Genomic DNA, 72089 nt, shown 5'->3' on the forward strand with positions numbered 1-72089 from the left:
AAAAAAAGCTAAACAGAGGAGAAAATAAGACATGTTCACAAATAATTAGGATGTCGGATAGATCTTGGTAAGTCCATCAGATGCTACCATGTGTCAGGAGGTTCCAGAGGATCAAAGTCATGTCTGCTTGGGAGAAAGGAAATCAGGAAAACACATTCTGACTTTACGAAGCTTCAGAGAAATAACTTCTGGAGTTCATGGAAATTGTTGAAGTCCTTGGGCAACAAAAAACACAGAGACTACAAGGGGAAATCAGTAATTTCCTTAAAAGTACCCAAACAAACCTGTCTTTATTTAACCACAGGACACATTTTCTTAATTGACTGCTGAAACTTTTAGAATATTTAACCAATACTCTGGGAAAATATTTATAATTGCACCCAAGCTGACCTCAACTGTGACTACATTTAGAATAAGATAAATGTACTTAAAAATTCCGTTCTTTCTAAACTTTAGCCTTCATATGCTAAGTTGGCCACCATAACCATGTAAGAACCTTTTCAAATGACAGCGTTACGTGTGATTAATGAGACTTGATAGTTGAAATGGAATAAATGTCTTTTAAAAAACCCTCAGGTTTGTTCGTGTATAATTTAGAGACAGTAAAATTCGCACTTTTTAGGTGTATAGCTCCATGAGTTTCCACAAATGGGATGATTTTACTGTGATTCCTACAGTTAGCTACCGGCACAGTGAAGACCTACAGAACTGAATGGAGACAAACAGCCTAGGAATCAATGATACTATACAGCAAACATCTCCACATGCACTGTGTGCTCGGACAGGGGAGCGTGCCCTTTGTGTGAACAATCTCAGCTCCTTCTTCCATCCCTATAGAAAATGTTCTTTTATAATCTCTACAGCTGAGAAAAATGAAGTTCAGAGAAGTTGAGTTTTTTGACCAAGGTCACATTCCCAGGAGGTGGCAGGCTCCCAAACAGGGAGAATTTCTTGCCTCTGTCACTAAGTGGTTTTGAGATTTGGGGACATTCATTTGGCCTTCTGGGGCTTTGTTTTTCTCATCCTCATAAAGAGAAGGTCCTACTAGCTTTCTGGTCCCCCAGACCTCTTTGATTCCTTATCAGAGCCCCACCATCTTGACTCACAAGTGGAAATAAAACATCTGACCAGCAGTAGCCTCGGGGCTGAGAGTCTCAGACAAATAGGCCCAGAAGTTAGAGAAACAAGTAAGAAATGCCACGCACACTTAGACGGAGCCCAGCCTGCACCCACGCAAACTCTTCCCCGTTTTCTCACCTTGGGCAGCTGGCACGGGGCGAGGACAATGCCATCTAGTGGAGTTCAGGAGGCCAGAGAAACAAATGGTGAGGAAGTACGTTCCGCCTCAGTCCCGCAGAACAATGTGGCCACTGTCTTCTGTCCCAGGTTCTCCGGTCGCATCACATCCTCACCGACCACGATTACAGGGATTGGAGCTGGCCGAGCCACCCTCATTCTCCCAGCTTTCAGTTCCGAGGTTGGCAAACCATCCTCCAGTACATCGCCCCACTAGCTGCCTCCTGCCATGTCTCTTTCTCGCTGTGAACGTTCGTTATTGTCCAGTCGCCTCCGAGGGAAGCGGTAACATGAGGATGGAGAGCTGGGAATAATAAGTGTGCCTCTTCTCTCCGCAGCTGTAGAGGGAGTCTGGAGACCTACTTCTGAATTCTGACTCTGCCACCCAAATGGCTGTGGATGTGGGCACTCCATTATCTCTCTTTTTTTTTTTAAATAAATTTATTTATTTATTTTTGGCTGTGTTGGGTCTTCGTTGCTGTGCGTGGCCTTTCTCTACTTACGGGGAGCAGGGGCTACTCTTCACTGCGGTGCACGGACTTCTCATTGCAGTGGCTTACCTTGCTGTGGAGCACAGGCTCTAGGTGCGCAGGCTTCAGTAGTTGTGGCTCGCAGGCTCAGTAGTTGTGGCTTGTGGACTCTACAGTGCGGGCACAGCAGTTGTGGTGCACAGGCGGATTCTTAACCACTGCGCCACTAGGGAAGCCGTCCATTATCTATTTTTATTTTATTTTTTTTAAAAGGGACTGAAGGCAGGAAGTAAACTATTTCCTGTATAACAGTTTGTTTCTCTTTGGGGTGCCGATGTTGAAGGACCTGGGGAGGAGTACTGCTTCCTCCTGATCATTCAACATCCTGTGCTTCACTGTCCCTCAGACTTTAGAGCAGCCTTTTTTTTTTTTTTTTTTTGGCCATACCATGTGGCTTGAAGGACCTTAGCTCTCCGACCAGGGATCAAACCTGGGTCCCCTGCAATGCAAACACTGAGTCCTAACCACCGGACTGCCAGGTAGTTCCCTAAAGCAGCCTTTATCCATGTAAAACAAAACAGTATCACACCATGCACCAACCTAATAGGCTGAACCCTTTTCTCATTTTTGCCTGTTTCTGGCTGGTTTTTTCAGGAACCTTCAGGTCACAGGTCTTCTCTGAGGCCTTGAAGGACATAGCAGGTGCTCAGCAAACGCTTGCTGATTGTCTGTCATGGGAATCAACAGATAAAGATGGAAATGACCCAACCCTAGAGTGGGGATTTCAAAAACCTTATTTTGTAGGATAAAATTCTTTTCTTAGTGGTAGCATGTCTGATTATTTTTTAATCCTCAAATATCTAACTTATCCAGGGACTCAGTTTCTACACTTGGAAGAGATTAATAATAACTTCAGAAGGTTCCTGTAAAGACCAAGAGAGATAATGCACGTAAAGGCCATGAGTGAGTCCCAACGCATGGCTTCCTGGCACATTTTACTTGATGCTACTCAGAGTAAAGGATGATGTTTGTACAGTGCATTGAGGGTAAATGGACAAGGCAACCAGAGGGATCTATCACCGCCCCAGGGGCTCCAGCAGCCCTAAAGATTCTTGCTACTCCAGTCCCCTCGAAGCAACCCCCAGGAACGAGGGAATCATTAGTTCATCACACATACAACATCTGTGTCCCAAGGTCCACTTCTTGAAAAGCTGTTTTGAACTTTCATACAAATGGACAAATGTAACGAATGATCCTATTGATGTGAGTGGATCATTTTGTCTTCCTTCACTCAGTTGCCACGGGGGAAACTGCCTAATCACCAAGATCATAATATTATTTATGAAAGTAATACAATGACATATTTGGACCAATGGTGAAAGCAGAAATGCTTTTGGTCCCTCCCTCCAAAAAAAAAAAAAAAAACAGGCAAGACAGATTCACTTTGGCTTGGGAAGACTTGAGTTACACAGTTACTGATATTGGTTTGGGATTTGTTGATGCCCAGGCTTTGGACTGGTGTCCTCGGAAATTCCCTTGGTCATGCCCTTGTGGTTGGAAGACGTCCACAGAGAGCTGGAAAATGACATCATCACCCTGTTCCAAGCCAGCCTGCAGAATGTCTTTCCCAGTGCCCTATCTCCCCATCAGGAAGGACAACACTTCCCAGAGGCCCCTAAGCAGACTCCCTTATATGTCATTGACCAGAACTGGGCCACGTGGGCACTCTTAGCTGAGACTAAGACTGAGAAAGCAAGTATCTGATCTGTTTACTGGGATGCCAGTCAGGGAGAGGGGGTTTTGAGAGGCCAATCAGTAGCGTCTGGCTTGTTGCTATGCAAAGCACCTCTGGTTGTAACTCAAAGGGAAAAGCAAGTCTTCATTCCCCAATATTATCTGAACAGACTTCCCATTATTAAAATATACAAACGAAAAGGTTTAGTAACAGAGCGTCTGTAGTTTCTACAGCACCTGCCAACCCTGTTGGTATTCGGCAGCTTGGTCCATAATGATTTGCTCAGATTTCTTAAAACAGGAATTCCCACTTTTCCTCCTGAAAGTTTCAGGATTCTTTCAAATGCCTTCAGATCTTAAGCCCGTGAGCTCCCTTGTAAACTGCTTCTTCCCCCTGGTCCATCGTGCTGCTCTTCTCACTAATTACTTCACACAGAGACTTCAGGTACATTTATAGCTCAACATCTTATTGGGAAGCAGTCTTTTTTTTTTTTTTTTTTTTTTTTGCGGTACGCGGGCCTCTCACTGTTGTGGCCTCTCCCGTTGCACAGCACAGGCTCCGGACGCACAGGCTCAGCGGCCATGGCTCACGGGCCCAGCCGCTCCGCGGCATCTGGAATCTTCCCGGACCGGGGCACGAACCCGTGTCCCCTGCATCGGCAGGCGGACTCTCAACCACTGCGCCACCAGGGAGGCCTGGAAGCAGTCTTCAAGAAATGAGATATTAACATTTTTGCTATTTTAAAGTATATATAATATATTTTAGAATAATATTAAAACTAATAAAAATGTTAAAACACATTTTAATGTTACATGCACGGTTTTGTAAATCAAGTATTGGCTTATAATAAACAGCTGCAGTCTCCTGTCTCACCTTCACCACCCTCAGTTCCTACTTCCAATCAATAATTTTCTACTCATTTAGCTTTCTTTATGTGTTTTTATCTATATGCTAAATTACACGCTTAAATTGCTATTTCTTGACTTTTAAATTAGACTCCATCTGTTGGCTCTATTCTACACAATAGGAGAATTTGACTTCCTCATACATACATTCCCGCACCTATTTTTCTCCTCCTCCCATCATCCCTGTATGGTTATGTCACTATCTTTTTTCTTAATCCTCTTTTTTACATAGTATTATGTTCTTGTTTTATTGTTGCAAAATTTTCTCTTATCTCTCTAAAGATATAAATTATCATAAGTTTTCTTCCGCTGTCTCCATCTCTCCCACGTTCCTCATCTGTTATATTTGCTCCCGTTGAAGCCTTCCTTGCAATGTCGGTTGATTCTTGGATGTCCGTTACTGCCACTAAAAAGCTGGCCAGCAGCTCTGTGTAAATAGAGTTTATTCATTGCTCGGCATCATGATATTGTGGCAGATGGGGACCCACAAGGACTGGAATCTATATGTCTTCTCTCTTGGGTTGGTTGCCTTCCCCAAAGAGGAATTCTCCAGTCTCCCTTTGGGGGTAATAGAAAACCGGCTGCCCGGGATCATGGGAACCTAGTGTGAGAAGGAGGCTGTGGGAATTACCGTTCAATATGAAGATTGTCACTCAATCTGCTTTAAAGGCGCCTCACCACCCCATTCCCCTCCACTGAGCTTGGCGCCCCAGAGCTCAGAGTTCCTCTAGAATTTCCAAGAGCAAATCTCTTGTGCTATATTCAGGTAGGCGATGGACAGGCTGCAGAAGCTAGGGCAGGGAATCTGGGAGCTGCTTCTTCAAGAGAACTTCGACTACTCTCTGTTTTTAGTCCCCTCCACAGCCAACTTTTTTTGTTGTTTTTTGTTTGTTGGTTTGGTTTTTGGCTGTGCCGTGCGGCTTGCAGGATCTTAGTTCCCCGACCAGGGACTGAACCTGGGCCACGGTGGTGAAAGTGCCGAGTCCTAGCCACTGGCCCTCCAGGGAATTCCCCTCACCCAAATTTTGATAGGTGGTGCCTTCCATCGTTTGGCCTTTCCGAGAATCTGCAATGGGAATCAGCTTGCTTCTCACTGGACATTCCCCCTCAACTCTGTGTGGCATTAAGTTTCTGTTTTTTCTGTTCTGCCTAGTCAGTTACCACTTGTTCACCTGTTTTCCACTTTGCAAAATAGGGTTGACATCACTTTCTCCTCTTATTCCTCCCCTGTCCTCTTTGACTTTTCAACTGTTCACTATTTTTATCTCTTTATTCTCATGTCAGTAGGGTTTCATGAAAGAGTAAAGATTAATGCAAGGGGCTTCCCTGGTGGTTCAGTGGTTGAGAGTCTGCCTGCCGATGCAGGGGACACGGGTTCGAGCCCTGGTCTGGGAAGATCCCACATGCCGCGGAGCAACTAAGCCCGTGTGCCACAACTACTGAGCCTGCGCGTCTGGAGTTTGTGCTCCGCAACAAGAGAGGCCGCGATAGTGAGAGGCCCGCGCACCGCGGTGAAGAGTGGCCCCCGCTTGCCACAACTAGAGAAAGCCCTCACACAGAAACGAAGACCCAACACAGCAAAAATAAATAAATAAATTATTATTTTTTTTTTTTAAATGTAAAATGCCAATGTTATTGTATAGTTGTTTGTCTTTCCAGAATCCATTCACTCTGATTTTCCTTTGGGGACGCGCTTATCCTCAATTCTCCGACCATGTGGTTCAGGCAAACCAGCCAGCTCCATAACATCGCCGGCTCTAGGGAGGGACACTCAACCACACAGCCCAAGCCAGGCCAGTCGGCATATTCCAACCTCTTGACCACAGTGATGTGTTCAGGGGTGAACACATGATCCAAGTCAGTTCAGTGAGACCCAATCCTAGGGAAAAGAACAGGTCTTTTTCCTCTGGGAATGCTAAGCTGGTAGGATGTATGCCTGCAGCTGTAGGTGCCCATCTTACCACCATTGAGGGAGTCTGAGCATGAAGTCAACACAGTGGAGAGAAGAGAGGAGAGATGATGCAAGACTAGTTCTGATGATATCACTTGAGCATCTGGAATCGTGCCTGAAGCCCTAGACTCTGCAGCTACATGACTCAATACATTTCTTTTTATAAGAAGGAAGCATCAGATTACATAGATATGTATATATTATACATCTATATATTATCCATAGTATATATATTAGGATTATTTCATATTAAAATGATACGTATATATTTAAATATTTATATAGAAATACGCAACATAATTATAAAATTAACTATGAAGTTCAAAAGAAAACAGAAAATGAACATGTAACATTTTAGAGATACTTTCAAAGAGAATAATCATTAGATCAGTGTATCTAACACATCACTCTCCTGTTTTAACTAGTACCTAGGGTAATTTTGTCTCTGAATTTTTATGAAGTTGATGCAAACAGACCTTTGAGGGATTATGCAAATGCTTTTGTTATAGTGTCAGTAATTTTCTGGTTACAGCTCTAGACTGTTCTAGAGTTTTCTCATGTAGAGTCTGATCCAGTTTTGCAGTCACTACAGGGCAACTTAAAACAAAATATGTAAAATATATAAGGCTTCCTGACCCAGGAAATCAGCAGTACAGATTTCCTGAGTTAAATGAATCTGGTAAACGTCACTGTGTTCATGACAAGAAACATGACTGGGAAGCAGGTGCTTTTTGTTGATCTCAGGAAAATTAATGTCTGCTTGATAGATTGAACGCGTCAGCACTTTTCAATAATCTGTATTCAAGGTATAGGGCCTATTTGCTGCAGCACGTGGTGGGCCTTCCAAAGCCATTCACACCCTTCTCTCACAAAGGACTGGGGTTCTGTGTTTGTATAGCCCAGGAGCCAAGGATGATTTCCACACTTCTAAATGGTGGAAGAAAGACCAAAAGAAGAAGAATACTTCATGAATATTACATGAAATTCAAAATTCATTGCTCACAACTAAAGCTGTATTGGAACACAGTCACATTAATTCATGTACACATTACCTATGGCTGCTTTCGCATCACACGGCAGAGGTGAGTAGTGGTACCAAATGGCCTGCAAAGCCTAACATATTTACTGTCTCAGTCTTCAAGTTTGCTGACCCCTGCTACAGAGAATGGAAAGTCAATGCTCACTTTCCCAGAGATATTTGTAAGAGGAGGGGAAAACCATGTGACCCAGTTCTGACCAATAAAATGTCAAGGAAAGTTTGTAAGAGGGATGGTAGAAAAGATAGTGCAGATCCTAATAAAGTAAAAGAAGAGAGTAGACTCCTCTCTCCTTCTTCCTGCCTTAAACACAGATGTGATGTCTGGAGCTGTGGTGACATTTTTGTGACCACGATGAAACAAGCACAAGGTTGACTGCATTTTTATCTGATATATTACTTTTTTGTTCAAAGATCTAATGCTTTCTTCGGTCTCTGGCGTTGGAATTGATTTGAACCAGTCTATAGTTTTTCTAAACCTAGTCTAAACAATGGTCACTGGGGAAAGAATAACTTAGACAGATGCTTCCCATGGGAAACTTTCCATTTCTTTAGGAATTTGATTGTGGTCACGTAACCCCAGGCTCCAACTGAGGGGAGTTCAACTTTAGCCCGAGTTAAATCTGCCAAGGTACTTGGGGTGGGAAGGATATAAAACGTTTAAGAAGCTGCGTTCCAAAATTAAATGTGCTCATTTAACTGTGGCAAAGATGTAAAAGCATCAATCACTGCTAGTTCCTACTACTCAGTGAATCTTCTATAAAAGAGAGATAATTTTATTATTGTACGTAAATACTCAGCTGCAATTTGGTATTCTTATATTCAATTCTCCTTTTTATTAAGTTTCATAAGTGACCGTTTAGATCATGAAATCTCTAGCAGAGCTATTCCATCTATAGTCCTTCTGGGAGCAAGGGAGGACTTCCCTGGCAGTCCAGTGGTTAAGACTTCGCCTTCCAATGCAGGAGGTGCAGGTTCGATCCCTGGTCAAGGAGCTGAGATCTCCACATGCCTCACAGCCAAAAAAACAAAACATAAAACAGAAGCAATATTGTAACAAATTCAATAAAGTCTTTAAAAGTGGTCCACATCATGGGCTTCCCTGGTGGCGCAGTGGTTGAGAGTCCGCTTGCCGATGCAGGGGACATGGGTTCGTGCCCCGGTCCAGGAAGATCCCACATGCCGCGGACCGGCTGGGCCCGTGAGCCATGGCTGCTGAGCCTGTGCGTCCGGAGCCTGTGCTCCACAACGGGAGAGGCCACAACGGTGAGAGGCCCGTGTATCACAAAAAAAAAAAAAAAAAAAGTGGTCCACATCAAAATCTTAAAAAAAAGATTTATTTGAATGATATATATATTTATTTTAAATGAAATATATTGTTAAAATAAATATAAATTTATAAATAATAGATTTATATATTTAACATGTACAAGGCAGAACAAAACAAAATAAAAACTTGGAGTAAATGCTATATAAAGATTAGGGCATTTTCTAATATTTCAGACCTCTAAGTATACCTGGAGTTTCAAAAGTCCCAGGGTCTAGGCACCCATTCATTTAAAATATTTTAGAAATCCATTATAGGAGAAAATAATTTCTCCTTGTAGAGAGAGAAAATGAAGCTCAGAAAAGACAGTCACAGTCACAGAATAACTCTCTCCACAGGACCCAGACTCTTGGGGAATACTCACTGTCATTAATTTTGAGGCCACTTGGACAAAAGAGGGCATTAAGGGGAACTCATGACAAAATCTCACTCAAATGTATGGTGACCTTCCAGAGCCTTAAGCCCATCATTCACACTGAATTCCCAGTAGATGGGAAATTTCAGAGTATTATAGGCTATATAGCTAAGCTGGAATTATTCATTTTCCAAAGATTGGTTTAAAAGCTGTTAATACACTCAAAAAAAAAAAAAAAGCCTCCCTGCCATCCCTCCTACAGGTTGAGGTAGCCACTCGCTCTGCCTTCCTGCCTAGGGTGGCTGACCATCCCACTTTGCTTGGGATTGAGGGGTTCCTAGGATGGGAGCTTTCACTGCTAAAACTGGGAAAGTGCTAGGAAAACTGTGACAAGTTGGCCACCCTATCCTGACTCCTCTGCCTGAGATTCTCCTTTGTGCTCACCGAGGTCTTCCTCAGCTTTGCAAGCCCAAGTCGATTCCATTCCCTCCATGATTCCTCCCGGATCCCCCAGCCATAACTCATCTCTCTACATGGCCAAAGCTCTGGGCTGGTACTGATTCTGTGACAGCTGCTTCCCTCTCTCTCCTGTAACACACTTTCTAATTATGGCCCCGTAGAGGGCAGAACACATGTCTTGTGCCTTGGTTCTTTTCACTGAGTCAGTGCTGGATCAACATTGTCAAATTGACTGAGCAGATGTTCAGAACTGGACCCCAAGCATCTTCCTCCATGCTGTGCCCAGACTTCTTGCATTTACTTGTAGAAATACACCTTGCAGCTCGGGCCTTGGCCCCTCCAAGAAAATCTTTGATTTGCCAGGAGAGGCAGGAAATTGCGATTGAATCTAGTAACTACAAACAAATCTGAAAATAATTCTTCAGCGGATTCTTGCCAAATAATTCTGGCAGGAAACAACCCTGATGGAACTCAGTGAATTAGGAGAAAACACATTATATACCTCAGAGAGAGGATCAGACTGAAGTTACTGCATGCCTCTGTTTCACAAAAAACTAGAGCCCTGAGCAAAGAGACATCACAGACAGGATGGAAGAGAAATTTCTCCTTTGAAATAATGGCCCTGGGGCAGTTTCTAAGCCTATCAAGATGTGGAAAGGAAAATAATACCTGCAATAAAGTCAGGCCAAAATGATGTGCTAACAGCTTCAGAGCAATTCAAAAGTTCAGTACCAATAGTTCCTTATGAAAAGGGGTTTCTCTGGCCACAAATGACCACTCAGGCACACTGCTTTGCATAAGCTCTGTCATCTGAACATCTAAACTCAGCAAATTACCCCTAGCCAAATTATCCTGATGGTTTGTTTCACCGAACTCTTAACAGTAACCATGCAAATACATAGTTCTAATGGTCACATTGCCTAGGCAGATTTAAACACCATTTTACTATTCTGTTTTCACTTGACTATTTGATCTTTGGGCTAGTTGCTAATATCATCTGTCAACCTGGCACAGTATTGGGGAAAAAAAATACTTTCAGCTAAGATTTTCAACTGTCCAGACGTCTAGTTAAGAGATAGTGGATTCCTAACAGTCATCAGGTAAATAGCAAAGATCCTTATCATAGTGGTCTGGTAGAGCTAAGAAAATGTGAACTACTAACTACTAACCAGGAAAGGGCCAAGAAAAAGATAGACCTTCCTTCACTGGGGCACCATTTCTGAGATGCCATTTCACTCAGGCAGCACCAGATGTGTTCCTGTCACCTGTTACTGAAATGAAAGTCCTCCAGGACAAGGACACACCATGGAATGGAATGCGAACAGTCCTTTAACGTAAAACGTAGAATCGTGAGACGGCCTCCTCCTCGTGCAGCCCCATTGCTTTCTTATTAACTCTTCCTTACTTTCATGGTCCTTGACCTGACCACTGGCAAAAAGTAAGTTTCTTGGTTGCTTCTTGCAATTTTTTTGTTTGTTTGTTTGTTTTTCTGGACGCGCAGGCTCAGCGGCCATGGCTCATGGCCCAGCCGCTCCGCGGCATGTGGGATCTTCCCGGACTGGGGCACGAACCCACGTCCCCTGCACTGGCAGGCGGACTCTCAACCACTGCGCTACCAGGGAAGCCCTGCTTCTTGCAATTTAACTTACCCCTTCACTTCCTCTTATTTTTCTTTTTCCTGGATTATAGACAAAGTAGAAGCCAATGTTTTGAAAAAAACCTGAATAACAGAAGAAGATAGAAAAGGGGAGGAGTGTGGGTGGGATGTCTGATCAAGGTCTTCCCTGGTTGGGAAGGCCACCCCTCCCTCTGGAGCTGCAGTGCTTTTCAGGTGCAAATATGCTTGTGTCCTGGTTTGAAACAGTACACTATGTTGCAACTTCTGGAAACACTGTAGTGTCACTATGCCATATCTCCTATGTTTACTGGTAATAATAACCACACTAAGTTCAATCAACTATATATTATTCAAAATACCATAAATCAAATCCACCTTTAAAAGTAGAGTTAGTTCCCAAATGAATCACATTTACTTTTCTTCTGAGTGATTTAAAATTTCCTTTGTCTGGATATTATTTCAGTAACAGTAATGAATATATATATATAGCTATACATCAATGCCTGTATCTATAGTTATAGAATATATAAGCCCTTCTGCAAATCTCACTAAAATTATTTAATATGACTTACATTCCATATGCATGGATTCAATGTTATTTTAAACTTAAGTGAATTTGAAATTACAAATTATGTGATCCTGCTTTTATAGAGTCAACCAATCTAAGATAGATCACAGCATTGCTTTATTTCAGCATCACATGTAAAATGCCAGTATCAGGTCAAACTAAAGATCAAACTTCCTCTCCATCTTGAATTTTTTTTTTTTTTTTTTTTTTTTTTTTGCGGTACACGGGCCTCTCACTGTTGCAGCCTCTCCCTCTGCAGAGCACAGGCTCCGGACGTGCAGGCTCAGCGGCCATGGTTCACGGGCCCAGCCGCTCCGTGGCATGTGGGATCTTCCCGGACCGGGGCACGAACCCGTGTCCCCTGCATCGGCAGGCGGACTCTCAACCACTGCGCCACCAGGGAAGACCTCCATCTTGAATTTTTAAAGATGTTGTGGTGAGCTGGAGAAGACAGGGAAGGAGACGTCAAACAGGAGACATTTCTTCTTAAATGTGGAACATGCGGCAATTGTATGGAGAAAAATTTTAAAAGGTACTTAGGAACACACGTATACATACACACATGTGATAAAGAAAATGAATTTTAAAATACAGTTTGGAAGGGGGGAAGGGCTAAATTAGGAGTTTGGGCTTAACATACACATACTATTACGTATAAAATAGATAACCAACAAGGACCTACTGTATAGCACAGGGAACTATACTCAATAGTTTGTAATAACCTATAAGGGAAAAGAATCTGGGGCTTCCCTGGTGGCGCAGTGGTTGAGAGTCCGCCTGCCAATGCGGGGGACACGGGTTCGTGCCCCGGTCCGGGAAGATCCCACATGCCGCGGAGCGGCTGGGCCCGTGAGCCATGGCCGCTGAGTCTGCGCGTCCAGAGCCTGCGCTCCGGACGGGAGAGGCCACAACAGTGAGAGGCCCGCGTACCGCAAAAAAATAAAGAAAGAAAGAATCTGAAAAGAATATATATATGACTGAATCACTTTGCTGTACACCTGAAACTAACATACTATAAATCAACTATACTTCAATTTAAAAAAATAATAAAATAAAATACAGTTTGAAAAAATGATCTTTCCCCCACTAATGCTCTATGTAGTAACAGTTTCCCCCCAAAATCAAGACTTTTAATTAAACAAGTATTCTTCATATAACATTTTAAACTTTGACAACAAATATTAGTCCACTGATGAAACTTCCTCACTCTGTCCTTCTAATGGCAAACACAACATTTTTCCATCTCACAATGGGTCCCCAGAGTTGTTCTCAGCGCTGAGAATGGCTGCCATGCCCACTGGGTTTGGGGAGTGGCCTGGAAATGTAGACGTTTTAGAATAGAATCACGTCTAGGTGGACCTATAAGGAATCTTCACAATCACGTCCCACCTCCTCATTTGATAGGTAAACAATACAAGGTCACTAACCCAGAGTCACGCAGCCAGTTACTGAAAGAGATGGCACATACCCCAGGGCTCCTGAGCCCTACACCCAAAGCATTGGCCCTGGCCAGAGGCCCTGGCATCATGTCTGAGCTCCACCACCCGCCATCAGTGTTGCTTCCACTAGAGCTCTTAGCTGCTCTGAGCCCCAGTTTCCTATGGGATAAAAATAGTACCAATCCATAGGGCTATTTTAAGAGCTAAATGCCATAACTCAAAGTACTCAGCCCTGAATCTGGCACATTGTAGGTGGTCAATAAATGTTGATGGTTATCTTTACATGATAATATTTACTTAGTCTTCAGCTATAGTATTAATAAAATACTGGGGAAAATGAAAGTCAAACAGTATTTTACACCGTAATAAAACGGCGTGTTCTTTATCCAATAAAATACTTTAAAAGAGTACTGAAAACACCTATTTTGAAAAGAAACAGCAGAAACACCAACAGGTCTCAAAAATCAAGGTATAAACTTTATCATTCAAAGCGCTGGCATCAAAGGGAGGCCATTTCATTTTTGACACATTAAACAAAAGAATTTTTAAACTTTTTCCTTTATTTCGCCAAGTGTCTGATTGACTTGAGGTTAGAAAACGTCCTTATTGAGACATAATTCACATACCATAAAATTCACCCATGTAAAGTGCAGAGTTTAGGGGTTTTTAGAATATTCACAGAGTTGGGCAACCATCACCACAATCTAATTTTAGAACACTTTCATCATCCAAAAAGAAACGCAGTGCCCACTAGAAGTGATTCACTTGATTGAGAACCTGTACATTTTGTGACCGGCTTTTTAATATTTCTGGATCTGAGAGGTTTCACACTTACTCCAACCACATGAGACCACAGCAATTTCCTGCCTTGTTTCCTCTCCCTGCCCTCTGCTCATGCTTCACCCTGCACACCTGCACTTTTTCGTTAGCCCTGCCCCTGCTTTCTGTCTTGACTTTTATCCCATCATGTGAATTTAAAGGACTGACTCTTCAGTAGGAGAATTTGCAATGCTCACCTTTTCACTGCATTTCCCTTGCTTGTATTCATCCCCAAGTCCAAGTTAATTCAGCCTTGTCAAGGTGTGAGAAAAGGAAAAGCATTCCATCCAAGTGAAACACCACACCCACACAATTGTAACTTGAGCAGAAAACCCATTTATTGGTGAAAACTTTACAAAACGAGAGCTTTTAAAAAGCACACAGCCACACACCCAATAATGAAAATATAAAAATTCACCATCTCCTATAAAGAGTTTAACAAGTAATAAACTGTTATGCCCTAGTTTTGAATGATATAAAGGAGGAAGCCTCATAGATAAATTTCTCTGATTTTTACTTAGAGATTTAAATTATTTCTTAAAAACACCATGATGAAAGGTCACTGTGAAGAAATTTCAGTAGCAATCTGTGTTTTATAAATAACAAGAAAGTGAGACAATCGTTTGAACTCACTACATGTCTTGGAGGAACACAATCAAATGAGGATGGTACAGGAAAAGGAAAAGTCATCACATAAATCTGCATCTCCAACTAGATGTCATCACAATGACCGAAAAAAGGCCAGGGAGAGACCACAGAGATAGAGCCAGAAGGAACCTCGGAGATCATTCACTCCTAACTCTATTTACATAGGAAGCCACCGAGCCCACGTCACACAGCCAATTAGTGGAAGGCCAGAGGCTAAAGGACGATTTGAACATAGAAGCCTGGAGAGCAGAAAAGAATGCGATAGTTACTTTCTCTGGTTGTCTCAACATGACTGCATCCCCATAAAAGAGGGATTGAAATCCAACCAGCAAGACCTTAAGCTCCACGTTGGTTTGGAAATGGAATAGGAGAGAATCACGCCAATTCCCAATGCCTTCGGGAATACAAGGAAGGTCGGATTTATCTTTATTCTCAAGAGAGCCTAAGATAATTCATAACCAGAATCTAAGAGCTATTAAAAAAAAAAAAAAAAAAGCAGCTGTGACAAGCCAGCTGGAGGAGGCTGAAGCCAAAATGGACTGGGGCTTGGAGCAGACTGTGAGGTGACAGAAACTCTGCTTGCTCCCCTGTCTGAGGTTCTGTCACCCGCCCTGGGCCTGAGGCAGCCTGCCCCATCCTGCTGCTCTTATAAGGCTCCAGTGGCTAAGCCTGTTGTTGGAAACTTGGGCTTTGCCCAGGACACATCACCAAAATAGCTCTTGCAAAAAGGAAAAGTCAACAATGCAGTGTACTGATCTCAAGAAAGGAAAATGTTCTTAATACCAATAAGACAGAGCTTGCTGCAGAGCTGTTAAATTCCTTGCCTTAAGTGTATTTTTAATCGTACTCTACTTCTTTGACACTTTTGCTTTATAGGAGGATTCCTGGGTTTACTAATCTACAGTCACAGAATAGCAGTACCTCCTGTTCAATCTGGAACATGGGGTCAGTTCCAATGCGTATTAAACCTCACTGGGGTTCAGCTGCTTCATCTGCAGAAGGAATATCTGACAGACTATGAAGTCCCTTCTAGCTCTAAAACTGGGCTTCCACGGCACCATCCGTCAAACTTCCTGGTCGATGCCTCAAGCGTTCACGGAGAGATGGCAGAAGTCGGCTCTCTTTGGGCCAGGATCGAAACACACGCAAGGCACCGTTTCTGCCACTGAGGAACTCATCACCCCATGGGTTAACTATGAATTGAGATAAAATTTCTTCTTCTCATAGAAGATTATTAAGGCACTAAGTTGATGGTGTTTGGGAAGGAGTAATTCAAATAACTAAAATATTGGGTTGGCCAAAAAGTTCGTTCGGGTTTTCGTAACATTGAAATCTGGAACAAACTTTTTGGTCAACCCAATACGAGGCATTAGAGAAATCCCTCTGTTTTAAATATAAAGAACTGCTTCTGTGTTTACCATCCTAGAGAAACAGGAGCAACGACTTGGTTATTTCGACACTGCCTTGTTTTTCTCCTTTAAAAAGATATACACATTCTACTAGAAGGAACTCTCCCAGCCCCACAAACAGACATTTTATCACCTAGCTTAGAAAAAATATATATATATATGAGAACTAGCAAACTTGGGCTATTGGAGAAAACCAACCAACTGACAGATCCCATCCACATTTTCTCCTGTTTCAGAGGAAAAGAAGACGAAGATAACGCACCACAAACATGTTTTCAGATTTATCACCAATTTGGCAGTCTGCACCAGTGAGGTAGTTTGGAAGAGACGCAAAGTTACAGAAGTAAGGGCACTGAATCTAGATTCCACCTCCTGTGCTTCCCTTGACAGAAATATACCTTCTACTGGAAGTAGGGATTTTACTTTTAACCCTACACAAATAATAAAGGCTCACTCATCACCCCTGACTTATACAGACTTTGACTGTTTTCACAGTCCTGGTGAAGGATTTGCATAAATCACGCAGCATCCCTTGCCCCGGTTCCCCTTGAGACAGAGCAAAACTGGTTGGCTTTCATAAGCACCAAAGCTGCAAACCTCATTGTGAACGTCACAGACCTAGCTGGGTAGGGACAATTTCAATACTTCTAGCTGCAAGACAAAGGAAATGACTCAGCCTGCACCTGGTGTGCAAAGGAAACAGGAGAAAGAGATGTCCAAATCAAATAGCATAAATGCACATTTTCTTAAGGCAATCTGCCCAGTTTCTCTTCCAGTGTTCTGGGGTTATTTCTGTTGTTGTTGTTGTTCTTGTTATTTTGTTTTGCTGTTTAAATTTTACATGCAATTATATATTAGATGAGAAGCTTTAAAGTTGAGGAGATCTCCATCCAACCATACTAGTGAATACAATACATGGCTCACGTTTGTGTTGTAGCAAAAATTCCTATAAAAATATTCATCTGCGGGCTTCCCTGGTGGCGCAGTGGTTAAGAATCCGCCTGCCAATGCAGGGGACACGGGTTCGAGCCCTGGCCCGGGAAGATCCCACATGTTGCGGAGCAACTAACCCCAGGAGCCACAACTACTGAGCCCACGCGCCTAGAGCCCGTGCTCCGCAACAAGAGAAGCCACTGCAATGAGAAGCCCACGCAGCAACAAGGACCCAACACAGCCAAAAATAAATAAATAAATTTATTTATTTTAAAAATACATATATATTCATTTGCAGTCTGTAGGACTGTATGGAACTTACAACTATGCTTTGAGTTTATGAAAGGACTTCTGGCTTTGCTGGATTAAGACCTCTGGAGATCAACTCCCTAATACGTACCTGAAAATAAGATTTTATGTATGCCAAAATTAAAGTTGCCGATGTCTAGATTTTTTAAATGGCATAATTCTAAATAAATTCATCAGAGCAGAACTTTTCCCAGTTTTCAGGGCCTCTGCTTTCCACACATGGGCTTTAACTGCTTCCTAGACAATCCAGTGGAGGTTGGTGGTCATCTTGGCCCCCTCACTACTGAGTGTGAGATTAAAATTCATACCTTGTGAGATCGCAAAAGACTGTGTCATGAGATTTTCATAAACTTCTCCAAAGGAATGAAGTTCATGGATTTTATAATACTTAAAGGCCTTTAGTTGTTGTGGTTACTTGGGCCTCACAGCTCTGTCAGAAAGACTTACCCCTGACCAGCTAGGGCATAGTTTTATGTAAATGGCACTCCTTTTACATTTGTTTGGTATTGAATAATACCAAAAAGGATTTATCGTCAAATTATCCGCATCTATTAAAATAGGATGTGTCCTGGGAATTCCCTGGAGGTCCAGCGGTTAGGACTTGGCATTTTCACTGCCAGAGGCCAGGTTCAACCCCTGGTCGGGGAGCTAAGATCCCGCAAGCCACAAGGAGAGGCCAGAAAAAAAAAAAAAGAGAGAGAGAGAGAGAATAAAATAGGATGTGCCCTGTTCCCTGCTTTGACGGAAGAACTGATCTAATTTTAAGGCCTTGGGTCAGTGGCCTCCTGGACTGCTCAACCATATGAAGCCAAAGGGATGCTGGCCTAAAAGTCTTCTATAGAACAATTGAGAAGGTTCCCTTTTTCGTGTGTGAAATGCCTTTCTACTCACGGCATTACCCAGCATGACTGTGTTTTGCTGTTGCTACGCCCAATCCAGGCTCTAGCCCAGGGCCTGATGTTTTAAAAATTAGGGGTTTTAACACATATTAACAGTAAGTTAGAACAACTCAGTAAAGTTGCCCCCAAATACTGAGAGTGGAGGAGGTATAGAAAGACATGTGGCAGTGGAGATCACTTGGAAACTAGATATTCTTCTTACTTACTGGATGATTACTTAATGCTTAGTGACTAATTCTCAGAAACCCTCCTCAACTTGCTCTTTACAAACCAGTCTGCGATACTGTCAATTACTGGCACGGGACAATCACACATAAATTACCTCCTTCGGAAAGTACGTCTTTTCTGAGAATAGGTTTCATACTATGGTACAGCTTAAAAAAATTCTTCACCTATGGCAAGGTTTGTGAGTCCACCTAGAAATACGCCCATTCAACAAGTACTTATTTCATGCCTACTACGTATCATGAGCTGACCCAGGCGCTAAGGAGACATCCATGAACAGGAAGGACAAGGATCCCGCCCTCCCGGACCTGACATTCTGGTTTAGGGAGAATCATATAACCGGAGTCAACTGGTCCCATCTCTCCAGAGGGCGCTGCCTCTCAGAGCTCATCTTACTCGAAGAGGCCATATTGGAAGACAATTAAAACCCCTCCTTTTACTGTGAAAACCTTTTGGAATTTCAATGTCTTAAAACCCGTCCAAAGCATGTCTTCCAAAAGACCTCCTTACCGGTAGCAAATGAACATATTTCTAAGCAAATGGCAACAATGAATATTTCTAAGCATAATTAGAAAAGAGAAGACATGCTCTCATCCACATGCGTTTCCATATGGTAGATTCATCCTGTTTCCAAAATGGCATTAAAATTCTGCAATATTGTATAAAAATGCGTTGGTTGATATGACCTAAAGGATCAAATTATCTAAGTCTTAAAAGTAACATTATTCACTAATAAATGGTCTGTTCAAGCAGAAAAAAAAATGATGTCCTCCAGTTCTACATGGCAAGTTATTTTACACACTGTCTCGTAAATGTTCCAGCTGTGCTGAACAACAGCTGTCATATTCAGTGAAAAAGCCACATTAAGTTATTGTAATATTTAGTAAAGGGGTCTAATTATTTTTTTTGAAGCTGTCATTTTTTTTAAGCACATGAATAATTTTGGGGGTATTTTGGCTGCGTTGGGTCTTCATTGCTGCGCACAGGCCTTCTCTAGTTGTGGCGAGCAGGGGCTACTCTTTGCTGTGGTGCGTGGGCTTCTCATTGCAGTGGCATCTCTTGTTGCGGAGCATGGGGTCTAGGCACGCAAGCTTTAGTAGTTGTGGCTCACGGGCTCAGTAGTTGTGGCTCGTGGGCTCTAGAGCACAGGCTCAGTAGTTGTGGCGCACAGGTTTAGTTGCTCTGTGGCATCTGGGATCTTCCCAGGCCAGGGCTGGAACTCGAGTCCCCTGCATTGGCAGGTGGATCCCTAACCACTGCGCCACCAGGGAAGTCCTGCACGTGAATAATTCTAAACCTTTTCTTAACCTGTAAAATAATTTTTACCTTCCTAAATGAGGAAGACGATTAAAAGGCTGATAATCATCTCCAACCTTACCCTACAGTCACCCACTGGATTTTTAGTTACCATAGATAAACATCAACATCTGTCACCATACATAATACTTCTCAGTTGCAAATCTGATTCCTTCATCAAAGAAAAAATTTAATTTATTTAAAATATTTGTTCTTCCAACGGGATATTCTCTCGCCCTCTTGCATGCCTTCGAGGAGGAGGGTTATCTAAAAATGAGAGTTTCATTTTCTGGAATACCATACTTCCCTTTGTGCTCCTCAAATAATTTCCTTAGCTCGTCCATATAGGTCTGATGCAACTCCTCAATCTGCTCTGGGGTTGGGTGCAGGGTCTGACGAACAGGGATTGGGCGGCCAACTGCAAAAACAGAGAATACATCATACATAAGAAATCAAAACCACTCCACCACAAACTACCACCTCTAATGGACAGCCCTAGAAAGATCTCCCAATCAGAATCTGTCAGGCCTGCCAGCTCCCATCCCTTTTTCCTTTTACTGGCTGCCTGCCGTAGTCACACCATCTCTTTTGGTAGCAAATAAAGAGCTTTCCTTCTCAGCAGACGCTGGATTGTCAGGATGCTTGTGGTTTTGACTTTGAGTCAAATGAACTACTGTGCTGGCTGCAGCTGGGAGATAAGAGGACATTGCTGTGTGTGCACGTCAGCAGCTCGCTCCTCTGGTACAGCTGACAGCCAGACCACAGTGCTCTATTATCACTGCCTGGGAAATCTTAGCTCATGAGGCAGCAGCCCTCTATTCTGGCTCTGTTTAATGTCATCCTAAAAAAATGAAAAGAATATATATCTTCACTGCTAAGTATCTGTACCAGAAAACATACATAATCACAAGGATTCCACTGTCTGTAATGGTGGAAAACAAAACCAACCAAAAGTATTAATAGAAAAACACATTAAATAAACCACAGACCATTCATTCAGTGGAATCCTAGGCAGCAATTCTTTTAAAAACTAAATGATATTTTTGTAACTGTGTATGGTGACTTATTGTGGTGATCATTTTACAATATATACAAATATCAAATCAACACTTGAAGCTAACTGTTATATGCAATTATATCTCAATTTAAAAAATGAGATGTCTAAAATGCTGTAGGTGGGGAAAAGTTGTAAAATAACATAGTATGATCCTATTTATTAAAAATGTCTCTATCTAGGTGCATTATAAGCTTTTAGTGCACTAAGCAAATCTACACGGATAGCCCTTACCTGGAGCGAGGGAGGTAGAGCTGGGGGAATTTACATTTTATCTGTATTGTATGAATTTTCTACAATGAGAAGGCATTGGTGTTATCTGTATAATTAAAAATGAACTAATTAATTTTTTAAAACCTAGCAATTTCTACATGTATTTTAAGGCATTTATATAATAAATAGCTTTTATCTCACTTGTGTCAGATTTTGAGACACTAGATATACGTGGCCCCACCTCCTGCTGCCCTCAGTCCTCTCTGCTACTCATAGCGACCTCTGCTGGCCTGATGCTGCTACCGACGCCAGGAGTTGAAAAGGTACAGGATGTTCAATGAACGGCAAACTGCTGACTGCATTTGATTAGCTTGGGCATGAGGTCAAATGGGGCTGTAGGTAACAGAATGGCACTCGCAGGGCCTCCTTTGCCCACCCGGAGTCTCCCCACGCTACATCCAAGGTTCGATCCATGTTAGTAACAAAAGGTGATTAGTTAAGAAGGTACCAGAGAAAGAAGGAAGTGATAAATAACAGTAGAAGAAAGTGTGACAATAGTATGGGAGGTAAGGGAGCACAGAGAAGGGAATGTATACACACAAACACACACACATATATTATAATATATTATATATTAAGAAGATATCTATCTATATTTATATACAATGTTACACATAATCTATATATCCTATGTATAGATATATAACCTCCTTATCACAACATTAGTATTCTCAAATTGCTACGTTTTTAACCATATATAGCCTCAAGAAGCTCCTATACAGTTTTCCTTGAAAGCTTGGATGTCAAACATACATAGTAGACATCAGTCCTTTGTAGGCAACCTTGAAGCTTCCATCCAGCTCCGATCTTTGTTGTTGTCTGAGGAAAGAAACTGAGAAATTTATGTGCTCATTGAGAAATCTACCTGCAAATCTACTAGCAAATCTGTGGTGTTACAGAAATAGCTTCTGTTTTCTTAGTGAAATTATCCCAAGGAGAGAGGTTAAGTGCAACTATTCTGGGTGGGAAGGGGGATTTATAAAGAGATACAGTGGTCCAAGAAGATGAAGAGTGCTGTTCCCAGCTTACTTCAATTAGGCCTTGTGAATTCTGAATTATTGAGTCTTATTTCCTGAGATATCCTACAGTTAATTCCAATCCTGTTCTTTTCCTATTAAGAGTTTTATTATATTTCAGATAGTTCTTCCAGAGGGCTCAAACACGCTCCTCTAAATTGAGTTTAGCATCATTAGATTTTTCCCTTTAAACTGTGAGACAAACACAGTCATACTTGTCTTTCTCTTATTTACCCACAAAGAAACTGAGATGCTGAAAGTTTCTAAACTATACATACACAAAAACAAACAAAAACCAAAGGAAACGAAGATTTAAACCCAGCACTTCTGCCTCTCGTTACTAAACTAACCCAAAATTGGATTAGAGAGCAAGAACCTTTCTCAATTACTTTTTAGGGATACAGACAGAGGTAACAAAACAAAAACTTGCAAATCTGAGAAGGGTCCCCGGAGCCCTAGAAGACCAGAGTTCCCTCTCTCCACAAAAAGGAGATTTTTACTATCAAGGAGAAGAAAGCTGTCTTCCACATAAGACTGGGTTAGTTAGAGACTGCTGCCTGACTCCCTTTTTATAACACAAAGGAAAAACCAGCTGCATTAGATTGCTCTGGAGGTAGAACTCCTTGCCCTGGAAAAATCAGCTAACATCTACTTGTGGCAGAGTCAGGAATCTTAGCTCTTGTTTATGTTTCCGTGCTTTTTATAGCTGGCATGCTCCTTTGTTCCCTTTTCAATTCCATCCAACAATTCAGGATTAGTTATGTCTTTATTGCCTTACACAGCAGGCTTGCTCTAACTCCTGTGATGCTGCGCTGTATTTACCTAGATGGAGAATAAGCAGCTTCACGAGCTATTGTATTTGCAGCTGGAGAAGAGCTTGGAGATGGGAGTTATTTTCTTCTCATTGAGGCAAAGAGTTGGTATTTCTCAATAAGGAGCCTTTTTTCTATTTCTCTGTAATTGTGAACATTTTGCAGTTTTCTCTCTCTAATGGTCTCACATAGGAATTGCTCTTTCTTTAGATGCTACATAGCCATACACAAGAGACAGACCAGGCACAGAGCTGGGCGGAGTGGGATTTGGGAAGAGTCAAAACCTGGGTTCAAGTAAACCTCTGGCTTATGATGGAGTCTCAGAAGACACCCAATGTAAGTATGTGTGTATATAAGTGTGTATACATATGCACACACACACACTCATGAACATTTACTGAGCACTTAATACATTGTACTGGGCACCATACTAATTCCTTTATTATTACCTCCTTTAATCCCTACTTTACAATTAAAATTTAAATTAGGATCCCCTTCCTTCCTTTCTATTTCAGAAAATCCATTAGCCTGCTTTTTTTCCCATTAGGATAGAATAATGACTTGAAACAAAATGGACTACTTTTGTCCTCAAGTGGTTCCAAACCAGTTTTATTTAAATAAGGTACATTCCCTTCCCTAACTTTTTTATCAAAAAAAAAAAAAAATTCAAACCTATAGAAAAAAATAACACAATGAGCACTTGCATGCTCTTCCTCTAGACTCACCAGTTTTAAACATTTTGTGCACACACACACAATATGTATACGGATATACACACGTATTATTATTTTTATTTTTGTAGAACCATTTGAGAGTAAGTTGTAGACATCATTGATTCGATCATGCTATCTGCCTTAAAACTGCTCATGCTATAAAGACGAAGTTGAAAACCTATTCCAGCTTAAAGTAGGCTAAAGAAAGTGAAAATTAAATGCAATGTATGATCCTGCTATGGGAAAAAAAACTGCCCCCCACCAAAACACATAGCTAAAAAGAATGTTATTGTGGCAACTGATGAAATTTGGGTATGGCATGTACACTAGTTAATAGCATTTAATCGATGTTCAATTTCCTGAATTGTACTGACATTATAAAAGAGAATAATCTTGTTCTTAAGAGATAGACATAAAAGTAATTAGGAACAAATGGTCATGTTGTTTGCACTTAAACAGTTCAGCAATAACAACAGTAAAAGGTGTATTTATGATACCATTAGAGAGAGAGAGAAAAACCGTAGCAAAAATGTTAACCGGTGAGTCTAGGAGAAAGGCACACAGGAGTTCGTTTTACTACTCGTGAGACTTTTCTGAACATTTGAAATTTTTCAACATGACATTTTAAAACTTAAATCCAACACATACTAGGACACATGAAATTTCCTCCTTTAAACAGCAAGTTTCCCTTGTATTTTACTTTCTTACCCAAACAACTTTCTGTCATACCACCTGTACTGGCTCTACGACTTGAACTTAATAGTAAATTCATCTTAAAAAATTTTAATATGTACTTGTTCTATTTCTGAAAACTTAAGAATTATAATCAGACAGTCCTAACTAAAGACTAGACTTTAAGAACAGTGTGTAAAGGGTCACAGTTCCTTGCAAGAATGTTGCTTTTGTTTGTTTGTTTCTGCATCACAGACCTCCAGGAGGGCAGGGATTTTGCCTTATTTGTTCTCTGCTATGTTCTCAGTGCCCACAGGGTAGGAGCTCAAGACACATTTGTGAATCAACGAATTAGTCTTTAGTTAGTTCCTTGCAACATTCTTGCAAGGAACTGGACCCTGTACACACTGTTCTTAATGTCTAAACTCATTTCCTTTTTCTCTCCCAGTTGTCATGATGGATGTGACATTGAAATCAGTTTCTCTCCATTATTATGTAATAAAACATAATCTATGTGAACACTTTATTGTACTTGGATAAACTGATAATAACCCGGAGAAAATATATAAATGACATACTATTTGTGACACATAAAGAAAATGTATGGTAGCTTCTTTATAAATTATGTCCATTGAGAATGACCCTCAGGAAAGAGGAAAGAAGGTCTTGATGGAAGATGCAGAGAAACCTGATGGTTTAGCAAAGTCTGGTGTAAGAAATATGCAGAGACTGATGATGGCATCTTAGAATTAGCCAGAGCACCTTTTTAAAGGGATTTTAACTAACAGGACATTAACAGACAAAACCATTACTGTCCTAGGGAATCTTAGTGAATCTTGCTCACACTACAATGAATGCTCTGGGGACTTCCCTGGCGGCGCAGTGGTTAAGAATCCGCCTGCCAATGCAGGGGACACGGGTTCGAGCCCTGGTCCGGGAAGATCCCACATGCCGCGGAGCAACTAAGCCCGTGCGCCACAACTACTGAAGCCCGCGCTCTAGAGCCCACGCTCTGCAACATGAGAAGCCACCGCAGTGAGAAGCCCGCACACTGCAATGAAGAGGGGCCCCCACTCGCCTAAACTAGAGAAAGCCCGGGCACAGCAACAAAGACCCAACGCAGCCAAAAATAAATAAATAAAATAAATAAATCTATTTTTAAAAAATGAATGCTCTGGTTGAAGTTGCTGATGAAGTGGGGTCTGAGAGACATGGGGGAAAACTATTTACAGGATGGAGAATCAGAGCATCTCTGGACACCTGGGAGTGAGAGGATTATAGATGCAGTAATGATTTAGGGTGAATTCAACTAATATTTAGTGAGTTCTTGTGATGCAAGGTGGAGTTAACAAACTCTTAATTAAGTAGAAGGGGGAGCAGAAGGACCCCAAAACAACTTGCCACTCTGGACGCTGCCTGAATTCTGCTTGGGGTGTGTCAGGGAGTCAGCAGAGAAACAGCTCTGGGTTTGAAGTGCACTGATTTAAAACAGAAATGAGCATAGCAACTTAGATCATGGTTTCAATATCATATTGTGTTTTATTCTCTGGCGCATGTGAATGATACATAACTTTTGCTTTTGTTTACGGAACTGTAAATAACTTAGCCCTAACTTGTGTTTCTCCAAGTAAATAGAAGTCTTTAAATACACATTGTCTGAGGGTCTGGTTCACACAAACCAGGCTGCTCTCAGCCATCTGGCTCCCACCTGATCACCATAAGAGCATGCAGCTGAGTCTTTATGCAACATGCATATCCTTAGCTTGGTTTTTAAAAGGCTTCACATAATAGCAGGATTCTGAGGATGCTAGAGACTAGAATTGGTGTTTCTGATGTAATCGTTCGGGGGGTAAGTGGAAGGATGCACTGAAGCAATTTTCTTTTGTTCTGAGTCTTTAAGAGATGCATGCTTGCGCTTCCCTGGTGGCGCAGTGGTTGAGAGTCCACCTGCCGATGCAGGGCACGCGGGTTCGTGCCCCGGTCCGGGAGGAGGCTGGGCCCGTGAGCCGTGGCCGCTGAGCCTGCGCGTCCGGAGCCTGTGCTCCGCAACGGGAGAGGCCACAACAGCGAGAGGCCCGCGTACCGCAAAAAAAAAAAAAAAAGAGATGCATGCTTGACAGGCATTAAGTAAAAACCAGAGCTATAAACACGGAAGGACCTAGAGATGATCATACTAAGTGAGGTGAGCCCGACAGAGACAGACAAATACCATACGATATCGCTTATATGTGGAATCTAAAAAAAAAAAAAGATACAAATGAACTTATTTACAAAACAGAAATAGACCACAGACTTATGGTTACCAAAGGGCAAAGGACGGGGGAAGGGATAAATGAGGTGTTTGGGGTTAATGTCGTCGTCATCATCCTCCCCCATTTTAATCCTCCCACACGTGCCATTTTTAAAGATAAAATCAGTCTATATTAGGATACATGTATCTAGTTGGGGAAAAAATGCTTTTGCCGTATGAACTGATGCCTATGTGAACTAAACATGACGAAGACATCTATTACACAGAAATGTCCACATATTAATAGACTCTGATGTAACATGTTCAAAGAACTGCTATGTTGTAATCTGCTAGTACAGAGAAATAGATTCATCCTAGAGTATTAGAAATTCTATTTCTAAAATTGAATTCTATTTGTAGTTCAACAGCAATATTTTTAAAATAATTGATTCCCATTCAAATGGAAAACATAGTCATTTCGTAAATAAAAGGCAGACTGTAACTGAAGCTCAAATAACACCTATAGGATTATTATTTTAGGAAGGTCTTACTCAAAGCTATCTCAGTAACAATAAACATAGCTCAGAGCAAGGTAATCCTTTTTACTCAGTCTTTGATGTACATACCAACAGTGTGGATGGGCTTCCTATAGGGCATTAGGCCAAAATTGTATTGAAAAACTCCTCTGGCGTGGAACAGTGGCAAAGCAAATCCCATGATCTTCTGTAGTTTCTCCTGCACAGCTCGAAGCCATGAGCCTTCAGGGTTGCTAACTTGTTTAAACAGTTCATTTTCACCAAAAGAAAAAACTGGCACCAAATAAGCACTGCAAATAACAAGGAGGAAGAATAAGCATTTTCAATGAAAAGGATTTAAATATTTCATTTAGCCCAGCTGACTTTTACAACAGAGTCCTAACAATCCTTTAACGTTCCCAAGCCTCCCTATAGCGCTAAGTTCATGTTCCACACATTGAAACTGACTTATACCTGAGGTCCTTTGGGGAGGTACCTCAGCAGCCTTAGTGGTTTGTGGAATTTTATTCTATAGAAAATCAAGGTTCCAGGAAGCTTCTTTGTCATCTGTGGTTTTGGCCATGGTTCATTTGTTCATTTGGCTGGGAATTTATACTGTGCCTATAAAATTTTGTGTTTTTTGGTTTTCCTCTTACAGACAAGTTGAATTGCTGGATGCCATGACATTGAGTTACCTTAGTGGGAAGGTTGTATTTCATTCCCCATAAACATCCACACCTGCTTTCATTGGGAAGCCGATTAGGAGCTCCGTCTTTAAGGGCCAGAAAAATTACTTCACTTCTTTGTGTTCATTTAATAATGTGTTAACTACCCTGACCCAGTTGCCTGAAATGAAAAGCCACTTACCCATGGGTCAAAGCAATTTTCACAAATCCCTTCCGCTGGCGGATGAACAGAGTGAACTTTCCAGGATGGGCATCCAGTGATTCCTCTGCACCCCCAAGCACAATGACTGAGATGTTTCCACCTCCTTCCTTGCTCAGCACGTGAGACACGCTTCTCCTGGAAACTGAGACTGGCCCTTAGTGAATAAAACAAAAGGTGTTAACTAACTGCCCTTTTACACTCTTATCATAATGGTCTACGGCACCAGCAAATACGTCACAGACTTTCCTAGACTGCTTACATTTGGAGCAGTTTGCAGGTTTATAATTTTTTCATAGCTGACTCTTTGGTAATAGATTCCATTAATAAGATCTAACATTCTGGCAGGGGACAGGGTTAGGTCTTTAAAATGTCACTTGCTTATTACTAGGTCTATCACTTGTTCAGGTAGGTTGTGTACTGCTCATTTCTACAGATTCCGTTCATATTGCATTATAAGTAAAAGGTGCCCCCTGGAGTTGTTCAGTGCACAACCCTGCACAGCTGTATGCGGTAATCTTGATCGTTATCCTGGCAGATCCTTGCTCAGAACCAAACAGCATAACCTCCAAGAGGTTGGCCTGGATCTTTTGAACACACAATGGTCTGTTTTCAGGTATTCTTTATGGATTCTTATTTCTCAGACATGGATGTATAATGTAAATGGGTTCAAAAGTTCAGACATCTGACAAATAACCTACATCAATTGCTAAATCTGTGCGTGATTCCCAAATGTCTAGTTTGACTTTGGTAAACTGTTTATTTAAGACGAAAGTTACATAATTGTTCAGCCTTTATATCAGCCTTTCCCATGTAAACATAACTTTAAAGACTCCTTTTCAGATTTTAAATGGACTACGTACTCTTGGAGGAAAACACTATGAACTCTTGGAGGAAAACAGTAACAATGAAAACACAAACAACTTGTGACCCATATTTCAGAGACAACCACTTTTTAATGTCTTATTGTTTCCTTCCATTCTTGATTTTATCCGTTTTCTTTTTTTTAGTCATAAAAGAATGTGGGGCTTCCCTGGTGGCGCAGTGGTTAAGAATCCGCCTGCCAATGCAGGGAACACAGGTTCGAGCCCTGGTCCAGGAAGATCCCACATGCCATGGAGCAACTAAGCCTGTGTGCCACAACTACTGAGCCTGTGCTTTAGAGCCCAAGCGCCACAACTACTGAGCCTGCGTGCCACAACTACTGAAGCCCGCGCACCTAGAGCCCGTGCTCCATACTAGAGAAGCCACCGCAATGAGAAGCCCGCGCACCGCAACGAAGAGTAGCCCGCGCTCGCCGCAGCTATAGGAAGCCCGTGCACAGCAACGAAGACCCAATGCAGCCAAAAATAAATAAATATTTTATTAAATAAATAAATAAAGGTCAGAGCCTTGAGAATGGGCTATCCTGTATGTCAAAAAAAAAAAAAAAAAAGAATGTGTTAGTTTTATCAGGACACGGCCCTTCGTCTCTTGAAGGAAATTACATGCTCATTTTACTGTGGGTTCCTATTACTGGGGGAGAATAAAATTAGGACAGGATTCTGAATGATCAGCGACTCTCTGAAGAGAAGAGGCAGAGGGGGGTAGGTTAGAGGGTAGAGAACCTGAGCCCAAATAGGTGTGACCTTTCACTGAGTTCAAAGCCACGGCCATTCTGCTCTGCGTGCAGCGCTGGAGGCATTGCTTCCACTGGAAAGAGGGCCTCATGGATTTCCAGACACCTGGCAGTCCTCACTTGCCTCTGGACACTTCTCAGTTTCCTCCTGAGGCTTCCCTTCTTCAGGCCATGCTTAAATGCTGCTATTTCTCAGGGCTGTTAGGGACTAAATGTTTACGTTCCTCCAAAATTCATATGTTGAAACCTAACCCCCAATAGGATGGTATTAGGAGGTGGGGCCTTTGGGAGGTAATTAGGTCATGAGAGTGGAGCCCCCAGGAACGGGGTGAATGTTCTTATAGGAAAAGGGACAGAGCTAGCATGTTCTCTCTTTCTACCATGTGAAGATACAATGAGAAGATGGCCATCTGCAAGCCAGCAAGTGGGCCATCACCAGACACCAGATCTTCCCAGCCTTCAGACTGTGAGAAATAAATTTCTATTGTTCAAGCTACCCAGTCTATGGTATTCTCTTACAGCAGCTGAACTAAGACAGGCTCCTTTTCTGTCCCTGTTGTCTTTAACCTTATCTCTACATGTGGCACATGGATTCAAACCCCACTTATGTGTGCTGAGTTCTCCCAAATCCATCTCCTTAGAGTTTTACTCTAAGAAATTGTAAACCCAGCTGGTTTGGGAGGGGACATTCTATGTGGTCCTGCCCACCCAGAACCCTAGAGAAACAGTGATCTGCCTTCACTTACCACTACTCATCAGATATTCTCGGAAGAGCGGACACCGGAACCAAAATGGAAGCACGTGAAGATACGCGGTGAGGCCAGGAAACAGCTCCTTGAAGTTTGAATAATTTGTACAAAAGTTTCCAAAGGCTCCAGCAACAAGCACTCCATGGGGGTGAAACCCAAATATGTAGTTGTGACTTGGGTTCAAATCCCGAGTTTTGATGAGCTATAGTGCATTTATATGGACAGAAAAAAATAAAATGTTCCCTGATTAGTTTCCAGTAAGAAACAGAAGGACTCAGAATTAGTTCTGTGTTCAAGAGGAAATGAAGAACACGACTCATTTTCATTTCCTGGGGTAGAGCTGTTTCCAAATTTTTAAACTGTTTCCTGAACCCAGAGCCCCTCACACACAGCCTTCTAACTTTTGTCAATTTAGGTTAGACTCCATTTGGTAACTTGGGCTGAATTGCAGGCTCTCCCTCTAAAAAGGGAAAACTTGAAAAATATGTACTAACACATTTGAATTTTTTTCCCAGCTTAAAACCATACCATATAAAACAATTCTACTCACATGAATTGGAAAATAGTCCTTAAAGTACCTCCAAATGGTCCAGCTTCTGACCCAGTCAGATCTCCTGCCTCCTTGCTCTGGGGTTTGCCAGTCAAAGTAAAGCCATGTCAAATAAGGGATGTAGAGGAACCAGTAGTTGTATATGATCAGGAACACAATGACTCCAAGGCACACCTGTGCTGTAAGAAAGGGGAAGACCTCAGGAATCAGGGTCAGTTAGCATCTACTCACTGTACTGTACAATCACTGGCCCAAGGTAGGGGGGATCTAATATATACAAAGTGTGTTCAACTGAACCTTGGTTCAAGTGAGGTGATGTAACTAGACAGCAATGGTACAGTAGGACCTAACATTTCTTGGATGTTTAGTATATACCAAGTACTGTATTGTGGATTCCACCAAAATATTTTTAAATTTAATCCTCATATAGCCACAGCATCAATGAAGCAGCCCTAGCACGCCTAACATTCTTTTTATAAGAGGGAAGATAGCAGCTTAGGGAGGTTAAGTGAATTGCCCAAACTACACGGGGAAGTGGCTGACCTGTCTAAATTCAAGGTCCATTCTCAAAGCCCATGGCCCTACACCATCTCCCCGACGTGATACATGGAGGAACTGTCGCTGACAGGAGGAATGCAGAGGAATTCCTACAAGTGTTCACCTTGATTGAGCAGCTATTACGCATGTGCCCATGAAGAGGGCACATTCCAATGACAAACGTCATTTCCCGGAAGTCTATTGCCAGAGATAGATATGGCACAGGAGGGACTCTACGCCTTAGCTCACCTGCCACTTCTCTTGACATTTCATAACAACAGAGCAATCCTATTTGTTTGTGCACCTAATGCTGTAGCTTCAAATAGATGAAGCAGGCATTGATAAAACTTGACCTGGGCAGTAGGGACAAGAATATTTGCCTTAAAGTAATACATTAAGCTAAGCTAGACATTTTCTTTTTATGTCTGTGCTATGGTTATACTAAAAAATATTTATGAGAAGAAAAATATATCAATGGGGAGGAGCACAAAGACTTTAAGCCTGCGGCTTCCCCGGTGGCGCAGTGGTTGAGAGTCCGCTTGCCGATGCAGGGGACACGGGTTCGTGCCGCGGTCCGGGAAGATCCCACATGCCGCAGAGCGGCTGGGCCCGTGAGCCATGGCCGCTGAGCCTGCGCGTCCGGAGCCTGTGCTCCGCAACGGGAGAGACCGCAACAGTGAGAGGCCCGCGTACCGCAAAAAAAAAAAAGACTTAAAGCCTGGCACAGAGTAGGTGCTCAATAAATGCCAGCTATTACTGTTGGTTTAAGGAGTGCCATTACCTCTTTCTTCTTTATTATGTGCTACAGTCTCTAATCTAGAACTAACTTTGGTCTCCCAAGCTGCTATCCATTCTCAACCTTATTAAAAAGAGCTTTGTCCCCAAACAATCCATCATGGTATCTGACATGAGCACCTTTGATCTATTATTGTTTTATAGTTATAGATGTAGGTATAGATTTGGGGTTTTTTTGGCAAAAACAGAACACGTTTATATTTCTAGAAATATATAAATCAATAAATTTCCCAGTACAGATTTAACCCACATACTGAATTGAACCCATCAGAGGACTGACTTGCTCTCTCCAGGGTGGGTTAAAGGTTAAAAGTGTGTGAAAGGTTAAGGAAGCATGTGCCCTCCACCGTTCAGTGGGGTGTCTTCTTGCATTCTGGAAGTTTCCACGAGTCTAGAAGTGAGACCAAAAGAGTGTCCTCTGCCCTCATTCCTACCAAGATCACTCTATTTTGATTTACCTGCTTCCCTCTACCCAGGTCTGTGTGCTGACAATGTACCCCTGTTAATTAATTTTATTGTATTAAAATGTGCAAAACATTTACAAGAAACATAAATAGGTCTCATTATTCTCTACCCCAAGCTGGATCAGGTGAGCTATGATGGAGCAAGGGAGGGAGGGCATAGGTGCTGAGTAGTAACTGTCTCGCATGGGCAACCTTATTTACTCCTCCTTGGAACCCTCAAGGTACAGAGTTCTGTCCCCATTTTGCAGTTGTGGAAACTGAGGCTCAGGGAGTTTGAGTGTCTAAAGGACTTGAACCTGGATCTGCCTAATCCTTAAACCCAGGCACTTTTTTTTTTTTTTAGAAAACCAAACTATCCCCAGCTAATGGTCATAACACCATAAACATGTGTTTATTACAAGTACATAAGCAGGTTCATAAGCATAAAGAATCAGGCACATGAAAGGTTTTATTTTCTTTACTATAAAGGTGGAGAAACTAAGAGCAAAAGCAAATTGACTTAATTTCAATCACAGAGTGAGTCAAGAGTAGGTCCAGAAACAAAGTCCCCCAGCTACTAATTCAACGGTCCACTCACCCAACCACATTCCTCTAGGTGAATACACACTGCATATCTCTAACATTCATTATGTGTTTTGCATGTACAGTGGTTAAGACATGGATGGGAAATTGGACTCCTTATGTTGGAATGTGCCACCAACCAGCTTCCTGACCTGGGGTGAGGTCCTTTACTTCTTAAGCCTCGATTCCTTAACCTGTGAAATTGGGCTAATAACAGCGCCACTCTCCAAGGACTGTTGGGGGAATGAACAGAGAGATGTTACACTGCCTGGCACAGGGCAAGCGCTTGACAAATGGGAGCCATTTTTATAATAACTGTGTTTACTAGGGTACATTTGGAGAATGCAAAAAGTAGAAGCAGACAAGGTAACTCATATTCCTGTCACCCAACAAAAACTACTGTTAAATTTTCCCGTCTTTTTTTTTTTCTCCGTCAAACAGGTTATGTTTTTTTAACACAGTTGATCACACATATTTTTTATTCTGTATTTGATCACTTACGATTATCTCATCTTAGCTGCTTGGTATTATAAATTTGGCATTAAAACCTCTCCATAAGTGTTATTTTTAATGACTGTGCAACATTCCACTGGTTGTCAGTACTAATTCAAATTCTTTTGTTTTTGAATATTTGGGCTTCTAACAACTTTTCTCTAATAACATAATCTTGCATAAAGATTCTATTTCATATCATAAACAGCACCAAAATAGTTTTTTAATCCCTTGATCCTAAACTGGATAGAAAGCAGAAAACACTATAAAAACTAGGTGACTAGATCACCTCTATTTTCTATTTTTATCCCACTAAGCAATCCAAGGTAACACGATTCTCCTAAACTGGAGGTCAAACAGAAGAGAAAGTTAAAAAGATTTACTCCAAAACATTGTGCAGCTCTCAAAACTAATGTTGATACTTCAAAAAAAATTGTTTAGATTCACAAACCAAGTTGCACTGAAGGCCAAAATTTCAACTGCCTTTTTTTTTTATTAGAAAAATTATTTCTTTCTTCTCCTTTCACACATCTTATTGTTCAGGAAACAGTCTTACATACATATCTGAAATGATGCACTGACACACACTCTGTTTAAAAGCAAAGCACCACAGGTAAAGCTGATCGGCTGTCCAGAGTTCTCAGCTTATGGGATCTCACTTCCTGATTTTACATTAATTTCTGAAGGTCAGAAATGTCATCTCCAAAAAATGTCAAGGGGTTTGTAAAAAATAATCATTTTATTCAATATTATAGTTGTAGAAATGAAGTATATTTTCTTTAAGAAATAAAATTTAAAAAAAGAAGAAAATGCCACTTAACATCGTTGGTGTGTCAGTACAGGCCAGCAGGAAAAAATGCTTGTCTCTTTGATACCAAGAACGCATTCTAGTCCAAGTTATAATATATAATATATATAATACGCTTCCTATGTTTTCACTAGATGTTTCTTTTCTGCTGCTTTTCATCCTTTTCCATATTTCATATCAGAGGACTGATACAGCCTTGAAAACTTCATTAACAGGAGCAAATTCAGTATCCACCGATTTCTTCTCAAAAGGCACTCTAACCCATCAGATAGCCCGGCAGTTTCATTCTCATGAATACTCTAGCCATGAAAAAACTCAATAGGACACAGACGAATCCAATGAATAGAAGGAGAAATCTATTGAGCTTGGGAATGTTTGGTGCACTGGATCGGTCCAGGATTATGAAACCTAAACCTCCCATTGTAAACAAGAAGCTGGATGGGAGTCCTTCCATAATATCTTGTCCATTGACTCTGTAGGCCAAGAAAGCTACTGGTCTCTGATGCCCATGTTCATCAGTCATGGAGCCGACACTTGGAGGTTCGACAGTAACATCATAAATGATTCCTCCGGCGATGAGGAAGTAAGACACCACCACCAGAGCATACATCGTCATGGCCGACGGCATGTGCACCCAGGGCGGCTTCTTCAGTTTCAGGTTGGGACATTCGAGCACTAAGAACGGGACGCGGTACAAACTCTCCATGTTGGTGGCGGCAGGGGCAGCTGTCGGCCGCCAGCCCCACGCACCACCCAGGAACAGCTCTCCTTTTTTTTTTTTTCTTTGGCTGCATCACAGCATGTGGGAATCTTAGTTCCCCGACTGGGGATGGAACCGTGCCCCCTGCGGTGGAAGCGCAGAGTCCTCGCCACTGGACCGCCAGGGAATTCCCCTAAATTTCAGCTTCCTTGACTTGGGTACATTCTGGATAAGAAACCACAAGTCAGCCCCCAATCACTTATACTCTATTTTTACTTAACTGCCATAGATTCTACTTTCTCTACATCACTGAGGAAAATGCCTCCCGCAATTTTTTTTTTTTTGAGGTGAAATTCACATAACATAAATTAACCATTTTAAAAAAAACAATCCAGTTGCATTTAGTACATTGACATTGTTGTGCAACTCCCACTTTTATCTAGGTCCTAAACACTTGGATCATTCTGAAATAAAGCTCTGTACCCATTAAACAGTTACTCCCTGTTTCCCTTTCCCCTGTCCCTGGCAAGCACCAATCTGCATTCTTTTTTGATGGATTTACCTATTCTAGATATTTCATATAAATGCAATGATCCAATATGTAACCTTTTGTAGGCTTTCACTTACCATCAAGTTTTTGAGATTCAGCCATGCTGTAACATGTATCAGTACTTCATGCCTTTTTATGGCTGAACAATATTCGCATGTATGGATAGATCACAACTTGTTTATCCATTTGTTTATCTGTTGATGCACATGTGGGTTGTCTCCACCTTTTGGCTACTGTGAATAGTGCAGCAATGCCCCTCTCCTTTAACAGCACTGAAAGTCAGAAAGGCTCAGCTAAAGTTTATGCATCGTCACTAAGTTTACCATCATCAGTAAAGGGACAAAGTGACATTTGCCTCTTCTTATGATCAAATGGGAAATAGACCCCATCACCTTTGTGACCTTGTTGCCAAAAATGTCTAACCTGACTCTAATGAGAACATATTTAGGCAAGTCCAGACTAGGGGACATCCTACAAGATAATTAGCTGGGGCTGTTTTAAAAATATCAGTGTCATAAAAGATGAAAAAACAAAAAGTATAGAACAGGTCTAGTTTTAAAGGAAAATTTGAAGACAATTAGGGAAATTTGAATATGAGCCATGTATTAAATAAGATTATTGTTTCAATGATACATTTCTTGGGTGTGATAATGGAATTGCAATTGTGTACAAAATTCTTGTTTTCAGGAAACACATTCTACAGTATTGAGGAATGAAGTGCAATGATTTTTACAACTTAATTTCTTACTTTCAAATGGTTCAAAAGCAACAGTAACAGGGCTTCCCTGGTGGCACAGTAGTTGAGAGTCTGCCTGCCGATGCAGGGGACATGGGTTCGTGCCCCGGTCCGGGAAGATCCCACGTGCCGCGGAGCGGCTGGGCCCGTGAGCCGTGGCCGCTGAGCCTGCGCGTCCGGAGCCTGTGCTCCGCAACGGGAGAGGCCACAACAGTGAGAGGCCCGCGTACCGCAAAAAAAAAAAAAAAAAGCAACAGTAACAACAAACTGTGTGTGTGTCTACAGAAACAGAGAAAACAAACACTGAAAAATCCTAAGAGTTGGTGACTCGAGGTAAAAAGAATGTATACTGAGCTATTCTTTAAATACTTCTAAATTTCCAAAATTAAAAGATGGGGGAGGGGGCTTCCCTGGTGGCCCAGTGGTTAAGAATCCCCCTGCCAATGCAGGGGACATGGGTACGATCCCTGGTCCGGGAAGATCCCACATGCCGTGGAGCAACTAAGCCCGTTCACCGCAACTACTAAGCCCACGTGCCACAACTACTGAGCCTGCGCTGTAGAGCCCGCGTGCCACAACTACTGAAGCCCACGCGCCTAGAGCCCATGCTCCACAACAAGAGAAGCCACCGCAATGAGAAGCCCGTGCACTGTAACGAAGAGTAGCCCCCGCTTGCTGCAACTAGAGAAAGCCCATGCGCAGGGACGAAGACCCAATGCAGCCAAAAAATAAATTAAATATATTTTAAAAAATAAAATAAAGAAAAAAAAGATGGGTAAATGTATGAATTATACATGTAATTGATAATAACGCATAATAAGTGAAGCACTGCTATTTGACTGGGAACAAGTTGGCACCTCACAGAGAGCCCTACGTCTGCAGCAAAGTCTTCATCTCCAATCTCATACATACAGAGGGAACGATCGATCCAATGACCCACTTTTAGCTTCAAAGCTGCCTTCAGGTATCCCTAGCTTTATAGAAAGAAGTGTTCCAGCAAAATCAGGGATATACATTTCCTTTTTTCATGAACTAAAGACTTTTGGCAAGGAGTGGTGGCCAGGTCGACAGCTTTTGGGTGGTGGAAAGTCCTTCAGTGCTTACGTGGACTTTTCCTACCTCTGCTGCCTCCATCCGTTCTGGCTTCAAGGGATTCAACCTGGATACTTAAAATACAGGAGAATACAAATGAAAATGTAGTGTAGTGTTTGACCCATGGCAAATGCTCCATAGATGATAGCAGAATTTGAAAAGTAAATGAATCCTAACAACACGCTTTGCCTTTGGCATTTCTTCAATCAAGACCTGATGTATATAAGTTGAAAATTTCTTTTAAGTTCTAGGTTTTAGTTTCCCTTCTTTATCAGTTTTTTTAAAATTTAATAAAGTATTATTTATAATATGGAAAAATAATTGGTTAGTGAAACTTAAATAAAATAACACACAGAAAGCCATCAGAACAATGATGGTGCAGGAATTCCCTGGCAGTCCAGTGGCTGGGACTCCACGCTTTCACTGCCGAGGGCTCAAGTTCGATCCCGCCAGCCACGCAGTGTGGCCAAATAAATAAATAAAAGGAGAACACTTAAAAACAAAAACAAAAACAATGATGGTATGATGGTGGAAGCAGCTCTTCTGCTCCTTTCCTGTTTGCCCATTTCTGTTCCCCTCTAACCTTACAAGAACCTAATTATAGGAATGAGATCACTAAGCAATTGAAACTAACTCCTGACTTTTGCTCTCCTGAATGCATACCATGCTTTGCCCAACCTGCTGATTGTTTTCCTAGATAAAAAGAAGTAAAAATGAAGAATTAAGCAGTAAAAAATGACTAGCTCTCTACCCCCAACAGCCCCCCTAAGCAATCCTGCAGACAGATCACACAGGCAAGATAACATCTGAAGAGAGTCAGCCCATCTGCACTCAATGGAGAAGGATGCAGAACCCAACCTCCTGCCTTGACGATTCACTGAGATTCTTCCTCCCTCCCTCATTTTTCCTATCATGGCTGAGCAGAATCTTCAGAGCTGGTCTCTGGACATGAGTCCACCTTCTCCCCAGATTGCCGGCTTTTCTGATAAAAACACCTTTCCTTTCTACTGACACTTGCCTCTTGAATTACTGGCTTACGAGCGGCGAGCAGCTGAACCTCCGTTTGGTAACAATGGCATACAGGAAACTCTCAATAAATGTTAGCTATCAGCCATCACTGGCTGCTTGAGACCTTTAAAAACACCAGTTTCATATGGCTCAACCCAATGTATTATTTTCTAGCGCATATATTATTTTAATAATTTTTTTAAATAGGTAAACAAGAGGAAAGGAATATGCCAAAACATTTACAATAGTTATCTCTGGATGGGAATATGGACTTTTTTCTAGTCTCTTCTAAAAGCTCTTCTACAGTTTCCAACTTTTCTAATAACTAGCATGAACTACCTTACAATCAAAATTTATTTTAAAAAGATAAATAAAATGGTTCCACTAAAGAGAAAAAAAAGAAACTAAACACTGCAGAACAAATCCACTTATGTAAGAATATTCTCATCTTTAACATGATTCTATTAAATCTGATGAGCAAACTCCATCAGAAAAACATTGTGAAAACTAGTGGAAGTTTACTTACTTGCGTTAAGTAGCGACCAGTGACCAATTAAGAAATAATTTAAAATATTTAATTTGTATGTGTATCCTTTCCACTTGTATCCAAGAAGTTTTCATTTTTCCCCCTAGGAAAACTGTTTCTATACTTATTTTAGCCATTTAACATAGTATGGAGAAAGAAAACAACTGAGAGGCAAGCAAAATCTTTTAGCACGTCACATTCTTTTCCTTTTTATTCCTGAGGCATTGTATTTCAAAACATCAATCGGTGTCATCTGCTGAGTACAAGAATATAAGCATAACATTCCTCTAATTTTTAAAATTCCTGCTTTAAGAAAACTTGCCTTCCAGAGTTTCTTACGATGAGGATGGGGCTAAAAGACAAATCTCAGAACACTTTGCAGAATTTTTCAGCCTAGTATCCCTCATATGTGGGTCTGCTCCATATCGCCTTTAAAAATTATTGCCATACAAGGATCTGCATTTTTCTTGTTTAAAAGTGAATTCATTATTGGACCTATTTCTTTGCCTAATGAAGTCAAATAAATTATAACAAGGATCCAGTTGAAACCAGTCCCATTTTCATACTATTTCAGAAAGCTTTACGAGCTGAAGGACGAAAGAAGCACAAATACTTTGTATACCTACAAACTGAAAACCACATAAATAATCCATGATAAAAGAGGCACAGTAGTGTTTATGCAAGTCCAGGAATCTAGTATGAATCACTAGAGTGAATGTTAAAATGTGCTCCCTCAAAATTTTCCAGATTAAGGGAGACTAAAAAGATGTAACTACATACAACATGTGGATTCCTTTGCTATAAAGGACATCAGCGGGACAATCGCTGAAATATGAATAGGGCCTCTGGATTAGGCCATAGTACAGCAACATTGTTATTTTTCTGATTTGGATAATTGTACTGTGGTTATGTAAGAGATATATATTAGGAAATATGTGCGGAAGTGCTTAAGGATAAAGGCAGACCATGTCTGCAACTTACTCTTAAAGAGTTCAGATGATGATGGTGATGATATACATGTGTGAGAGAGAAAGATAAAGGAAACATGGTAAAATGTTAACATTTGGGGAATTTGATGAAGAAATATAGAAAATTACCAAAAAACTTACAGTTATTATTTTTGAAGTTACTTCAAAATAAAAAGTGAAAACAATTTTAAGGGCCCTCCCTGACACCTACAGAACCAAAATCTCTGGGGAATTTGCATTTTAACAAGTCCCCAGGTGATTCTTAGATATACTCTAAAGTTGAAATCTTCTGATATAAATAAAATCAACAGTGGAAGACAGCATTTTTTGACGTCAATTTTCTCCAAATTAAACTATAAACTAATTTCAATCAAAAAGCAATTCCAATGAAAACCCCAGCAGGCTTTTTAGTATAAATGGACAAACCAATTCTAAAATGTATATGAAAATGTAAAGAACCTATAATAGTCACAACAACTCTGAAGAAAAGAACAAAGCTTGAGGACTAACACTACCTGATTTCATGAATTATTATAAAGTCACAGTAATCAAAACAACATGGTAATGGCATCAAGATAGATAAACAGATTAACAGTACAGAATAATCCAGAAATAAATCCACACATATATGGACAACTGATTTTTGACAAAAGCACAAGCCCAATGCAGTAAAGAAAAAACAGCATTTTTTTTCCTTTGAACAACAGAGCTGCAACAATTAAACATATGCCAAAAAAATGAACTTGGACCTTGTACTATATACAAAAATGAACCCAAAATGGATCATAGATCTATATGTAAAACCTAAAACTATAAAACTTGAAGAAAACGCAGAAAATCTTTGTGAACTGGGATTAAGCAAAGATTTCTTAGATATAACACCAAAAACACAATCCATAGAGAAAATATGGATACGTTAGACTTCACCAAAATTTAAAATTTCTGCTCTTCAGATACACAAAAGATAACCCATAGACTGGAAGAAAAAAATCTATGCAAAGTGTATGCCTGATAAAGGCAGAAGAACACAAACTCTCAAAACTCAATAATAGGAAAGCAAGCAACCCAATCAAAAATGCGCAAAAGATTTAAACAGGTACTTCAACCAAGAAAACATACAGGGACTTCCCTGGTGGCACAGTGGTTAGGAATCTGCCTGCCAATGCAGGGGACACGGGTTCGAGCCCTGGTCTGGCAAGATCCTACATGCCGCAGAGCAACTAAGCCCATGAGCCACAACTCCTGAGCCCGTGTGCCACAACTTCTGAAGCCTGCCTGCCTAGAGGCCATGCTCCGCAACAAGAGAAGCCACCGCAATGAGAAGCCTGCACACCACAACAAAGAGTAGCCCCCGCTCACCACAACTAGAGAAATGCCGTGCGCAGCAAAGAATACCCAACACAGCCAAAAATAAATAAATAAAACAAATAAATTTACATTAAAAAAATGAAATAAGACTAAATTAAAACATTATTAAAAAAGAAAACATACAAATGGCAAACAAGCACATGAAAAGATGTTCAACATCATTAGACACCAGGGAAATGTGAACGAAAACTACAATGAGAGACACCACTACACACCTGTTAAAGTTGCAAAGATTAAAAGGACTGCCTATATCAAATGATGGCAAGGATATGGAGCAACTGGAACTCTCATACGGTGCTGGTGGGAATGTAAACTGGTACAACAACTCGGGAAGAAAGTTTGGCGATTTCTGAAAAAGTTAAACCTGCTCCTACCATAACGTGATCAACCGTTCCATTCCTAGGTTTACCCAAGAATAAAGAAAGTATACATTCGTTAAGACTTGTAGGTAGGGCTTCCCTGGTGGCGCAGTGGTTGACAGTCCGCCTGCCGATGAGGGGACGCGGGTTAGTGCCCCGGTCCGGGAAGATCCCACATGCCGCGGAGCGGCTGGGCGCGTGAGCCATGGCCGCTGAGCCCGCGCGTCCGGAGCCTGTGCTCCGCAAAGGGAGAGGCCACAACAGTGAGAGGCCCGCGTACCGCAAAAAAAAAAAAAAAAGACTTGTAGGTAGACGTTCACGGCAGTATTACTGATAATAGCTACAACGCAAATATTCATGAATACATGAATGAACAAACAAATTGCAATATATTCACTCACTAGAATACCACTCTGAAACAAAAAAGCTATGAACTACTTAATACACATACAAAAAGAATAAATCTCAAAGTAATTATATTCAGTGAAAGAAGCCAGACCAAAAAAAAAAAAGAGTACGTATGCTGTGTCTCCATTTATATAAAACACTAGAAAATGCAAACTAGTATGAATGACAGCAACCACATTAAGTGGATGCTTGTAGATGGGAGAAGGAAGGGTTACAAAATGGATATGAGAAACCTTTGGGGATGATGGCTATATTTACTATCTTAATTGTGGCAGTATTTTTTTCAGGTGTGCATATGTGACAACTTAAACTGTACACATTAAATATGTGCAGTGGGAATTCCCTGACAGTCCAGTGGTTAAGACTCTGAGCTTTCACTGCCAAAGGCCCTTGTTCAATCCCTGGTTGGGGGTCTAAGATCCCACAAGCTGCACGGCACAGTCAAAAAATAAAATAAAATAAATATGTGCAGTTAACTGTTTGACAGTGTCACAATAAGGCTGCTTAAATAAATAAGTAAATAAATAGACCCATTCAGTAAAAGATCACAGTCTCACCACATGGTCTTAGGTAAGATACATACCTCTTGAGCTTCAGTTTTCTCACCTAAAAAAAATAAATCTAATAATCCCTGCCACAAGGAGTTGTAGATAGAAGATGGTCAATAAATGTTGGCTCTCTCTTTTTCAGTTTTCCACTTTTCAGTTAGCAGGTTGGTAGCACACAAGCTAGTAAGTAATGTTTCCGTTTCTTGAATATTAAGATTGGAAGATAGGTGATCCAGCAATTCCACTTCCCAGCATTTACTGAAGGAAATGAAATCACTATCTGGAAAAGATATCTGCACCCCGTCATGTTCACGGCAGCATTATTTACAATAGTCAAGACGTGGAAACAACTAGTGTCCATCAACAGACGAATGGATACAGAAAATGTGATATATACTACATATATGAAATAGAATATTATTCAGCCATGGAAAGGAAATCCTGCCATTAGTGACAACATGGATAGACCTTTATGCTAAGTGGAATCAGTGAGGCAGAGAAGGACAAATACATAATCTTACATGGGTGGACAAACAAACAAAACAAAAGAACAAGCTCATAGATACAGAGAACAGATTGGTGGTTGCCAAAGGTGGAGGTATGCGGGGGGCCGGGGGAGGTAAAATGAGTAAAATTGATCAAAACGTAAAAACTTTCACTTATAAGATAAATAAGTCCTGGGCATGTAATGTACAGCATGGGGACTACAGTTATCAATACTGTATTGCATATTTGAAAGTTGCTGAGAGTAAATCTTAAAGATCTCAACATAAGAGAAAAAAAGTGTGTGGTAATGGATTTTAACTAAACTTACTGTGGAAATCATTTTGCAATAGACATATATCAAATTATTATGTTGCACACCTAAAAATAATACAATGTTATAAGATTGGAAGACAGGCACTTAACATTTATCTCAAGGAAACAGTATTTGATTTCATGACTAAATGAAACATTTTGCTTTTTTTAAAAAATATATATATATCCCAAGTGCTAATAGGTTAAACTCATTTCCTGATGGTGGAAAGAAAAATGCATTCCAAGATTTTGATTTAGAGACTTTAAAATACATAGTTAATAAAACTTCTCTTATCACCATTGGAAGGAGATACTACACGAACTCCTTACTTTAAAATAATTAAAATGGAAAGAAATAGGTAAGCGTTTATACTGCCTTTACCATAAGAATTGAATTGCAGGGTAACCAATGGCCCTAGATGATGAGGAAAAATTATTCCTGGCATAAATTCTAGTTAATATGTGAAGAATGAATGATAGAATATGAAAATTACCATTTTGTAGTCCCAAATAAAACAGGTAATTTGGTCAAGGATCATTAATGGAGACTAGGTGAAAGGTCAACGGTCAATAGGGAACTTTTATTTGCAGCATGTCAATTACCACCCCTCACATTACTTCCTACCTGTACCCATTGACCACTCTCATAAGGGACAGCTAGGCACTATGTGCATTCTGACATAATGCAACAGGAGCACACAGCAGCACCTCGGCAAAGGACTTGCAAAAAGGTTTCACCTAAATCTAATCAAACCTTTAGCTCCAACTTCCATTTTAGAAGAAATACAGGGAATTGAGGAACATGTTAACCCTACAAAATAGCAATCAGAGAACTTCTGAAGACACATCTTGCAGGACAGATAACCCGGCTTCTTCAATGCTTCATTGACAAGAAAACAAATGGGGGGGAAAACTGTTCTAAATTAAAAACTAAATGCAACCCAGGGGGCTTTTTTGGATCCTGGTTCAAGTAAGTCACACATAAAAGTGTATTTGGGGCTCAATTTTAGGAAATATGCATATTGACTTGGTTTAGATGATTTTAAGCAATTAATGTTAATTATGCTACATGGGACAATGTTACTATAATTTTGTAAAATAATTTTATAATAGGCATACTAAAGTACTTGGGATTAAAATGCAATGTGATTTGCTTTAAAATATTTTTGCAAAATAGGTAAAACTAATATAGCAAATTGTTAAAATAATTATAAATCCAAGTAATGGGTATATGGGAGTTTATACCCTTCTCTACTTTTCTGTATGTTTGGAATTTTTCATAATAAAATTTCCAAAATATATGATAATACAAAATAATATGCTCCTAGTAACACGAATGTCAAATGCATGCAATAAGAGCATTTAAATGAATTGTCTGTCAAGCCACTGTAGTTTGATTCAAATTAGGACTGGTGGGCCATGTCTAAAGTCATTAGTCCATTCCCATGTGACACATAAGGCTCTACCACCCACCTTGTGACCTTGAGCAGTTACTACACCTCCAAGCTCTATCTTTGGAAAATGAGTACAGGGGTTAGCCCCTACCTCTAGGGTCACTGTGGGGATTTACATACATGAGTTGATACAAATAACGACATGTGGGGTGGACCACTTCCCTTTTGGGTGACAGAGTGAAGACATTCAACCAGTACTTATTGTGTGCCTTCCATGAGCCAGGCACGGGCTGGGTACTCCCTCACTGAGCCTGTGAACTAGGATGTATCAGGGAGGAAGAAATTTTCCTCTACCCTCCTACGTTCCTCTGGCTGATCTAAGAATTCAATTGACGTGAGACAGATTAATGGGAGGAAATCAAACAAAATTTTAATAATATGTATGCCTGGGGGAGACCCAGGAAAACTGAGTAACTTGCCAAAACGGCCAAAACCCTCCCCTTAAATACCATCCTCAGGGCTTCCCTGGTGGCGCAGTGGTTGGGAGTCCGCCTGCCGATGCGGGGGATGCCGGTTCATGCCCCGGTCCGGGAAGATCCCACATGCCGCGGAGCGGCTGGGCCTGTGACCCATGGCCGCTGAGCCTGCGCGTCTGGAGCCTGTGCTCCGCAATGGGAGAGGCCCGCGTACCGCAAAAAAAAAAAAAAAAAAAAAAATACCATCCTCAGCTAAAGACAAAAAAGGATATTGAAGGTGGGTTGAGTCAGTTATGGGAGGTTATGAGGAAAAGCACAGTAAGGAAGGGTAAGGTTTTACGCAAATTTAAGTCCCTGCCTTCTTCATTGGTAGGTTTTTAGAGATTTGGTCATCATCCTCTTCCTGGTACAGCAAGGGAGACACCCTTACAAATGGAGATTTCCCTTATAAATGTAAATATTTCTTACAAAAGGGTAACTCCCACTAGGTTTTCAGAGTTTTTCCCTTGTCTGCTGCTTCTTAGAAAATAACCAGCTTAAAATAATTAATATACCAAAGAAACATACTTGGGGCTGGCAAATTCTGCTCTCCTACAGATGGCCATAGAGACCTTTCTCAAGTAACCACAGACACACACAAATACAAGCAATGATAAGGGCCATGGAAGGAAAAGACAGTGGGCTATCAGAGATGTGCTGGCTGATGAGCAAGAAAGTCAGTCTCCAGTTTCAAGGCATTAAATTGGACAGCACAGTGGTTAAAGCAGGAACTCTGGGTAGAATATTTGGGTTTGCACCCAGCCCCTCCACCTCCTACTAACTGTGTGACCTTGAACAGTTCACTTCACCTCTTAGTTCCCTCAGCGGTACAATGAGCACAGGAAGACACAGTCCTTACCCCACAGGGCTGTTGTGAAGATTACATGGTTAATAGTGTATGGTGCTTAGAACTGTAGAGGTAGATGGCAAGTGCCAAGCTGTAGCTGGCAGAACAGTACCTGACACACACAAGGCCCGCGATAAGTGTAGCTGTTACCTCAATGGTACTTTGGCCTAGAGCAAAACAAAGTGTAATGCTGTCTCAACAGTTTGGCCTAGGAGGACTTAATGAGTTAATTATTTGAATTTCCTTTTTCAGTAAACTCTAGCTGTACTTGGAGAGTTTATTAAAAAAAAAAAAATCCTGATGTGCAGGTTCCTTTCTGAAACAAATGAATTCAAAATTCTAGGGATAGAGCCTGGGTATCTTATTTTTTAGAAATTCCTCCAGTGACCTTAATGTGCAGCCAGGGTTGAGAACCACTGATCCAGGCATTCAAAATGTAAAATGGTTTCAAAATTGTAAACCTCTACAGTGTAATGAATTTATTATTACTGTGGCCTGGACAGTGTACCACCCATGAACTTATAGCACACAAATGACTTGGGCCTTCTGAAGAGTTTAAGTTCCCAGTAATTCCTGTCCTCTTACACCCCCTCCTTTCCCCTGCCCCTCCCCATGCCCCCACCCCCCTCAAGGGCAGAACAAACATCCAGAGAAAAAGCTTCCAGATAAGCCCCCTGCCCCATCTAGTGACTGGCTCCTGCGCATTTCTACCTGGGCTTAATTTGGCAACTGGCTAGAACACACTCTCCTGGGTCGAATTATTTACAGAGAGAGGCCATCCAACCCAACCTAACGTGTGGTGCAGTCTTCTTTGCAGCAAGGTAGCTTTCTGCATCCGGAAAATCTTCAACACGGGAAAGCTAACGCAGATATTTGTTATGAGGGGGGGAGGATAAGGAAGGAATCAGGTTTCAAATCCTTGGGCATTGTTTTTCCATTTATGAATCGATAATTCAAGAAACGAGTTTATCGACTTTTGAGGGGCTTAAGTGCAACGTCCTATGGCTCGATTGGGTCGTGGTTACACTTGGCTGTATACATTTGTCAAAACTCATCGAGTTAAAATCTGTGCCTTTTACTGTGGGTAAAGTACACCTCGAGTTTTAAAAACAGCACAGGGGAAAATAAAGTTGCCAATCAGTGGCTTGCTACAAGGTTCACGTGGAAAGATGAATCAAAGAGGGGAGTCCTAAATTAGCTACAAATGCCCTCTGTGACCTGCCTGCTCTGGCTTACAAGGGAATTAGTGATGTCCGGGAGGGGGGAGACGGAGCCCCAGGCACCGCGGTGTTTCGCCCGGATCTTGCGTGGCCGGGAGTCCTTACCGAGCAGAAGGAAGGACAGGACCCACTGCAGCACCGCCGCCGTCTGCAGCCGCCGCGCCAGCGGGATGTTGAGCGGCGCAAACTCGACCTTCATGGCCCGGCCGGAGCGAGGACTGCGCCGAGCGCTGCCGCCTGGGACCTCGCTGCTCCGCGGCGCCTGCCGGGTGTGCGCTGCCTGCCGGCCCAGCGCCCAGCACCCCGGCGCAGAGGAGGCGGCGACCGCCCCGGAGTGGGCGCGGACTGGACTTAGTCTTGGGTGGGAGGGCGCGCCGGGGCTGAGGCTGGAGGCTGCCAATCACGCGCCCGGGCTCGGGAGCAGCTGCGGCGCCCGGGGCGCATTGGCTGGCGCGCCGCATTGGGCACAAGGGTGGACGAGAGGGGTCACCTGGCACCCTGCCAGAGCTCGGCGACGCGGGCTCCTGCAACTTCGCCCAAGACCTGGGATCTCCACCGGGCTGGTTGATTCAACTGGTGGATTACTGTGCGCGAGGCTTCAGCATGCGCCTTTAAACCCACCTCTTCCTCCGAGGGTGTCTGCAGCTGGGAAAGGGTTAGGATCTCCCACCAGCTGGAGGAAGGCGCAGGAGTTAGGTTCTCTGGAGCTTGGTACCCATCTGTTTGTTGGTCTGTGTTCCCCACACCACCCCCAAACTCTGGGGCCTCCTCATCTTTGTGTCTCAGATTCCTATACGAATCTTGGAAAACTTTCACTTATTCATTCAAAGGACATTTATTGAATACCTCCCATGTGCCGGGAACCATTCTGGGCGCTGGGGATACACTCAGTAACCAAGTCATTCATCGATTCCCAGAGGGTACAAATTATGGGGGGGGGGGAGCATAAGGAAAATAACCACACAGTTGGGTGTGTAATTGCAAAGTAAAATGCTACTATGAGTGAATGAGAAGGTTCTAGGACTTAGACTGGAAGGTCAGTCTCGGAAGAAGTGACCTTGACTTTAATTATAACGGTGAATCTAATTCAAGCAAAGGGAAGCACATGTGCAAAGGTCCTGTGGCTGAAAGTCAAAGAAGACCAAAATAGTGGGAGCTCAGGGAACAAGGAGGAGAATGGAGTGAAATGAGTCAAAAATGGTAGCCAAGGACCAGATCCTTGCAGGCTGTGTTTAGGGTTCAAGTCTTTACCCTAAGATTTGCCAGTGAAGGGTTTCAATTATGTGTTAAATAAATGGATGGATTCTAAATTGTGCCTCATGCTGTGAGCGCCCACTACATTTTCTTTGTAAATCTTCCTGTATAGTTGACCAACACCAAGTGGCAGGTAGCTGTCAAGTCATTGCTAGAAGGGATCTGGAAGAGGGCAAAACAACAGAGTTGACTACCCATCCCCCCACCCTGCCCCTTTCTCCTTCAACGTTTTAATAGAAAGTTAGATTAAAAATAACAACCACTGGGTAGTTCAGGGGAGCTGTTTGTGACTTTTTGTATGCAAAACTTGCGGTTGTTTTTTTTTGGTTCCTAATTGAGAAATCACTGTTTTGTGTGTGCCGCATTTTCTTTATTTCAAGCCACAGGTCTACTTGGAGGGTCATGCAGCAAGTGGCTTACAAATAAAATCAGAGTCTATGAATAGTGTCAGCACATTAAAAGACAGAACCACTGAATTTTCTTGTCAGGTAAAGAGCTCACATCTTTGGAATCCATGACTTGGTATTATTTATGGCACACCTGAGAGGTACCTTGCTCCGATTAACATTACCATGCTACTCACTATAAAAAAGCCCAAGGGTAAACTACTGAAGATGTTAGGGTCACCATTTTCCGAAGACTGAGTGCTAACCCAACCCATGGACTTCATCACAGCTTTCTTCCATGTAGAATAACGAATTTCACTTTCCTTGGCGTTGATCTGAGGTTCAAACCGCTCCATCGTGACAGCTGACAAATCCTCAGGCTCGAGACTCCAAACGCCAACCCCTTCTGCAGCCCCGGCTGCCATGGCAGCTCCCAGGGCAGTTGTTTCAGGCATCAAGGGCTTCACTACTGGGATATACAGAATGTCTGCTTGTAGCTGCATAAGAATTTTGTTGTTGCTCATTCCTCCGTCTACCTGCAAATGGCTGAGTGCAATTCCACAGTCCCGGTTCATGGCATCCAAAACCTCTCGGGTTTGGAAACAAACAGCTTCTAATGAAGCAAAAGCAATATGGCATTTATTGGTGAATTGGGTGAGCCCACAGATGATCCCTCTTGCACTGGGCTCCCAATATGGTGCATATAGCCCTGAAAAGGCTGGGACAAAACAGCAGCCACAAGAGGAACCTACTTCTTTAGCAAGTTTTTCAATTTCCTCTGAGGTCTTTATAATTCCAAGATTGTCTCTGAGCCAGCGAACAGCAGCACCGGCTATAGCTACCGAACCTTCTAATGCATAATGTACTGGTTTGTCTCTTCCGAGTTTGTAAGCCACTGTGGTCAGAAGGCCATGTTCAGAAAATATACACTTATGGCCTGTATTACATAGTAAGAAACAGCCTGTTCCATACGTGTTTTTGGCTTGTCCATCCTGGAAGCACTGTTGTCCCACCAATGCAGCAGATTGGTCCCCCAAACACCCAGATATTGGCACACCTTCCAAGGCCCCAGCTTTCATTAGGCCATAGATCTCAGAAGAACTCCGGACATTTGGAAGAATTTTCATTGGAACTTGAAAAAATTCACACAGCTCTTTATCCCATTCCAAAGAATGAATGTTGAAAAGCATCGTCCTGCTTGCATTTGTTACATCCGTACAATGGACGCCTCCACTGGCTCCTCCTGTCAAGCTCCAAATAAGCCATGAATCAATGGTCCCAAAAAGGGCTCTATCTTCTTCAACTGCCTTTTGAACTTTTCTCACGTTGGCAAGGAGCCAACGAAGTTTCACTGCACTGAAGTAGGTGCTAAGTGGAAGGCCTGTCTTGGTCTTGACAAAGTTATTATTTACTGGAATGCTTTTACGAAGACTCTCAACGGTAGATTGGGTTCTTAGATCAAGCCACACCACAGCATTGTAAAGAGGTTCTCCAGTTAACTTGTCCCAGACCACAGTGGTCTCCCTCTGGTTACTGATACCAATAGCTTTTATGTTAGAAGTATTGAGCTGTCCAAGTTTCTCACACGTTTTCTCTATACACTCACAGACGGACTGCAGGATTTCCTTAGGGTCTTGTTCTACCCATCCTTCTTTTGGAAACTCTTGTTTTATTTCCACTTGATGATAACTAAGTAGTTCGGCTGTTTTGGGATTGAAAACCAAAAAGCGCGTCGAGCTTGTGCTCTGGTCCACTGCTCCCACCAACTGCCCCAAAACTGCTTTCTTCGTGGCTGCCATGAAACTCGCTTAGGTCGGCGGGCTGGCGATAGCGTCCCGTTTCCCGGGTGACGGCGGCGGGAGGGGGAGGGGCGGACGGCGAGCCGGGAGGGCCAGCCAGCGCGCGGCCGTAGAACGCAGTATCGGCAAGGAGCTTCTCGCCCCGCCCCTCCCTCTTCTCTTCTAGATTCTTCTAGACTTCTTCCCTGCAGCTTACCCCACTGGTAGTGGTGATGCGTTGAGTACACACCGTGTCAGACATTGTGCAGAGCCCTTCACCAGCCTGAGCTTATCCTGGAGCAACCCCGCGAAATAACTGTTAGCTCATTCGGCAGTTAATGAAGGCCAGGCTCAAAGTCACACAGCTGGCAGAGTGAAGATTCAAATACGGTTTTGCCGTCTAAAACCTGGAAAGGAGTCATCCCTTCATCAGTTGACCCACACGTGGAACAAGTATGTAGGGAATGCCTGCTTGGCACCGGGCATTGCCCTGCGTGCCGATAGCGCAAAGGTGAATTAAGACAGGGTCTCTGAGCCTTTGAGAATTCCCACGCATTCATTCATTGATTATCTATGGAAAGGCTGGTATGTGCTAAGCACTAGGTGAGGAGTGGAGATGGGCTGAATAAGATGGGATGAGTAAGAAAGGTCTCTGTCCTCGTGGGGTTCACGGTCTAGTGAGAGAAACAGAAAATAAACCAAATGTGTGCTAGTGCCCCGAAAGAAACATGCAAGTTCCAGTGATAGAGAATGAGCACCTAATTAGAAGAGACTGGAGGTAACAAGAGTGGAAGTGGGGAGACCCTAAGGAGGCTGTTGTAGGGCGAGAGTAGAGGATGGTGGCTTGGTCTACTGTGTTAGCAAAGGAGAATAGAGATGGATTTGACGTAAGCCTGGGAGATGTGAATGGCAGGACTGATTGATTAATTGGATTCACAATCTATTAGGAGATAAGAAGAGCAGCATACCCGGAGCTCCTTCTCCTAGTCACTTGGAGCTAACTCGTCTGATTCATGCTCTTGTCATCTTCCCCGGGCCCTCAGCAGGTAGAAAAGACCTGTCATACCCCATCATAGCTCCTTTAAGCAAAGCAGGGACCCATGAGGGTCCATCACCATTTTAATGAACAACTAAATCATTCACTCATTTGTTTAACAGTCAACATATGTTTACTTGTGTACCAGGTTATTGGAGGTAAATGGTGAGAAAATTTTAGTTCAACAAGCTATTCAAAACAACTTTTCTGTAGGAGTTTTGTTGATCTCTAGAAATAAAACTAATAGGAAAACATGAACCTTACACGTTTTCTTTCCAAACTACACATTTTGTGGAATAGGGAGCTTACAGCAGAGAAGATGAGGGATTTGCCCAAGGTACCCCAGCCAGTTACTGGCAAGGAGTAGACCTAGATCTCTTTACAACTCTACTAAAACAGATGAGCAGAAGCAGTGTCGTGTAGGATCATGGTTTCAAACTTTGACTTTAGCAGGGGGATTTTTTTTAAATCTTCAAATAACTCCAATTTATAAAAGAAATCAAAGTGAAACTGCTCTTGTTGGAAATGAATGGGGATCCTGACTCCCACCTTCTCAGTATCTTCCTCCTTCCCAAGGTGTATCTTTAGCAAAGTGAAACTGATATCAAACAGTTACAGAACCTCTGAGGGATCAGCAAAACCCAGGTTGGAAACCACTTTTTTTTTTTTTTTTTTTTGGTGGTGGTGGGTAGGCTAATATTTGGAGAAATACAAAGTTTAAACAGGGTTGCAGTTAAAAAACTATATGTGATATATACGCTTTACTCAGTGCTTACCATCTACCAGGTACCGGGCTACATGCTTTCTGTGCTGTGTTTGATTTAAGCCTCACAGCAACTCTCCAGGGTAGGTACTATTATTCCTTTACCAGTAAAGATAGTGAGGCTAGAGGTCAAGTTAATTGTTCACCTAGTAGGTAGTAAAACTAAGTTTCTGTTTTTTAAAAATAGGCTTGTCTGTTTCTAGAGCCTGAGCAAGTAACTGCCGTACTAAGCTCTTCCTCAAATGATACCACGAGGGAGGAAGGGGATATTGAAACAGAGGAACCGGTCACTGAACCTCTGGTAGGAGAATGCAGAGGACCAACTTTGTCATGGTTTGCGTTGGGGTTAGGTATTCATTCAGTCAACAAATATCGATATTTACCAGTCATATACTATGTGCTTGGCTTTGGGTACATATGAGTGAATAAAACATGCATAACTTTTCAATAATTCAACAAAAATTTATAAATCACCTCTGCCGTGGTTAAGTCCTGAAGTGGCCATGGTGATAGGAAATCAACACTGTCCGGCTTGAAGATCTGAGATTCCGGCGATCGAGTGTGGTTCCTCTTTCCACTTCTCAGCTCTAATTAAGGAATGAGAAGGTGATAGTTTAGATTGCCTTATAGATTACAAAAGCCTATCCTTGGAAATGAATAACTAAAAATCACTTCCTCTTTTTATTTTGTTTCCTGTGCATTTTACCATAGCTAACTCTTACTAACAAGAAGATGACGTTTTTCTATTTTACTGTAGTTTAAGTTAAAATGTTCCTTTCGTTAAGTTTAAAAGGAAACAGCATTCTCTCTAGATTGAGAGGCCTTAAAGGGGACAGTTTAGGACAAAGGTCACTGTTCTGGTTTTCATAAGATGCATTAGTCATAAAGATAATATTTCTCTCTCATTCACACACACACCACATAAACTGTGAACCCAACCATCACAGTTACCATAATTCATTGAGAGTGACTGGCTCGGGTTAAAGTCAAATAGAGGACCATCACTATGGTAATTCTGATGGAATGTCCTTCACGAAATTCTATTCTCAAGGCTCTTCTGAACAAAGTTCAAGAAATTTGCCCAGGCCCCTCTGTTTTCTTACTTTCTTCTCAATGAACTATGTTATCAATCTGACAGGGCTGGAGTATGTTTGTTCTGGGCAAAGTTTCAGGAGTCTTTCCCAAGAGAGTGAGACTTTGTAGCCACCATGATAATGGTCCGAAGTTTACCTTTCCTCTGTGTTTTCTTGTTGCTATAGGCACATACAAGTTCTCAGACTCTATATACTATGCTTTCTTTTCACATTCTCCTTTGAAAGCTCCATTGATAGAGGTTCAATTTTTACCTTTCCATTAGTTAACGTTAATATTTGTTATTTGCTCTACAAAACAGGTGCTTCCATAGCTGCTCTTTTAAACAATTATAATACTATGAACAATTACTCTGAGAAATTATTACGGTAATCACTAATATTTATGAAATGTCCTTTCCCTTCCCATGAACCTCTCTCCCCTTTTGTTTGCACCCAGCCTGGGAACCTACCTGGGGCCTCAGCAACCCAAACAAGGGAAAAACTAGGGGAAAGTGACTGGGAATGCCTACTGCAACCAACCTGGGTCCAGGACAGGCTCTTGAATGAAGCACTCAGCAACTCAAACAGCAGTGTCCTTGGAGGCGTGGCAAAGCAGGCTCCATCATTTACTTCCAGTTTCCAAGAAGGTCCAATCCAATGGACGGGCTTTCACTCACGTTTGTATCTTTCTGGTTGTTTATGGTTACTTGGTATATGACCTGTTGATTCCTCGGATCTATTATTATTACTTTTTTCCCCAACACATGCCATTTCCCCAGCCTGGCTGCTATCATTTCTCCTCTGGATTATTGCAACCTCCTAAGTGATTTCCGTGCCTTGAGTTTTGCCCCTTGAACTACCACCCCTAATCCCTTCTCCACAATGTACCCAAAGTGACCTTTCCAAAATACCAAGTCAATCATGTCATTTCTCTGCTTAAAATCTTTTTTAAGATAAAGTCCAAACTCTAATGTAGTCCTAAAAATTTCAGGGTAATCTACAAAGGGATTAGAATGCCCCAGGAGACTTACAGGAAACGCATAAAAGATTTCAGCCAGAACAGAACTCGTTTTGGATACATAGCAATTACAACAAAGTCAGTTATTGTAAATTGTATCATCTATCACCTCAGTTTGCAACAGCAACCCCACTTTTACTAAGCTTAATAATAGAGCGAATTAATAGTCTCCGATCACTTGGATTGTTACCTGGAATACAAATGTCTAATATTCAAAAGTACTTAGCGTGTTTCACATTGTTTCCACATACTTTATCCCCAAACCATCCGGAGAGGTCCTACCCTCACTTTATGGATGAGGAAGTGGACACTGTTTGTTTTAGGAGAAGAAATTACAGACATAAAAGCTTACCACTTTATTCTTTTTTCCCTAATCAGAATTTTTGCATATGTTTCTTTTTCTTTTCTTTTTTTTTTTTTTTGTGGTATGCTGGCCTCTCACTGTTGTGGCCTCTCCCGTTGCGGAGCACAGGCTCCAGACGCGCAGGCTCAGCGGCCATGGCTCACGGGCCCAGCCGCTCCACGGCATGTGGGATCTTCCCGGACCGGGGCACGAACCTGTGTCCCTGCATCGGCAGGCGGACTCTCAACCACTGCACCACCAGAGAAGCCCATATGTTTCTATTTTTATCGAGGTATAGTTGATGTACAATGTTATATAAGTTTCCAATGTACAACATAGTGATTCACAATTTTTAAAGGTTATACTCCATTTATAGTTATTATAAAATATTGGCTATATTCCTTGTGCTGTACAATATATCTTTGTAGCTTATTTATTTTATACATAATAGTTTGTACCTCTTAATCCCCTACCCCTATGTTGCCTCCCCGTTCCCTCTTCCCCACTGGTAACCGCTAATTTGTTTTCTATGGCTGTGAGTTTGTCTCTTTTTTGTTATAGTCACTCATTTTATTTTATTTATTTATTTAACATCTTTATTGGAGTATAATTGTTTTACAATGGTGTGTTAGTTTCTGCTTTATAACAAAGTGAATCAGTTATACATATACATATGTTCCCATATCTCTTCCCTCTTGCGTCTCCCTCCCTCCCACCCTCCCTATCCCACCCCTCCAGGCGGTCACAAAGCACCAAGCTGATCTCCCTGTGCTATGCGGCTGCTTCCCACTAGGTATCTATTCTACATTTCGTAGTATACATAAGTCCATGCCACTCTCTCACTTCGTACCAGCTTACCCTTCCCCCTCCCCATGTCCTCAAGCCCGTTCTCTATGTCTACGTCTTTATTCCTGTCCTGCCCCTAGATTCTTTATAACTTTTTTTTTTTTTTAGATTCCATATATATGTGTTAGCATATGGTATCTGTTTTGCTCTTTCTGACTTACTTCACTCTCTATGACAGTCTCTGGGTCCATCCACCTCACTACAAATAACTCAATTTCGTTTATTTTATGACTGAGTAATATTCCATTGTATATACATGCTACATCTTCTTTATCCATTCTTCTGTCGATGGACACTTAGGTTGCTTCCATGTCCTGGCTATTGTAAATAGTGCTGCAATGAACATTGTGGTACATGACTCTTTTTGAATTACGGTTTTCTCAGGGTATATGCCCAGTAGTGGGATTGCTGGGTCGTATGGTAGTTCTATTTTTAGTTTTTTAAGGAACCTCCATACTATTCTCCATAGTGACTGTATCAATTTACATTCCCACCAACAGTGCAAGAGAGTTCCCTTTTCTACACACCCTCTAGACCAGCACCTATTGTTTGTAGATATTTTGATGATGGCCATTCTGACTGGTGTGAGGTGATACCTCATTGTAGTTTTGATGTGCATTTCTCTAATGATTAGTGATGTTGAGCATTCTTTCATGTGTTTGTTGTCAATCAGTATATCTTCTTTGGAGAAATCTATTTAGGTCTTCTGACCATTTTTGAATTGGGTTTTTTTGTTTTTTTGTTATTGAGCTGCATGAGCTGCTTATAAATTTTGGAGATTAATCCTTTGTCAGTTGCTTCATTTGCAAATATTTTCTCCCATTCTGAGGGTTGTCTTTTCATCTTGTTTATGGTTTCCTTTGTTGTGCAAAAGCTTTGAAGTTTCATTAGGTCCCATTTGTTTACTTTTGTTTTTATTTCCATTTCTCTAGGATGTGGGTCAAAAAGGATCTTGCTGTGATTTATGTCTAGAGTGTTCTGCCTATGTTTTCCTCTAAGAGTTTTAAAGTATCTTGCCTTACATTTAGGTCTGTAATCCAATTTAAATTTATTTTTGTGTACGGTGTTAGGGAGTGTTCTAATTTCATTCTTTTACATGTAGCTGTCCAGTTTTCCAAGCAGCACTTATTGAAGAGGCTGTCTTTTCTCCATTGTATATTCTTGCTTCCTTTATCAAAAATAAGGTGACCAGGGTATCCCTGGTGGCGCAGTGGTTGAGAGTCTGCCTGCCGATGCAGGGGACATGCGTTCATGTCCCGGTCCAGGAGGATCCCATATGCTGCGGAGCGGCTGGGCCCGTGAGCCGTGGCCACTGAGCCTGTGCATCCGGAGCCTGTGCTCCGCAACGGGAGAGGCCACAACAGTGAGAGGCCCGTGTACCACAAAAAAACAAACAACAACAACAACAAAATAAATAAGGTGGCCATATGTGAGTGGGTTTATCTCTGGGCTTTCTATCCTGTTCCATTGATCTGTATTTTTGTTTTTGTGCCTGTACCATACTGTCTTGATTACTGTAGCTTTGTATGATAGTCTGAAGTCTGGGAGCCTGATTCTTCCAGCTGCGTTTTTCTTTCTCAAAGATTGCTTTGGCTATTCGGGGTCTTTTTTGTTTCCATACAAATTGTGAAATTTTTTGTTCTAGTTCTGTGAAAAATGCCATTGGTAGTTTGATAGGGATTGCATTGAATCTGTAGATTGCTTTGGGTAGTATAGACATTTTCACAATGTTGATTCTTCCAATCCAAGAACATGGTATATCTATCCATCTGTTTGTATCATCTTTAATTTCTTTCATCAGTGTCCTATAGTTTTCTGCATACAGGTCTTTTGTCTCCTTAGGTAGGTTTATTCCTAGGTATTTTATTCTTTTTGTTGCAATGGTAAATGGGAGTGTTTCCTTAATTACTCTTTCAGATTTTTCATGATTAGTGTGTAGGAATGCAAGAGATTTCTGTGCATTAATTTTGTATCCCACTACTTTACCAAATTCATTGATTAGCTCTAGTAGTTTTCTGGTAGCATCTTTAGGATTCTCTATGTATAGTATCATGTCATCTGCAAACAGTGACAGCTTTACTTCTTCTTTTCCGATTTGGATTCCTTTTATTTCTTTTTCTTCTCTGATTGCTGTGGCTAAAACTTCCAAAACTATGTTGAATACTAGTGGTGAGAGTGGGCAACCTTGTCTTGTTCCTGATCTTAGTGGAAATGGTTTCAGTTTTTCACCATTGAGAACAATGTTGGCTGTGGGTTTGTCACACATGGCCTTTATTATGTTGAGGTATGTTCCCTCTATGCCTACTTTCTGCAGGGTTTTTATCATAAATGGGTGCTGAATTTGTCAAAAGCTTTTTATGCATCTTTTGAGATGATCATATGGTTTTTCTTCTTCAGTTTGTTAATATGGTGTATCATATTGATTGATTTGTGTATATTGAAGAATCCTTGCATTCCTGGGATAAATCCCACTTGATCATGGTGTATGATCCTTTTAATGTGCTGGTGGATTCTGTTTGCTACTATTTTGTTGAGGATTTTTGCATCTATGTTCATCAGTGATATTGGCCTGTAGTTTTCTTTCTTTGTGACATCTTTGCCTGGTTTTGGTATCAGGGTGATGGTGGTGTCGCAGAACTAGTTTGGGAGTGTTCCTCCCTCTGCTATATTTTGGAAGAGTTTGAGAAGGATAGGTGTTAGCTCTTCTTTAAATGTTTGATAGAATTCTCCTGTGAAGCCATCTGGCCCTGGGCTTTTGTTTGTTGGAAGGTTCTTAATCCTTCCTTTTCAGTGCTTGTGATTGGTCTGTTTATATCTTCTATTTTTTCCTGGTTCATTCTCAGAAGGTTGTGCTTTTCTAAGAATTTGTCCATTTCTTCCAGGTTGTCCATTTTATTGGCATATAGTTGCTTGTAGTAATCTCTCATGATCCTTTATATTTCTGCAGTGTCAGTTGTTACTTCTCCTTTTTCATTTCTAATTCTATTGATTTGAGTCTTCTCCCTTTTTCTCTTGATGAGTCTGGCTAATGGTTTGTCAATTTTGTTTATCTTCTCAAAGAACCAGCTTTTAGTTTTATTGATCATTGTTATTGTTTCCTTCATTTCTTTCTCATTTATTTCTGATCTGATTTTTATGATTTCTTTCCTTCTGCTAACTTTGGGTTTTTTTTGTTCTTCTTTCTCTATTTGTTTTAGGTGTAAGGTGAGGTTGTTTATTTGAGATGTTTCTTATTTCTTGAGGTAGGATTGTATAGCTATAAACTTCCCTCTTAGAACGTATTTTGCTGCATCCCATAGGTTTTGGTTCGTCGTGTTTTCATTGTCATTTGTTTATAGGTATTATTTGATTTCCTCTTTGATTTCTTCAGTGATCTCTTGGTTAAGTATTGTATTGTTTAGCTTCCATGTGTTTGAATTTTTTACACATTTTCCTGTAACTTATATCTAGTATTATAGTGTTGTGGTTGGAAAAGATACTTGATATGATTTCAATTTTCTTAAATTTACTAAGGGTTGATTTGTTACCCAAGATATGATCTATCCTGGAGGATGTTCCATGAACACTTGAGAAGAAAGTATATTTTGTTGTTTTTGGATGGAATGTCCTATAAATATAAATTAAGTCCATCTTGCTTAATGTATCATTTAAAGCTTGTGTTTCCTTATTTATTTTTATTTTGGATGATCTGTCCATTGGTGAAAGTGGGGTGTTAAAGTCCTGTACTATGATTGTGTTACTGTCGATTTCCGCTTTTATGGCTGTTAGTATTTGCCTTATGTATTTAGGTGCTCCCATGTTGGGTGCATAAGTATTTACCATTGTTATATCTTCTTCTTGGATTGATCCCTTGATCATTATGTAGTGTCCTCTTTGTCTCTTGTAATAGTCTTTATTTTAAAGTCTGTTTTATCTGATATGAGAATTGCTATTCCAGCTTTCTTTTGATTTCCATTTGCATGGAATATCTTTTTCCATCCCCTCACTTTCAGTCTGTATGCATCCCTAGGTCTGAAGTGGGTCTCTTGTAGACAGCATATATATGGGTCTTGTTTTTGTATCCATTCAGTCAGTCTATGTCTTTTGGTTGGAGCATTTAATCCATTTACATTTAAGGTAATTATTGATATGAATGTTCCTCTTACCATTTTCTTAATTGTTTTGGGTTTGTTATTGTAGGTCTTTTCCTTCTCTTGTGTTTCCTGCCTAGAGAAGTTCCTTTAGCATTTGTTGTAAAGCTGGTTTGGTGCTGCTGAATTCTCTTGGCTTTTGCTTGTCTGTAAATGTTTTAATTTCTCCATCGAATCTGAATGAGATCCTTGCTGGGTAGAGTTATCGTGGTTGTAGGTTTTTCCCTTTCATTACTTTAAATATGTCCTGACACTCCCTTCTGGCTTGCAGAGCTTCTGCTGAATGATCAGCTGTTAACCTTATGGGGATTCCCTTGTATGTTAGTTGTTGCTTTTCCCTTGCTGCTTTTAATATTTTTTCTTTGTATTTAATTTTTGATAGTTTGGTTAATATGTGTCTTGGCATGTTTCTGCTTGGATTTATCCTGTATGGGACTCTCTGTGCTTCCTGGACTTGATTGACTCTTTCCTTTCCCATATAAGGGAAGTTTTCAACTATAATTTCTTCAAATATTTTCTCAGTCCTTTTTTTTCTCTTCTTCTTCTGGGACCCCTATAATTCGAATTATAATTTTAATGTTGTCCCAGAGGTCTTTGAGACTGTCCTCAATTCTTTTCATTCTTTTTTCTTTATTCTGCTCTGCAGTAGTTATTTCCACTCTTTTATCTTCCACATAACTTATCCATTCTTCTGTCTCAGTTATTCTGCTATTGATTCCTTCTAGAGAATTTTTAATTTCATTTATTGTGTTGTTCATCTTTGTTTGTTTGCTCTTTAGTTCTTCTAGGTCCTTGTTAAACATTTCTTGTATTTTCTGCATTCAATTTCCAAGATTTCAGATCATCTTTACTATCATTACTCTGAATTCTTTTTCAGGTAGACTGCCTATTTCCTCTTCATTTGTTAGGTCTGGTGGGTTTTTACCTTGCTCCTTCATCTGCTGTGTGTTTCTGTGTCTTCTCATTTTGCTTAACTTACTGTGTTTGGGGTCTCCTTTTCGCAGGCTGCAGGTTCGTAGTTCCCGTTGTTGTTGGTGTCTGCCCCTAGTGGCTAAGGTTGGTTCAGTGGGTTGTGTAGGCTTCCTGGTGGAGAGGACTAGTGCCTGTGTTCTGGTGGATGAGGCTGGATCTTGTGTTTCTGGTGGGTAGGACCACGTCTGGTGGTGTGTTTTGGGGTGTCTATAACCTTATTACGATTTTAGGCAGCCTCTCTGCTAACGGGTGGGGTTGTGTTCCTTCCTGTCTTGCTAGTTGTTTGCCATGGGGTGTCCAGCACTGTAGCTTGCTGGTCATTGGGTGGAGCTGGGTCTTAGTGTTAAGATGGCAATCTCTGGGAAAGCTTTCGCTATTTGATATTACGTGGGGCTGGGTGGTCTCTGGTGGACCAATGTCCTGAACTGGGTTCTTCCACCTCAGAGGCATAGGCCTGACACCCGACTGGAGCACCAAGACCCTGTCAGCCACACGGCTCATAAGAAAAGGGAGAAAAAATAAATAAATAAAATAAAATAATATAAAATAAAGTTATTAAAATAAAAAATATGTAATAAATTTTTAAAAATTGAAAAGTAATTTAAAAAGAAAGAAGAGAGCAAACAAACCAAAAAACAAACAAATCCGCCTATGATAACAAGCGCTACAAACTATACAAAAAAACAAAACCACCAAAAACCAAAAAAAAAAAAAACAAAAAAACCAGACAGACAGGACCCTGGGACAAGTGGTAAAAAGCAAAGCTATACAGACAAAATCTCACAAAGAAGCGTACACATACACACTCACAAAAAGAGAAAAAGGAAAAAATTAATATATCTTTGCTCCCAAAGTCCACCTCCTCAGTTCTGGGATGCTTTGTTGTCTATTCAGGTACTCCAGAGATGCTGGGTACCTCAAGTTGATTGTGGAGATTTAATCCGCTGCTCCTGAGGCTGCTGGGAGAGATTTCTCTTTCTCTTCTTTGTTCGCACAGCTCCCAGGGGCTCAGCTTTGGATTTGGCCCCGCCTCTGCGTGTAGGTCACCGGAGGGCGTCCGTTCTTCGCTCAGACAGGACGGGGTTAAAGGAGCCGCTGATTCGGGGGCTCTGGCTCACTGAGGCCGGGGGGAGGGAGGGGCACGGAGTGCGGGGCGGGCCTGCAGCGGCAGAGGCCAGCGTGACGTTGCACCAGCCTGAGGCGCGCCATGCGTTCTCCCGGGGAAGTTGTCCCTGGATCCCAGGACCCTGGCAGTGGCGGGCTGCACAGTCTCCCCAGAAGGGGGGTGTGGAGAGTGACCTGTGCTCGCACACAGGCTTCTTGGTGGCGGCAGCAGCAGCCTTAGCGTCTCAGGCCCGTCTCTGGGGTCCGCGCTTTTAGCCGCGCCTGCGCCTGTCTCTGGAGCTCCTTTAAGCTGCGCTCTTAATCCCCTCCCCTTGCGCACCAGGAAACAAAGAGGGAAGACAAAGTCTCTTGCCTCTTCGGCAGGTCCAGACTTTTCCCCGGACTCCCTCCCAGCTAGCCGCGGTGCACTAACCCCCTGCAGTCTGTGTTCACGCCGCCAACCCCAGTTCTCTCCCTGCGCTCTGACTGAAGCCTGAGCCTCAACCCCCAGCCCCGGGTGAGCAGACAAGCCTCTCGGGCTGGTGAGTGCCGGTTGGCAGCGATCCTCTGTGCGGGAATCTCTCCGCCTTGCCCTCCGCACCCCTGTGGCTGTGCTCTCCTCCGTGGCTCCGAAGCTTTCCCCCTCCGCCACTCGCAGTCTCCATCCACCCGCAGTCTCCGTCCGCGAAGGGGCTCCTAGTGTGTGGAAACCTTTCCTCCTTCACGGCTCCCTCCCACTGGTGCAAGTCCCGTCCCTATTCTTTTGTCTCTGTTATTTTCTTTTTTCTTTTGCCCTACCCAGGTACGTGGGGAGTTTCTAGCCTTTTGGGAGGCCTGAGGTCTTCTGCCAGCGTTCAGTATGTGTTCTGTAGTTGTGCCACATGTAGATGTATTTCTGATGTATTTGTGGGGAGGAATGTGATCTACATGTCTTACTCCTGCCATGTTGAAGGTCTACCCACTTGTTTTAATTTTTAGATTCCACATATAAGTGATATACAGTCTTTGTCTGACAGCATAATACCTTCCAAGTTCATCTGTGTTGTTGCAAATGGCAAAATTTCATTGCTTTAATGGCTGAGTAGTATTCCATTGTGTGTGTGTGTGTGTGTGTGTGTGTGTGTGTGTGTGTGTGTATCTCAATCTCACATCTTCTTTATCCATTCATCTGTTGATGGACCAGGCTGCCACTATCTGTTGCTCTAGTGTGAGATGTCATCAAACACAGCATTGTATTTTCCGGATCTATGTAGGAAGAATTTCAGATCTGACAACATCTCTTTCTCAACTGTTGCCTAACCCACAAGCATTACAGGAAAGTGGCCCAATCATTTCAGAAACTTTCTCTGTGTTACGTTACATGTTTTACAGACAAAAGCAAACATGATCCCACAGGTCTACACCTATGTGGTGATGAAAGAGTGAGGTTGTCTACCAACCTTGGTTCTTCTCCTTGATTAGGCAAGGAGAAGAACCAAACATGATTGGTTTTTCCTCACAATAGAAATAATCCTGTTAATTACAATTCTGTAAAATACAAAAGGTACAATGACAAAAATTATCTCACCACCCAAAGATAACCACTTAGCACTTTGGTGTATACCATACTAGCCGTTTTAGTTTTTTTCACACTAACATACATACATGCATTTAAAAAATCATTTTAAGTATATTGTTTAGTAACTGATTTTCATGTAATATGTTGTAGACATTTCTTCATGTTAAAAATTTTAGTATCATTTTTAATTTTGCATGGTATTCTATTGTATGGAGGTATCAGAATTTATTTAATCAAGTCCCACATTGTTGTACATTTAGGTTGTTTCCAAATTTTCTGTATTACAAACAGAATACTTCCTTGATTACTTCCTTAGAATAATCCCAAGAGTGGAATTTCAGGATCAAAGAGGATACATATCTAAAAGTTTGATTCTTATTGTCAAGCTACTGTTTATATTCCTGACAGGTGTGCCTATGAGTGGCAGCTTTCCAAATCTTTGCCAGCACGAGGGCAGATCATTTATTTCTTTAATCTTTGCCACTCTCCTTGGAGAAAATATCCCTGCTTTCACTGTTGTTTTAATTTGCATTTCTCCTCCCCTCCTCACTTTTTGTTTTTTGTTTCTATTGGTTGAATTGTTTGTTACTATTCTTTGCCCATATTTTTCTATTGAAGTATCTATTTAAAAAAAGAAAAGATAATACAATAGATATAATATATAATAATATATTATTAATTATATAAATATACGATATTCCTATCATTAAAAGAAAACTTCAAATATTTATCTAGGGTCTGCTCTGTGCCAGTCACTGTTTAAGGCTCTTGGCGTATATTAGTACACAAAAGTCTCTGCTCTATGACATTTATGTTTTATCAGGGAAAGACATTTATATCTAATAACCATAATGAATAGTATAGTCAGGGATACTTCTTTCTGAGAAGACTTGTTGGAGCTGGCCCTGCAGGAGTCTGGGGGCAAAAACATTGTAACAGAGGAAACTGCTGGATCTAAGGTGGACCACTGCCTGACGTGTTCAAAAACTTGCATGGAGGCTGCGGATCTTGGATAGAAAAATTCCTAAATTAACCCATAAATTACATTTGATTCCTAGTAAAACATCAAAAGAATGTTTTTCAGAACTTGACAGAATTCAAAGCTCATGTAGAAAAAGTAACATGAGAGAATAGTCAGGAAATTTTTGAAAAAAAGCATTGAACACTTTCAAATATTAAAATGTATTATAAAGCTATAATAATTAAAATAGCTTTGTACTATCAATGGAATAGATAGTTCAGCAATATACCCAAATATATATGGAAATTTAATATGTGCTAAAGAAGGTATTTCAAATCTCTGGGGAAAAAGAAGTTTATTTTATAAATTTTGTTGGGCTCACTAGAGAGCTGTTTGAAAACAAAATAAAGCTGGTTAATTCACCATCTCTCAAAACCAAAACAAATTTCAGAATGATCTGAGATTTAAATGGAGAGAAAAAAAAAGAATCCATTCAAGTCCTCTAAGAAGTATATGTGATTGAAAAAAATAATAACTTGGCGTGGTGAAAGACCTATTAAAACATAACATAAAACCCAGGATCTATAAAGAAAAACAATCATAAATTAGACTCTAATTTAAATAAAACTCTTAAAACTGCCCCTTCTGAAAAAAAAAACTTGAAACAAAATCAAATGTGAAGGATTCCGATCGTGTTTCTACTCAGCTATAGACCACCAAGCGTTTGTCTCCTTCACCCCGCAAAAAGAGGGCCACATTTATCTCTTGTTCCTCAATCTTCATCTTAACTTCCTTAAAGGTATACTAGATAAAGCAGAACACTACCAATATTTTTGAAACCCTCTGGGTATCTCAACTCCCTAGGCTTCGTCCCTTCTATCCCACTTAGAACTGACTAGTCTCAGATTTTGTGTTTCTCATTCCTTTTCCTTTAGTTTCACCATCTATTTATGTATGCCTAAATAATATACTCTTTAGGTTATCCTATTTTTCATTTTTATATAAATCGCACCATACTGTATATATACTTTTGTGGTTTATTTATTTTTTTGTCCAAGTTTATACAGGCAGCTGTAGTTCATTCATTCTCATAGCTGTATGGTGCTTCACTGTATGAATTTATAATTGTTTACATGTTTTAGTATTGATAGACATTGGGATGTTTCCACTTTTTTGTTATAATGAACATTGTAACAGAACATTCTTATTTGGTCTTCCAGTGCACATGGGTAAGAGTTTCTCTGGGGAGTATTCCTGGGTTCCTAATTGCTGGGTAGTAGGGTACACACACGCTCTGCCTTTCTAGGTAGGTAAGGCCATAATTTTCCAAATTGGTTGTATCAATTTATACTCCCAAGTTCTTGCCAACATCTGGTTTTGTCAGACTTTCACATTTTTACCAATCTGGTGGGTATAAAAATGTATTTCATTATAATTTTAATTTGCATCTTCCTAATTTCTAATGTATGGAGAGCTTTTTTCATGTTTATTGGCCAGCCCGTCTTTCAGTTCTAGGAAATGCTGCCATCTCATTCCTGCTCTCAGTCTGGCTCTAAAATTAGACAAGAGAAGCACGTATCTACATTTTGTGATATACTATTTCAACATTTTCCAAATACCTTCCTTATCTGTCAGCCAATGCCATTTGTGATGAGTACTTGTGGCCTAGTTTTCCCTTTTCCATTAGATTATCCTAACAGTTTAGCTAGTCATAGAGAAGGCACAGGGTACCTGTGCGTGAGCAAGGATAAAAAGCAGGATGGGTCAGTTGTGGCACTTGGGAGATGGGAACAGAATGCCTCTGGGTAGTCTGAGAATAGCAAGAAACTGACTAGGAAGATAACAATAATGACAATGCCCAATTTCCAGGACTTAAGACACAAGAACTATGATTGTCATTTATGAGTATTATTTCTAATCCTTACAATAATTCTCTAAGATGTACATTATTATCATCTCTACTTTACAGGTAAGGAAACTGAGGTTAAAGGCCACAGAACATCTTGGGGTGCCCAAAGGAGAGAAGGTCAGCATGCAATAATTCAGGAAGTCCTTTATTCATTGATTCATTTTTCACTGAGTACCAGTTTGAGAGCAGAGAATTTTATTTGGCATTGGAGATATTTGCCATTGACGTGGCCTCTGCCAGGCTATTATGTTGCATACTGGGGAGGGATTGCCTGCAGCTATAGAGGGAAGTTAATATAGTAAAAAACTGCTTGAATGGCAGTCAGAGAGACCTAAATCCCTCCCAGCTTATGTCCCCTCACCTGAATGGCCTTGGGGCCCTTACTGTACAGTATAGAGAGGATAAGGGCAACGCTCCCTCATGGAACTGTGTCAGCTCTGCCTTCTGAGTTGGGTGACTCAGAGTGGGCCTCAGTTTTACCATTTGTAAACTGAGAATAATGGTAGCACCTATCCTGGTGTATTAGTCTCCCATGGCTGCTGTAACATTTCCACGAACTTGGTGGCTTAAAACAAAGAAATTTATTCTCTCACAGCTCCTGGGGTCAGAAGTCCAAAATCAGTTTCACTGAGCTCAGGTCAGTGTATCCAGAGACACGACAGGACTGCTCTAGAAGGCTAGGAGAGAATACTTCCTTGCCTCTGCAGTTCCTGGTGGTTGATGGCATTCCTTGGTTTGTGGCTGCATCACTCCAATCTCTGCTCCAGTGGTTACACTGCCTTCTCTCTTCTGTTTTCCTCAAATCTCCCTCTAACTTCCTCTTATAAAGATACATGTGATTGCATTTAGCCCCCCCCCTTTTTTTTGAATTGGTAGTTTTATTTTATTTTTTTACATTTTATTTATTTTTTATTTTTTTGAATTTTATTTATTTTATACAGCAGGTTCTTATTAGTTATCCATTTTATACATATTAGTGGCCCATTTTGATAATCCAGAAGAGTCGCTCCATCTGGAAATCTTTAACTTAATCTGAAAAGACTGTTTCCATTTAAGGTAACATTTACAGGTTCTGGGGATTAGGGCTTGATATATTTGTGGGTTGTTATGCTGCCTATTACACTGAGGGTTGTTAGAAGGAGATCTGCTAAGGCTGGCAGAGGATTGAGCCCAGCATCTGCCCGTACAGAACAACGAGTAAATGTCAGTCTGTTTCCTCTTTTAAAAAGACGTTTCTAAGGAAGTCTCCCTAATGGTGCTGCTGTAAGGTTCAAAAAAGCACAGTTGTAACACGTAGCAGGGTGTAGGAGATCGAGGAATGAGATAAAAGCAGATCTACTAACAGTTTCTCTCGCTCCCTCTACTTGGTTTTGCACATCCTTCTCTCCAGGCCGCCTCAGACCCCGCCTACTCACAGGCTCGCCCCCTCCCAGGTGGATTGATTCTCCACCACGAGGTCCCGTCCCCATACGCACTCTCCCCTCGCCCCGCCCCCCTAGCTTGGCGTCCTCCGTCCGTAGTGTGTTGGAGGCGTGAGGGCTTTCGCGGGCTGTTCATTTTATTGCCCATCAAATCCTAGCCCATTTTATCCGAGTCTGTCTCCCTTTTCAGCCTCTAATTTATTCACCCAACGAAACTAGATTTACTGAGGTTAGTGGTGGCAATTTACCTGCTTTCAGGTGAGAAAAGAGAGGCGGAGCTTTTGGAAGAAGACTGGCGCTACTCAAGACAGCCCGACCAAAGGGGCCGGGTCCTACACACCTCGGTCGCCAAGCCCCGCCAGCTCGCCGCGCCGAGGCCAGCTCGCCGCGCAGGCGCAGTGGGCCGGACTCGCCATGCCGACTGTCAGCCTGAAGCGCGATTTGCTCTTCCGAGCTCTGGGCCGGACCTACAGTGAGTACACGTCCCACAGCCTGGGCTCTGCGCCCCTCCTCAGAGGCTGGGACCCCCTGCAAAAAGGCATCGTGGCAACGTTCATGCTGCCCCGCAGGTTTTGGCCTTGGGCGTTCGAGTTCTGGATAGAGAGGGCATAGAGTCCCCGGCGGCCCTGCTGGGCCGATGTAGCCTCTGGGAACCGGTGTCTCCGCGGGTGCCGTTGCATCACCGGCACGTGCTGGGCTCGCTGTGTCATTCATTCAGCGATATCGAGCGCCTGCTGCGTGTCTGATGCCAGGGGATAGAACAGGAATGAAGCTCCGGGTTGCCTCCCGAGTGTAGTTCATTAAGTGCAATAAGAAGAGCACTGTGGGAACTCCATTTGTGAGCAACAGGGTGTGTGTGTGGGGGGGGGGGCGGCCTTCTTTCCTAGTTTTATTTACGTTTACTGAGCGCCTGTTATGTGCCAGGCACTGTTCTAAGTACTTTGGGAACACAGCGGTGCACAGGGTACATAAGGTCCACGTTCACATTCTGATGAAGCAGGCAGATAATAAAACCAGCATATTAATAAGATGATTTCGGATAATGTTAAGTGCTAGCAGGGAAACAAAAAAGATATTGTGCTAAGAACAGCATTAGATAGGGTGGTAACGTGGGCTGAGCCCAGAGTGACAAGGAGTCTTTACTTGGTGGGCTTAGTCTTCAGGCTACGCTTCATCTCTTCAGTTTTAAAAACACTACCATTAAAAAAAAAAAGGGAGAAATATTAAGTACGATTATCAGTTACCCTATACATGTAGCAGTTGAAGTGACATCTGCCATGTCCCATATCATCAGCTTGTGTGACAGCAGTGATAATTGGTTTGTGAGAGCTGTTTTTGGTTTTAGGGCTCAATATAACAAAGGCCTAGTAGGTTTAACAGATACTGCTTCCTACAGTAAGATATTACTGTGAAAATAAAATTAGCTTTTTAAAACGTTTCTTAAGGTGCATTTTTAGATACTATGTGCAGTTGACCCTTGAACAATCCAGGTTTGAACTGGGTGGGTCCATTTATAGAAGGAATTATTTTCAACAGTAAATACTAAGGTACTGCATAATCCATGGTTGTTGAATCCTCCCATGCGGAACCCAGGAGGGCCAACTGTAAGTTACAGAGATTATGGACTTGGTGGAGGGCTGGGAACCCCTGATCCCTGCCTTGTTCAAGGGTCAGTTGTATTCTTAAAGTGTTATTCTCCCTAGGGTTCTGCCCTAAGTCCCTGAAAATAGAGGTAATACTCTTGTCCTCTAAACAGGGCTCTGATTCCCTATACTTTTTATTTCATACTATGCTTTTTTATATTTCTTATCCATCCTTCTAAACCATATTCTCACTAATTGTGTATGATATACCTGAATTACACAAGATGGTGTGTAGCAAAAATTTGTTCAGTACATCTGTGATCAGTTCCCAGCTGTGTATCCATATCTGGGAAAGTAAGAAATAAGTCAGATTTTAAAAAAGGATGATTTATAACCTGTTTACTGTCATCTGATGTTTTAATATATTCTCTAGATGCCTTTTCCCCTTTTCCATATTGAGAGAGATCAGGTAAGCTTGATTACCCATAATTATCTGTGCACTACTGACTCATTAAAATTTCAGTCAGGAAGATTGATGTTGAGGTGTACTTCAGATGGGTCAGAGATAATACTTATCATTAGTTTATATTTCACATGTTCTTTCTTGAAATCTTTTAAATGTAAATTAGGTTGAGGTCAAAGTTGGAAAAACATGTTTGGCGAAGCATCCCGTTTGCAAGCGGTGTGGATCCGCCTTGTTTCTTACCCCCTCCCCCCTTTTCTGTCTTCCTCTTTTTTCCTTGTTTTCAGGTAACGGTCTCATTCCCTCTTTTCTATCCCCATTCCCTCTTTTGTTTTCAGTCCCTCTAGGGCTTTCTTTTTGTCTGTCCTAAATTCCATTGTTTCATCAGTCATTGCCTTTCACCACTTACTTGCTTATCAAAGATAAGCAAAGGATATTTTTCAGGCTGCTTTGATTCTGTTCATTTTGCTCCTCTGGGGCAGTTTTGTCTCCTTAGTCTACCTTTTTTATTGCCTTTCTACTCAGATGTTTCCTCTTGCCACTCGTTTTTTTGTTAACTGGTTTGTTTTCACTGTTCTTCAATTCTGGCCCTGTTCTGCCTTGGTGTAATTGCTGGCAATGCGGCCAGAGCCACCTGTGTATATCATGAACCTTGAAGATATAGTTACTTAGGTGTGTCATTTTGTTAGAGGGAATCATTGATCACGATTTCATTGTTGATTCGTCTAAGTGCATGAAATACAGCTGAAAGGAATAAAACAAATTGTATGATAATTAGGACTCAGTAGAGGATTCAGTGTATTTTAATGATTCTGCACGATTTGTTAAGTAACCATTTAGTTATGTATTACTGCATAATTAATTACCCCCAAATTTAGCAGCTTAAAACAACAGTCATTTGTTATATGTTTCTGAGGCCCAAGGATTGGGAAGTGGCTTAGCTGGGTGGTTCTGCCTCTCACCTGGTTGTAGTAAAAGTGTCAGGACTCTAGTCATCTCAAGGCCTAACTGGGGCTGGAGAGTCCAATTCCAGGTTCACTCAAGTGCTTGTTGGCAGGCTTGAGTTCCTTGCTGAGTTTTGGTCAGGGATTTCAGTGCCTCCCACCTGGACCTCTCCATAGGACTGCTTGCAACATGGCGGCTTGTTTGTCCCAGAGTGAGAGGTCCAAGAGAGCAGGTAGTTGAGAGAGTGTTCAAGATAGAAGCCACAGTTTTTACTAAATCTCGTAAGGGATACACCATCCCTTGCCGTATTCTCTAGGTCACACAGACCAACTCTGGCACCGTGTGGGTGGAGACTACAAAGGTGTGAACACCAGGAGGCAGGTGTTCTTGGAGGCCATCTTGGGGACTGACTACTGCAGTCTGCCCCCTGGCCCCCAGTGATTCATGTTCCTCCCACATGCCACATACACGCCCTCCCAAGGCCCCCGGAAGTGTCATCCCATTACAGAAGCAGCTCAGAAACCAGAGTCTCATCAGCTAAATCGGGTCCAGTTGTGGATGGGGCTCTTCGGGTGTAGTTCCTTAAGTAGAGCTGATTGAGTAGAATTACTCTTGGCCTGAGAGACTAAAGAGACAGGTTATCTGCCCCACCTGCACCTAACATACAGTGGTGGCACAGGCATAGGACATTCTTCTTCGAATGGGGAAGATGGGAGACCCGAAGGAGTTACTAGTCTATGGCAGTTCTGAAGCCCAGCTGGCAAGTGTTGCATATTTTGGTCAGATCTCCAGGCCTGGGATCACTGTCCATGGTTCTGCCCTAATTTCTAGGCTCTTGGTTCCACTCTCTGGGTGATCCTCATTATTTTATTTTTTGGTGAAAGAAAGCACGTGCTTTACAGCTCATTAGTTTTCTTGGTCTACTTTCCACTGATAGAATTTTGGGGGCTCAAAGACTTCATTTTGTCCCGTCTCTGTCCCTTTCAGCTCCAGCTTGCCATGTTTCTGCATATGTTTTTTGTTGTTGTTAAACTTTCTGGGTCTTTGGTCAGTTTTGCTGGTTTCCAC

General features: G+C 41.6%; 4 protein-coding genes across 6 annotated transcripts in view; 1 reads left to right on the forward strand and 3 right to left on the reverse strand.

Moving 5' to 3' along the window:
- Positions 1–14245: 14245 nt before the first annotated feature.
- MOGAT1 (monoacylglycerol O-acyltransferase 1) lies at positions 14246–47735 on the reverse strand. Of its 2 annotated transcripts, none has more exons than XM_082657859.1 (6): positions 47584–47735; positions 30785–30963; positions 30232–30436; positions 27850–28024; positions 27094–27293; positions 14246–20115 (listed from the first exon to the last, which is right to left on the reverse strand). In XM_082657859.1, the coding sequence occupies exons 1-6, from the start codon at positions 47675–47677 to the stop codon at positions 19961–19963; spliced, it is 1008 nt and encodes a 335-aa protein (XP_082513985.1). In that variant the 5' UTR covers positions 47678–47735; the 3' UTR covers positions 14246–19960. The 2 variants fall into 2 exon arrangements, with proteins under 2 accessions (XP_082513985.1, XP_082513986.1); XM_082657860.1 differs by lacking the exon at positions 14246–20115 and adding an exon at positions 25753–26472.
- Positions 34593–35156, reverse strand: LOC309824732 (oligosaccharyltransferase complex subunit OSTC-like). Its single transcript, XM_082657861.1, has one exon. The coding sequence runs from the start codon at positions 35145–35147 to the stop codon at positions 34698–34700; it is 450 nt and encodes a 149-aa protein (XP_082513987.1). The 5' UTR covers positions 35148–35156; the 3' UTR covers positions 34593–34697.
- Positions 47736–49261: 1526 nt separating the features above from the next.
- LOC309824654 (glycerol kinase-like) lies at positions 49262–50932 on the reverse strand (the record flags this gene model as incomplete). The annotated part of the gene is made up of 1 exon (XM_082657684.1): positions 49262–50932. The coding sequence occupies exon 1, from the start codon at positions 50915–50917 to the stop codon at positions 49262–49264; it is 1656 nt and encodes a 551-aa protein (XP_082513810.1). The 5' UTR covers positions 50918–50932.
- A 17509-nt stretch (positions 50933–68441) lies between these two features.
- Positions 68442–72089, forward strand: part of FARSB (phenylalanyl-tRNA synthetase subunit beta) — a 67236-nt gene continuing 63588 nt past the window's right edge. For both annotated transcript variants that reach the window (XR_014297010.1, XM_082658708.1), the window contains exon 1: positions 68442–68502. Coding sequence is in view for 1 of the 2 variants with exons in the window: in XM_082658708.1 (XP_082514834.1) it covers positions 68445–68502 (58 nt within the window). In the remaining variant the exon portion in view is untranslated. The remainder of the gene's footprint in view (positions 68503–72089) is intronic.

This window comes from Grampus griseus (assembly GCF_964374135.1).
Source record: "Grampus griseus genome assembly, chromosome: 7".
NCBI lineage: Eukaryota > Metazoa > Chordata > Mammalia > Artiodactyla > Delphinidae > Grampus > Grampus griseus.

What these genes read in the sequence shown, in the direction of transcription:
- MOGAT1 (XM_082657859.1), bottom strand. Translation starts at nt 47,677, where the DNA reads ATGAAGGTCGAGTTTGCGCCGCTCAACATCCCGCTGGCGCGGCGGCTG. An exon ending in CCTGTCCTTCCTTCTGCTCG is followed by an intron (nt 30,964 to 47,583) that starts GTAAGGACTCCC and finishes CCTTTCTTACAG; the next exon opens with CACAGGTGTGCCTTGGAGTC. An exon ending in GAAGCCCATCCACACTGTTG is followed by an intron (nt 20,116 to 27,093) that starts GTATGTACATCA and finishes CTGTTTTTGCAG; the next exon opens with TTGGCCGCCCAATCCCTGTT.
- LOC309824732 (XM_082657861.1), bottom strand. Translation starts at nt 35,147, where the DNA reads ATGGAGAGTTTGTACCGCGTCCCGTTCTTAGTGCTCGAATGTCCCAAC.